The sequence below is a fragment of the Phyllostomus discolor genome, chromosome 13 (genome assembly GCF_004126475.2).
Source record: "Phyllostomus discolor isolate MPI-MPIP mPhyDis1 chromosome 13, mPhyDis1.pri.v3, whole genome shotgun sequence".
Classification (NCBI taxonomy): domain Eukaryota; kingdom Metazoa; phylum Chordata; class Mammalia; order Chiroptera; family Phyllostomidae; genus Phyllostomus; species Phyllostomus discolor.
This window is the reverse complement of record NC_040915.2, coordinates 10,140,585-10,212,673: the sequence shown is the minus strand read 5'-3', so window position 1 is coordinate 10,212,673 and position 72,089 is coordinate 10,140,585.

Here is a 72,089-nt window from a genome sequence, read left to right as displayed (position 1 = left end):
GAACACTCAACAGAGAAAGAATAATCTCTTTAATAAATGATGCTGGAAACGAGGTAAATACGTGTAGAAGAATAAAATAGGACCTCTGTATTACACAACTCATAAAAATCAACTTGAAATTGATTCAAGCCTTAAAGGTAAGACTTGAAAATTTAAAACTCCTAGAAGAAAACACAAAGGAAAAGATCCTTGACATTGGTCTTGGCAAAGATTTTTTGGATTGACACCACAAGCGCAAGTAACAAAAGCAAAAATAAATAAGTGGGACTGTAATAAACTAAAAAGAGTTTGCACGACAAGAACAACAAAAAATGGCCAACACAATGAAAAGGCAACCTACAGAATGGAAAAAAGTATTTGCAAATCATATATCTGATAAAAAGCTAATGCTCAAATTATATAATAAATCCATACAACTCAATAGCAGAACAAAAAACCCAAATAATCTAATTTTAAAAATGAGCAGAGTAATTGAAGTCACATTAAAAAAAAAGACATGAATGGCCAACAGGTACATGAAAGGTGGTCAACATCAATAATCACCAGGAAAATGCAAATGGAACCACAATGAGATATCATCTTACACCTGTTAGATTGACCACCATTAAAAAGATAAGAGATGCTTTTTATTTTGATGAGATCCCATTTGTTTATTCTTTCCTTCATGTCCCTTGCTCTGGGGGATATATCAGTAAAAATGTTGTTGCGTGAAATATCTGAGATTTTCCTGCCTATGTTTTCCTGTAGGACTTTAATGGTGACATGGTTTATATTTAAGTCTTTTATCCACCTTGAATTTATTTTTGTGTATGGTGTAAGTTGGTGCTCAAGTTTCATTCTTTTGCATGTAGCTGTCCAGTTTTCCCAACACCATTTGTTGAAGAGACTGTTTTTACTCCATTTTATGTTGCTGCCCCCTTTGTCAAATATTAATTGACCATAGAGACTTGGACTTATTTCTGGGCTCTCTGTTCTGTTCGATTGGTCCATGTGCCTGTTTTTATGCCTGTATCAGGCTGTTTTCATTACAGTGGCCTTTTAATACAGTTTGGTATCAGGTGTTGTGATCCCTCCTACTTTTCTTTTCTTTCTCAAAATTGCAGCAGCTATTCGGGGTCGTTTATGGTTCCATATAAATATTTGAAGTGTTTTTTCTATGTCTGTGAAATATGCCATTATAATGTTCATAGCAGCACAATTTACAATAGCCAAGTGTTGGAACCTAGATGCCCATCAGTAAATGAATGGATCAAAAAACTATGGTACATTTACACAATGGAATTCTATGCAGCAGAAAGAAAGAAGGCGCTCCCACCCTTTGCAATAGCATGGATGCAACTGAAAAGCATTATGCTAAGTGAAATAAGCCAGGCGGTGAAAGACAAATACCATATGATCTCACCTTTAACAGGAACCTAAACAACAAAACAAACAAACAAGCAAAATATAACCAAACACACTGAAATAGAGAACAGACTGACAGAGTTCAGAGGGGAGAGGAGAGGGAATTTCAGGGAATTTCAGGGGAAAAGGGGGGAGGGTTTACAGAACAAGTATAAAGGACACATGGATAAAAACTAGGGGCGGGTGGAAATGGGAGGGAGGGGAGGGTTGGGTGGGTGGGTTGGGATAGGAGTAAAAGATAGAAAATTGTACTGCAACAATTAAAATAAAATTTAAAAAAATTTTAAAAAGATAAGAGATGACAAGTATTGGAGAGAACGTGGAAAAAAGGGAACCCTTGGGTGCTATTGGTGACAATGAAAATTGGTACAGTCACTATGGGAAACAGTACAGTTTCCTCACAAAATTAAACAAAAGTACACAGAAGAGGGGTTACTGGTTCATATGACAGCTCTATTCTTAGTTTTTTAAGAAGCCTCCATACTGTTTTCCCTAGTGGTTGTACCAGTTTGCATTCCCACCAGCAGTAAATGAGGGCTCTTTTCCTCCACAAGTTCTCCAACACGTATTACTTATCTTGTTGATGACAGCCATTCTAACAGGTATGAGGTAGTTACCTCATTGTAGTTTTGACCTGGGTTTTCCTAGCAGCAAGTGAGGTTGAGCATCTTTCATATAACTATTGGCCATTTGCATGTTTTCTTGGGAGAAGTGTCTTTTCAGGTTCTCTGCCCATTTTTAATTAAATTTTTTGTTGTTGAATTGCATGAGTGCTCTATATACTTCGGATATTCACCCCTTGTTAGAGCTGTTGGTTGAAAATATCTTCTTTCACTCAGTTATCTTTTTGTTTTTCTGGTGGTTTCTTGCACTGTACAGAAGCTTTTTAGTTTGATATGGTCCCATTCATTTATTTTTGTTTTACTTCCCTTGTCTTCAGGGTCAAATTCATAAAATACTCTCTAAGACCAAGGTCTATTTAGTACCTATGTGTGCTTCTATGCAATTCATTGTTTCAGGTCTTATATTTAGGCCTTTGATAATTTTGAGTTAATTTTTGGATATGGGGACAAAGAGTAGTCCAGTTTCATTCTTTTGCATGTGGCTTTCCAATTTTCCCAGCACCATTTATTGAAGAGGGTTTCTTTTTTCCATTATGTTTTTGCCTCCTCTGTCAAAAATTATTTATATTTGCCCATACACATGTGGTTTATTTCTGGTCTCTCAATTTGGTTCCATTGGTCTGTGTGTGTGCACCCCCTCTTCTGGTTATCTATCCGAAATATTTGAAAACATTTATTTGCAAAGATATATGCACCCCTATGTTCACTGAAGCATTAATCATGGTGGCTGAGACATGGAAACAACCAAAATGACCTTTGATAGAGGACTGGATAAAGAATGTGGTGCATGTACACAATGGAAGGCTACTCAGCCATCAGAAAAGATGAAACAATGCCATTTATGACAACACAGATGGATCTTGGGATTTCATGCTAAGTGAAATAAGACAGACAGAAAAAGTCAAGAACCATATGGTTTCGTTCATATGTGGGATATAAAACTGAAAGCAACAAGTGAACAAGCAAGAAAAACAAACAGAAACTCAGACACAGACAACAGTGCGGTGGTTACCAGAAGGAAGGGGGTGAGGGTTAAAGAGGGTCAAATATATGGTGATAGAAAAAGATTTGACTTTTGGTGCTGGGCTCACAATACAATATATGGATGATGTATCATAGAATCGTACACTTGAAACCCATACAGTTCTTTTAACCAATGTCAGCCCAATAAATTTAATTAAAAAGGAAGAAAAGAACTACCACACGATCCTACAATCCTGCATCTGAATTACAGCCAAAGATGATGAAGTCAGGGTCTGGAAGAGGTGTCTGCACTCCCACATTCACTTCGGCATCACTGGCAATGGCTGACACATGGAAGCAACCTAAGGGTCCGTCAGTGGATAGATGGACAAAGGAGATGTGGTATGAATACATACGAGAGAATATTGTTTGACCATGAGAAAAAATAAGATCCTGCCATTTGTGACAATGTAGATGGATCTTGAGGGTATTATGCTAAGTGAAATAAGTCTGACATAGGAAGATAAATGCTACATACTCTTACTTATAGGTGGAATTTTTAAAAAGGTTAATTTATTTTTCAAGAGAGGGGACAGGAGGGAGAAAGAAGGGGAGAGAAACGTCAATGTGTGGTTGCCTCTCATGTTCCCCCACTCAGGGACCCAGCCCACAACCCAGGCATGTGCCTGACTGGGCATTGAACCGGTGACCCTTTGGTTTGTAGGACAGCACTCAATCCACTGAGCCACACCAGCCAGGGCCAGAGGTGGAATTTTTAAAAAGTCAAAATCATAGAAACAGAGTAGAATGCTGTTTGCCAAGGGTGGCATGGGGGTGGTGGTAGTGGCAGAAATGGGAAGATGTTGCTCAAAGTGTGCAGGTGCCAGGTGTAAGACACACGGTTCTGGAGATCTAATGCATGGCACAGACACCACAGTCAACTACCTGCAAGTTTCTAAGCAGTGGGTTTTAAATGTTCCTGCCACAAAAAAATAAAAAAGGTAATTATGTGGGATGATGGAGATGTTAACTCTACTATTTCACAACATATAAGTATCAAATCAACATGTTTTACACCTTGAACTTACACAATATTTTATATTATATCAATAAACCTGGTAAAATATATTGAAAGTTAATATTTTAACTTAAACAAATGAACAACCAGATAATTTCCTTATTGTGTAGAGAGACTTACACTCATCCCAAGGATGCATAATAAATACACTCAAACTCTTGCCTTTTGTTCAGCAGTGCACTTTGTATATATTAGCAAAATCACAGCTCTCTCAAACAGGAATATATTTCAATAGTACTTTCCCCAAGGAGTTAGCTGAGGTATAAAAAATATTGAATCAGCATCATAGCATTTGGTGGCTCAAAGTCAGATTTTATGCCATGCATAAAACTGAACACAGTAATAAAATAAAACCATGGTGGAATAACTGCCAGGGGAATATAGAAATTATAGGTCTCAGATATATCTGAGACCTGGAATTAGTTGCCACCTTTTTCTGTTCCAGGGTAAACCTTTCTGAAGACTGCAGAAAAGTTACTTAGGAACACCAGTGCTTGGAAAGAAGATGTCTTAGCTGTTTTAATGAGCATTCTCTCAAGATTTGCCAATGTGACCCACCCTTGACCATCTCCTTGGGAAGGCTGCTTTAGGAACAGCTGTATCGTGTCAGCTATGATTTTCTGGACATGGTCAGTGAGTGAGTGTGAGTGTGTGTGTGTGTGTGTGTGTGTGTGTAATGACATGCTCAATAGCTCAACATTTTTTTCTTTTTCGACTCTCAGCATTCATCTTAAGTTTTCCTCTTCTTCTGAGCCCACAGCCTTAGCTAACAATACTGTACTACATTGTTATACTGCATTCATTGCACTGTTATGCACTGTATCATGAACACTATGTACCATACTGTTAACTGTGTCTTCTCAGTTCTTCCTCGCTAGCCAAACCCTTCTGTTGGGTCGTTTGGTGTTATCCACCATTTCTATTTACTAGAATCTTCCACATACTTGCTTCTGCTGATGTCATATGGATAAACGTCACTTTTTTTTATGTAGCAATGATTTTGAGGACCAGAGCTGTGTCCACAATTTCCTGCTTATCCCTTTTACCTCCAGGACCAAATGGATACAACCTAAATGCTGTCCTAGACTAAGTCCACAGAAGTCCAAAACAATCAAGTTCATTCATTCAGACACATAATCAATCTCATTTGATTGCAGTCATGTATCTGAGAGTCCTAAAAAAATGCTCATTCTTGAAAGGACAGACCAAGTATTGGATTTGGCACAGCTGGTAGCAAATCCAGCATTATCCTTTGCTCTGTGCATGTGTAGGGGAGAGAAAGATTTGTCTGTTCTGTTATAAAAACAATTGAGGGGAAAATGAAGGTGACTCCTCAGGCTGCCAGGAATCTTGCTCGGTTCAGAGAAGCAGGATTAATCTTGTGCTGTTTGACAGCTTATCCATCTCTGTCTAAACTTGTTGTAGCTGAAGTTACCCATTTTTAAGTTGTCTCTCTGAGCAACTTCCAGTCATCTTTCTTTGCAGACACGGAGGCAGCTCTGAGGGTTCAAAGGAACAAATAATTTCTTGGCAAAGTCTCCGCTGTTCCTCCCTGAGCCACTGGTGCCCCCACGAGAAGCAGGGTCGCAGAGCAGGGATCTATGCCCCCTCTGCTGCTCGGGGCACCTGCAGTGTGGCCAGCACAGCCTCCTGGGGACAAGCTCCAAAGGGGCGTCATTCTGCGGCCATCCTAGGAAGGTATTCCAGAAATCAGGCTTGCAAACCAAAAGAGTCTTGGGCAAATACATGTGCAACTTCAGAAACGTCGACTGTTGCTGAAATGTGTTTCTATGCCTCGCTCAGAGAAATCGGGGGTAGAAAGTTGATTCAGTCCTCTGTGTCAATTCAGATCAATTGGTGCGCACTGGAGAGCTGTGCAGAGTCTCAGGCCATGTCTAACCTCAGGGAAAAAGGAGCTCAGTTAGAAACGTCTGTCAGGAGTAGGAGCTGGCCCCGTGGAGGCAGTGAGTGTGTGTGGGTGCCTGAGAAGTGCAGTGAGTGTGTCTGGGTGCCTGAGAGGTGCTTCCACAGAGGAGACTTCCCAGGGGCATGCGAGATTGTGGGGCATACTGGTCACAGTGCTGTCCCAAATGCACGCAGGAACTCCAATGCAGTAGAAAATGCCAGCTGTTGCTCCCAAGGAGAGTGCCTGCAGAATGCAACATGCGCTACCATAACTAGGTTTCTTTGATGGGGTTCATTACATAGATTTAATACTGGGCTGGCAAAAAAGTCCATTTGTTTTTTGGAGCTCAGTTGTCTTTAACTTCATTAGAAACAAGTGTATTAGATTGTATTGTGACAGCTGTCATATCAGCATGCATTTAAAAAACCTTATCAAAATGGTGACTTTTTTGCACAGCCATTTTAATATTGAAAATGGAAAAAAATATGCAACATTTTTGGCATATTATGCTTTATTATTTAAAGAGAGGTAAAAATGCAACTGAAATGCAAAAAAGATTTGTGCAGTGTGCGGAGAAGGTGTTGTGACTGATGGCCTGAACGTGTCAAAAGTATTTGCGGAGTTTCATGCTGGAGAATGCTCCCTGGTTGGGTGACCAGCTGAAGTTAATTGAGACCAAACTGAGACATCCAGAACAATCAACATTGTACCACTTGGGACACAGCCAACAGACTCAAAATATCCAAATTAATAAAGTTATAGGTGAACATGAGAAATGCGTCTTTTATTTTACGGAAAAAACTAAACAGATGTTTTGGCCACCCCAGTAACACAAGTGTGTGGAGTCAATGTCACACGCTGGGCAAGTCCCACGCTCCCTGAAAATGCTCTAAACTGGTGCTTTGCAAACTTTACATGCACACCAGTCCCCTGGGGAATAGATTCTGTTTCAGCAGGTGTGGGCCGGGGCTCAGTTCTGCCTTTCTAGCATGTTCTTCAGGGATGCCCAGGCTGCTGATCCAGGAACCACACTACAGAGCAAATGTCTCAGCTTGCAGGTGGCTTCAATTTCCCTTGGGACAGAAACAAGACTTGGCGTGGCTGACAAAGCCCTGCATGGGCCGGCGGCCATCTACCCCAACAGCCTCACCTTCTTCCCACGCTTTGTCTTACTCTTTGCAAGGCTCTGACATTGGCCTCCATTCGGTACTTCCTGCTAGTCAGTGGAGCCCTTCTCAGGGCCTCAGGGCCTGCTGTCCATCCCATCTGGAATGCTGCTTCCACCCCTGTTCACCTGGACAGAACTTACTCTTCCTTCAGACCTCAGCTCAGACATCTCTTCTCTAAGACAATCCCCTCACCTCCCCAACTAGGATAATTTTCTTTATGATCCACTCTCATGGTAAACAAGATTTTCACCTTCAATTTGGTGATAAACAATTGAAGTCTGTCTCTCCATCAGGGTAAACGTCTTAACCGGTTTCATCCACCAGTATATTCCCAGCACTTAGCATGTGGTTTCTTTGTCCCTAGACTTCCATTTTCTTGGAAACAGTAATCCTCAGAGCGGGTTTTTCAGGAACATGAGCCTCTTGCCCCACAAACCACCTGGTCTGGGCCCCAGGGTGATGGTGGGAGGCCAGAGGAGGTTTGGAGCAGCCCCTAGTGGAGGGAACTGTGCTCCCTGGCTGTGAGGGAAGACTCGGGTTTGTGTCGTTTCAGAACATCTATCCATCATCCTTCCAACTTCACAGGCCTGAGAACACGATTCAGGGCTGGCTTACGTCAGTTTCTTGCTGGCTTGTATGAATGCCCTCCACTCACTACCCCACTGCTGGACTCCTTTCTGGACAGAAATCGGGTCTTCCCTTACTTCTGCTACTGTGAGCGTGTACACAGTGGAAATTTAATAACATAGGCTAAATTGAATCTGGAAACACGCATAGGAAATCTTCGGGCCCATGGGAGTGGCCCACTATTATCTTGCCTAGGACTGCCAGAAGAAAATTGTAATGATTTTCCCTGTGGTTATGTGAATCACATAAAATGTCACATTTCCCTTTTTGCACTGGATGTTGAAATGCTTACTTAGCCTCCAATTCTGTGCAAGTACATCATGGTTTGTGTCAAGAATTTGTTAAGCCATCTCAGATTCTTTTCAGATCAAGGCAGGATACAGAAACAGATAACACCTTCTTGGTGAGATTCCTGCTATTGCTTAGGGTGAGTGCTCATCATAATGCTTACGGTGTGCTCATCACGTGCTCCACTCATGCTGCACACGTGTTACTGCTAATTCTCTTTACTCAGAATAACTGAGTAACAGTTATGAGTGTCAGAGAAACTGAGGCTCAGAGAGGATAAATAAGTATTTCAAGTTACTCGGCTGAGTATTAGCCGAGTAACTGTATTAATTGGCTAGGGCTGCCGCAACAGATTACCACAAACTTGGTAGCTTAAAACAACGGAAATGTATTCTCTTACATTTCTGGACACTGGAAGCCCCAAAACAAGTTGGTAGGGCTGTTTTCATCCAAAGGCTCCAGGGCAAGTCTTTCTTGCCTCTTCCAGCTCCCAGTGTCCCTGGCAATACTGAGCAGCCCCTGGTTTGAAGCTGCATCACTCAGATCCCTGCCTCTGTCCTCGCGTGGCCTCCTTCCTTCTTAGAGTCATTAAATGACCTGCCCAAATCTAGTATAACCTCATCTTAATTTAACACATTACACCTGCAAACACCTAGGTCACATTTAGAGGCTCTGGGTACATATACATTCGGGGGGCACACTGTCCAACCCAATGCGATGACTAAGCTAGTACTAACAGTTAGATCTAATTCGAGGCAATGTTCTTCACACCACACCTAACCAGCTGTCTCTGAAACCACCTCCCCACTGACTGATCCTCTCTATGGGAAAGATGACTCTGAAAGTCTCTGAGGTTAATTTGTCTCTTAAAAGTGGACTGGTGATTGATTTGTATGGAGGAACTGCTGAACAGTCAATTTGGAGAAGGTGTGGTTAGTAGTGTAGGCTTAACAGTAATTACATTTTGAGAAGCCAAATATTCAGAGAATAGGGCCGACCAGATAGGGTGGGGCTTAGTTATCACGAAGTTTTCAGGCTCATTGCAACAGCCTCTCCTTCCGTAATCATCTACCTTCCACCCAGCATTGCAACCCCACTGTCGAGAAGAGTGCTTACCTGGCAAATTACTTCCTTACTTATAGGGCCAGAGCAGTGCTGCCTTGAAATTGCTTGTTTGATGTTAACATTATTCTGAAAATTACATCTCGTCCAACATGATATTTTAATGAGCCTTTGTCTGTTCTAGTTAAGTCAGTTGGAGCCGAGCTAACAAAGCACAGTAATGGGCAGAGAGAGTCCTCAGTGACTCGGGCTACTTTTGTAATGTCACGGTTGGAACAGCAGTTCCCCAGCCTCTCTGCTCACCCCCACAGGGAGAAGTTGTCATTCTGAGATTATCTCTGGGAATGCCCTTTTCTGGGTGTGACTCCACCACACACTCTCCTGCAGTGAGGAAGGAGGTGGGCGGAAGGCGGGGTGTCCAGAGAGACTCCTGGTCCCAGGCCTGGGTGAATCAGCACTGCTCGAGGATGGGAGGAGTGGAGCAGGGCGGGACCTGCATCAGGAATCAAGGTCAGCTAAGGAAGAGAAGGCAACTGGGCCATTTCCTGGGCCGGGCTCCAGGGAGGCAGCCTTGGGAGAAGGAACAGTACTGGCAGCTGGTCGTTTAAAAGTCAGCTAAGGAGGCTCATACCCTGGATCTACTCACTGTCTCCTCTCCCCACCCTCCATCCCCCACCGAAACGCCTCCTGCCTCTTGGCCTTGGTGACACCCTTAGTTCTTCTTGGTGACTGATTCCTTTCCTTGGTGACTTAATCTCCTTTTTAATCAGATTTCTTTTGAAGCTCTTGGCTGCTGGGTGCTATTTCTTTGTGGACCAATTCTTAGTACCTCCCTTATGAGACTCAACCACTCAACTTTTTACTTTACTGCAAATGTTAGATCCTTTAAAAAGCAACAGTTCTGAAAAACAAAAAGTTGAAAATTACAAAAGGAGAAGAGAGTGGACCTTTGTCCCCAAATAGGAAACCGTATGACAAGGGAAACCAAATACCAATTTCAGCAAAATTGTTGGCAGGCAGGGAGAGGTTCTGCAGAGACAGAGAGAAAAAAAGGAGATGAAGGAAGGAAGAAACAGAGACAAGGCAGAAGGGAGAGGTGGAAGGAGGGAGCACCACACTCCAGAACGTCACAAATGCCCTTGAAGTTGACGAGAAAGCTTTCTGAGTAACTGGCAGCATCTAAACACCGGGACCAAGAGGGACCTTGGTAACTCGGCAAGTCCTTGTAAGCAAACACAATGCAAGAGATAATGAGCATAAGGATTTAGACTCTGGGTTCTAGGGTCAGAGAGACCTGGGTTTAGATCTAGGCTTTTCCCTTCATGTGTGTAAATTGGGGACATTTTTAACTTTGCAAAGCTTTGCTTCTTCATTTGGAAAATAGGGATGATGATAACCTTTCTAACAGGCTTCTGGGGAAGGTTAAATGAATGCCTCCCACACAGGAACAGTGCCGGTACAGCAGTGGGGGAAGCGCCGGGTCCACAAGGCTTTCTATTGCTCGTGCGAAGCAGAGTGCGCCAGGGCTCAGAGGTGCTGGCTGACCCTTGGAAGGATCCACACAGGCTCAAAGCACAGGCTTCAAGGCTGGTCCCGAGTTCCCTGCATGTCCGATTAGCTCCCATTTCTGAAGCCTTGCTTCCTTCATCCCACAGATTTACAAGTTCTGTTCAGTGCCTTCAGGTCCTTCCTCTTGGTCCTTTCAGCCCACACATGCCAGCGATCGCCTGCACCATGGGCGGGAACATGGCAGAGAAAGGAGATTTCCTGATGCTCTTGAACTTCTTGCCCAGCAGCTCCAGAGCTCCTGGCCACTGCAGAGTGACTGTCCCTCTTGACTTGCTGGCTTCTCCCCGGCTCGTTAGTCTAGTCTTTTGTAGTCCTGCCTTCTGCCTCCAAACAGTGCTGCTCCTCAAATGGGAAGCGCTGCAACTGGGGATTTGAGATGACAAGCCTGGTGAAGCTCAGCAGATCGTGTCTGTGTGAGCTGACACTGGGCTCGCAGGTCAGCCAGTTACTGAGAGGGTGCACAAAGTGTTGCTTTGAAAAGTGACAGCCTTTCTCTTTTGCTGAAATGACTTGCATCTCTTAAGCCAGGCCTCAGAGGGCCTGGAAACATTCTTTCCAGACTCCATCAGTGATTCATGAGAGCATTTGTCCTAGATTTACCCGGCTCCTCAGCTGAAAATGCAGTGGGCAGAAAGCTACCTTTGGAACAGTTGGGGGTTAACCCCTGACACCAACATACATTATCTCTCATAGCTGTGGACCAATTACCAGTATATAAAGGACCATATGGGGCAACTTCACTGGAAAAGAAAGAAAGGAAATTTAGGTTCAGCCAGCCAAGAGGGGCCTGTTGCAGCCGGGGAGCTGAATGAGCAGTGCAAAGGGAGGCAGATGGCCCGAGGGAGCGTCAGAGGCTTGGTGTTTCAGAGCGCCTGAGTTCCAGTCTGACTCTGTCGTGGATCACTTTGGGACCCTGGGTAAATAGGTCACACGATATCTGTGGGCTCAGTTTCTTCACCTGTAAAGGAGAGGACTGTACCCAACAGTCCAAGTCCCTTATCGTGTAAGCGTGCTACAAGGCAAAGGCAACAATGCAGCTGGCCAGAGAGAAACATGGAGTCTGGGATTTATACTCAAAGTGCCCTTGTTTTAGCTAGAACATTCCTAAAACTCTGTGTATTCATAAACCCCAGTGAACATACACTCAGGGAGCTCAGTTTGGAAAGGACTAGTCCTTCCATGCAGATTGTCACTGAGGCAGAGGTGCCTGGTGATGGGCAAGTGTCTTTTCTGGTGGAGAACACACAGGCGCCTGAGCAGAGGTGCAGCTGAACTCTCAGGGGCAGCAGATGGAGGCAGGAGGGGGCACAGGAGCAAACACCCCACACCGGTAAGCATTCACCAAAAGATACCATTGCTTTTATCAAACAAAAATGTCTTAGTCCAGGATTACTGAGAGTGAGGAATAGATGTCCACCTAAATCAGGAATCCTTCCAGGACATTCAGCACCCAGGATCCATCTCACGGTCTCCAGGTCCAGTCACTTGAATTGCTAGATTTTTCCCGCCCAGTCCCTCACCTGCCACAAACTCTCACCCAGCTCCTCTCCACGGCCTAGCTGCGCCTGCTTGCCCTTCCAACAGGGTATGCAGGGATGAAGGGAACTCCCGGGGATTCCTGGGGAATGTGGCTGTGGGTGGAACCAAAGAATTCAAGAAAACTCATTGAAAAAAATACAGTATGTACAACAGAAACACTTGGAATCACCTTTTGCTTCCTTACCTTCCTATCTCCCCACCCCTCCCGAGGGGAGACTACTGCGAGGCAGTAATCCTCAGGCCAGTCAGGTAATCTCGAGACTAACACGGTGAGCCTCCAGGTCTCCAGCCTTATCTGTCAAAGAGGGCGAAAATCACACACCAAATCCCAAAGAACAGTCTCCGAGATAAAAGAGATATTCAGACTTTTTGTCTTTTTCCATCTTCCAGAGCTACTTAGCACTTTCAAATAAGAACCACCTCCTTATTTTCATGCCAAAAAAAAAAAAAAAAAAAAAAAAAAAAGAGGCATCTAATACTGTCAATTCAATGAGCTTTTTTGGATTGCCTACTATATCCCAGCAGGGCCGGGCACTGGAGAACCAGACAATCCGCAGACCGGGAGGCAGACAGGGGCCCAGGGAACCAGCTCCAGCGGTGATTATGATATTAGCCGCTGGCACCCTGAGTGGCCTCGTTTCTCTCAAGGCCTTCTGAGAAGCCCACGGATGCACTGCCTGCGGGAAATACACTCAAACATGGCCAGCGACAGGCTTGAAGATTAAGACAAAGACAAGAGGGTTCATTTTACCCAGTTTCCCCCACAAGCCCCATCTGTCCTACCACATGGCATTCTTCCTCCCCACACCCACTGCGGCTCTGTCTGTTGGAAACTTCCCCACAGCGATAACTTATCTGGTGCAGGCGCGCGTGTTGTGACAAACAGTTTCACTGGAATGGATGACCTCTCAGCTCCATTCCGCCCGAGATACCAGGCTTCTCCGCTCACAATCCATTATCTGTGTTTACGGGGAAGCTGCGTTGCTTCCATCCTCTATCTCTTTTTCTGAAATCCAAACTCCACATTATCTTTGCTTACTAGATTTTTCTTTTCTTTTTTTTAAATACAAATCGAGGTGTCATTATTCACCTTGATAAACTGTTAAAAAAAACAAACACACACCTGCCTGTCTCTTCTCGTTAGAAATCCACATATCAGAGGCACGAAAGCAGCTCAGGCGAGAGACATGTGTGTGTGTGTGTGTGTGTGTGTGTGTGTGATAGAGAACAACAGAATTTCTTGCAAATGACCACACTCTTTGTATCAGTTAGACCTGAGTGCAAATGCATTATGGTAAAAAGAAGAAAAGGAAAACAATACCAGTAGCTTGAACGACATAGAAGTTTTCTTCTCATGTAAAAGAACACTGAAGGCGAGCAGCCCAGGGCTGGCATGGCACTTCATGGCCGCAGAGACCAAGGCCACTTCTGTCCTATCTTGTCATCCCTAATGCAGAGATTCCTGCTCGCAGCCCAGAAGGCCCGAGCTCCCGCCATCCTGACCCCACAGCAGGCATCAGGAGGGAAGGAGAAAAGGACAGGTGAAGCCCATGCCCTTAGAAACACTTGACTTTGCTCCTCCACGGTCACGTCCGCCCTGCTGGCTACGATGTGCTGCCACAGCCAGTCAGCTGCAGAGGAAGCTGAGAGATGCCATCTTTACCCTATGAGACCATGAGTTCAGTTAAAAATGTGTAGTTTCACTACTAAACAAGAAGAGGAAAACAGGAATTGGAAAATACACGGTGCTTTGGGCCATGTTCCCTACTACAGTGTCTGCAGAAGGTCACTGTGTGGAATGAATGCAGTGACTCATTACAAAGGACCTCTAGGAGATTTTGATCTCTGTGACTGCTCCTCCTCCATGAGAAACTCACCACCACCCTGACCTGGAGCAGCAGAGGCGTTGATCCTCGTAGACTTGGGACTCTTCCCTATGTAATCAACATCGGCCCACAGTGGAATATCTGGCTATTGAGCTCAGAAAAGCCTTTTCAAAATATTTCTGTTTAAAAATTACAGTGCAATCTGTATTCTTTGTAGACATTTTAGAAAATTTAGAAAAATGTGAAGAAGAAAAGAATCCAATCATAATATAACATAGGAGATAACATTTACAAACATTTGGAAGCATATTTTTTAGTCTTTTTTCATCTGTTTACTAAACATTATAAAAGTAATACATAGTATCTATCCTTTACGTAAAAGATTCAAGCGATGCATAAATACACAAAGAAAAACATGCAAGTATCCTTCACATTGATTCATTCGTGTGTCCATTCATTCATGCATTTTTTAATGCAAAAATACTGAGTCTTAAGTATGCTGCTGAGCCCAGGGTCACGGCAGTAGTTCAGACAGACAGGCACCTGTTCCCATGGAGCTCACATTCTACTGGTATGCACGGGCAGCACATGAGAAGAAACTGAAGGCAGGACAGGGGGCTACCTTAGATGTGGCTGGTGGTGATGATTTGGGAGCAACAGAAAGCCCAGGCAAGCCAACCAAACCACCCAGAGACGCAGATCCACCCAGGGTTCCGGCGACATCACCAAGCAGCCGGATTCTCTCTCCACCTCCTGGCTTCGCTGCCTCAGCACTGGTTCCATTCTTGGGTGGGTTTCATCACACAGATGCCTCTTGGAACTACAACTTTTCTTATTCCCAGCTATTACTTCAACAACACTGCAAAACGTACTCTAAGAATTAAATTTCACTGACCTGTGTGGGCCTACTTGGTCCATCCCCAAACTAATTGCTCTGGCCAGGGAGACAGAACACACTGAGTGGCCTATGCCTGTCACGACTCAACCCAGGAACTGGACATGGAGTCACTCCTACCAACCCACAGGGAGTGAAGAAGACCACGGTCGGGCCAGGAAGGGGGCAGAACATTATCGGTAGGGCGGGGTAGACAGCTGACTGATAACCACTGTGACTGCCATTTGACCCTTCACAGATGAGAGGGACACAGGCTTGTGGAGTCAGAGGAAGGGTGTTTCAGGAAAGCATGGGGTTGTGAGGAGAGAGAGGGGGGCTGGTGCGTTCAAAGAGATCAGGGGGCCAGAACTGCTGAGAGATGGACGGAGACAGAGAGAAATGAGACATTGTGGTGGCCATCTGTCTGGTCACATTTCCGTGCAAAGCAAATGTTTTTGTTTTCCCTTCATAAAAGGACAATATTGTTCTATGAATTGTTTTCTGACTGGCCTTCCTCACTGGCAAAGAAAAATGCCTTGGAGACACTTCCACGTTGGAGCCTCCCTCCATCACACTCTTTCTGATGGCCGTGGTCCATGTGCATCGACAGTTTAAGTACCCCCCTTCTGATGGGCATTTCCCCAATACTTTTCCATGAATTCCGAAGCAAAGGTGTCTCCCTTCAGAATAAATTCTAAGATGCAGAACTTCGGGATCAAGGGGTATGCACATTTAACATGCTGATGAACTGCTGAGTTGCTCTCGCAAAGGCTTTGCAGTGAGTGCTCCAAACGAGAGCACACGTGTCATCAGGAGTATCTGTTTCCTTAAGGACACAGCGTGATTGATGCATTCAATTACTCCCCACATCACGGGAAAGAGGTGCTAGATAACAGTTGATGTAATCTTCATTTCCTTGGAATGACTCTTCATATGTTTATGGCATTGCTTCTTATCCTAATTGCCTATTTCTATTCCTTGTGAATTTTTCATTTTTTGGCATTTATAGGTGTTTTATGTATTTTTAATATTAATCCTGTCTATGATTTGTGTCAAAACATTTTCTCTTAGTTTGCTTTTTCCTAATATTTTATTATGGAGATTTGCAAACATTGGGCAAGTTTGGGAATATTGCTTATTTTAATTTCCCTTTTAATGCCTTTTGCATATACAGAGTTTAAATTTGTTTCACACATCTATTAACAGTTTTTTTAAACTTCTGACACTTTTTATTCTACCTAGAAGGCCTAAGTTACTCTAAAGTTATCAAAATGTTATGCATTTCATCTGCCATTGTCTTGAATAGAGTTCTTTAGCATATCGCAGTTCTTTTTCAGTTCTGGTCTACCTTCATTAAATCGATGATGTTGGGACAATAACTCTCAATTTGAAGAAAAACAGCGCATTCCTTTTCTACCCCTGTGAAAATCCACCTTTCCCGTAAGGTAAATTCTTGCATATACATGGAACCACTTCTGTATCTTTTTTTTTATTCCAACAATCTATTCATTCATGTCTCCTGTTTTAACTATTTTACCTTTAATGTATATTTTGATGTATGTTAGCTCAACTACAGCTCTTGTTGTTCTCTTTCAATTGTTCTTCATCCTCCCCTGCCCCACTCCTTCACAGAAACTTTATAATCAGCCTGACAGCTTCTGTAAAATGCCCTGTTGGGACTCGGATTTGGGATTCACTGAACTTCTAGATGAGGTCAGGGCATTGGCATCTGAGCAACCCTGGGCCTTCCCACCCAGAACACCGTGCATTTGAGTCTTGGCTCTTTACCCCTGAGAAAGACGGGCAGCTCTGGTTCTCCGAGGGGGAAATGTGCCCAGTCTACCCCACAGGTGACTGCCTCTGCCCAGGCTTAGCACCCTGCTGTTCTCTGGAGCAGGTGGGGGAAGCATCCTCTGATCAGTTAGACATTATCCTCAGTCCCCCGGGAAAGAGACGGCAAAGATATGCCTGTTAGACTGGACCTGAGGGGCCAGGCCAGTCTCTGTGCAGGTCTCTGGAACTCAGCAATGCACCAGGGGCTGTGGGAGACATTGCACTTTACCCTCCGTGCCCAGTACCTGGTGAGGGTGACCACTGCTTCCCAGGGCCACCAAGGAGTGTGTTACCTTGTTAATGCTTAATTCACACTGCAATTCTTGCACCTCCTTCCCCATTTGCTAACTTGCTCTTGGCCTGGTTTCTTTGGTCCTTCATTGTTCACTCATTCATGAGGAAGGGGTATGCAGGCATGAGTATGAACCTGCCCCTTCCCATCTTCTGTTGTCTGGCCCCTTCTCAGGTGCTCAGACCATTTCTGTCCTACTCTCCTCTCAGGCCTCATGCACCCTTCAGCTGTGGGGTGTATCTATATCTATATCCATATCTATATCATCTCCATCTGTATCTGTATCATCTGTATCTAATCTGTCTATACATCTATATCTATGAGGTCAGTCTGGAAAAAGTCTAGTCACTGTTTATATAACAAGAATGGGTTGTGTGACATCGAAGTAACCTGGCAGCCAAGGAGAGTGGGCTGGAATGTGCATTCATGAACAATGACGACCTCACTGTACTACTCAGAGGGGGCGGTAGATACCACAGAGTGAGGATATGTACTGTGTGGCCATTGCATTCAAAACAACTGAGTGGCTCTGGCTGGTGTGGCTCAGTGGATTGAGTGCAAACCAGGCCTGCAAACCAGTCAGGGCACATGCCTGGGTTGTGGGCCAGGTCCCTGGGAGGGGACATGTGAGAAGCAACCACACATTGATGTTTCTCTTCCTCTTTCTCCTTTCCTTCCCCTCTCTCTAAAAAACTAAATAGTCTAAAAAATTTACTTAAAACGTACAGTGTTTCTTCAATAAGTGTCTCTATTTTTCATATCCCATGGTTGGATACCTTCTGGACAGATCCCGTATCCGCATCTGTGTGTCTATGTCTACGTCTGTATCTGTGTCTGTATCTGTGTCAATGTTTCTAATCCACGTCTGTCTGCACCTACGTCTGCGTCCCTGTCCGTATCTGTCTACATCCGCGTCTGCATCTCTCCTTTACTCCCACCCGTACCAACCTAATGCTGCAACAGAACTGGGGTGTGTGTGTGACATACATGTAATTTTTAAATGTTTAATTTCAGAAGAGTGTGGAAAACAATAGAACTAAGAGCTGTATGATTTTTCAACATAAAGCCATGCTGCCTAGATGAACAACTTCGCCAGCCCAAGGCCTGACTTCAGACACATGCGTGCGATAAAGGGGTGTCATCAGCACAGCCCGAGGACGAGGGCTCCTGGTCTCGGGGCAGCACTTGCACCCGGACTCCCTCGTATGGCTGGACTGACTCACACAGGAGTCGGCGCAAGGGCTCCGGAAGGAGGCCAGGTCAGTGTGACCAGTCCGACAGAGAGTCTGGGTCCTCTCCAGACGACAGGAACTCACACGCACGGGGTAAGGGGTCAGACCTCACAGACGAAGCCATGGCTTTAGGGTGAAGGCCTGGGTGGAAGGCAGGTTCTGCACACTTGGGACTAAAGCGGCCTGTGGAGCCAGACACGCCCGTCACGCCCACCAGGAGGAGGAACAAGGTGAAGTACAAGGTAGTAGCGTGGAGCAAGGACCCTGGGACAAACTGCCTGGCTCTCTGACTCCACCTTTACTCACTGCAACTTGGGGAAAGCTCCCAGGGTCTCAGTTTCCTCATCTGCAAAATGGAGTGAACAACTGTGCTTATCTTACGAGGTTTTGTGATGATTAAATAGCTTATATGTGTAGAATGCTTGGAACAGTATCTTACTCATAGCAAGAACGCGAGTTAGGCTAGTGGTTACTACTCTCTAATTAATGTTAGCTGTCCTTCTTCTGTCACTGTCACTTCTGGACAGGTCACGAGATGAGCTGGCTCCCAGAACGCAGTGGTGCTGCAGCCGACAGCCTGTCAGGGCTGCATTCAGGATCCAGGCAGCTGTTCGGGCCGTGCGAGGTTTCTGCACAGTAACTCCTGCAAACGACCCACTCACAGACTGCAAGTGGTGACTGGTTTAGGGCATGGAGAGCTGATTAAGTCAGATGCAAACAGAGATTCTCTGCGAATGCGCCCTGCGCACACCACGTCCATACTGGCCAGCTCAAAACGGCGGGGGCCCGAGATCTCGGGACAGGATGCTGCACAGTTTTCTAAGGCAGTGGGAGCCTTTAGGGCAGTTAAGTTGGGCTTATTACTGTGTTGCCAAAACCTTCTGCGGGCTAGCCACCTCGGCCAGTATATCACTGCTCTCGAAATCCCCTTGACACGGTTTCCGTTCCAACAATGAATTGCTAAGTTCCATGCCTCTCAGGCTGAAGTCCTACACAATTGTCTCATTCTCTAACTGCTCCTCCCATTCCACTCTGTGAAATAGAAGGTTGTCACTGTGCTGCCGGGACTTGAGAAGTGAGGCAGGGTCCTCCTGTGCTGCAACTCCCTCCAGGTTGTGCGGTGGCAGCCATGTACCCAGGTGAGTCAGAGCATCCCGCGGCTGGAACGTGAGGCATCCCAGAGCCCTCCAGCTCAGGGGCTGCCTTGACTTCTGCTCATGAGGAAGCACCGAGAGGCTGCCCAGTGAGCACGCAAGCCCCAACCCAGGGCTGTGTGCCCCATGGCTCCTGGGTTGCCTGTGCTGGCAGCTCCACTCGGATGCCTTCACCCTGCCTCCCTCCCATTTTTCCCATCCCTCACTCACCCATTTATCTCCTTCCCAGATGTCACTTGAGCAACAACACACCTTGCTATCTTTTTGGAGGCCTTATTCTCAACACCACATGGATGTAAACTCAGTGGTGCAGGGGAAGCGTGACTTTTGTCTGCTTTTATTCACTGGTGTGTCCTGGCACTTAGAACAGGACCTGGCACATTGCAAGTGGCCATTATACACACACTTTTGAACTATGAATAAATACATGAGTGATGCTTAGTACCGTACATGGATTATCTATCTCGCTGAACCCCAAAAGAACCCTACAAGGTACTATTACCACCCATGTTATATGAGGAAACCAAGACATGGAAAAAATAACTTGTACCCCTGATCACACAGCCAGCAAGTGGTACCAATGGCCTTCAAACTAAGCTGTCTGCTCCCAGAACCTGGGCTCTGAGCTGCCCCAACCACCCAAACGACCACCCCCTGAAACACTGGCCATGCAGTCCTTGTGTCCTCCTCACCTCTATGCCAAGTGACCTGTCACACCAGCTTTATCGGGCTGAACTTGAATCACAGTGACATGTGTGCCACTGGCTTTTCTGCTGGGACACGGCCCCTGCCACCTGCTCCCTGGCTGATGCCTGCAAGTCTCAGGGGCTCCCTCTCAGGGATTCGTGCCTCTTTCCTGCGCACCCCCAGCACTCGGTGTCAGTCTCGTCTGCTCCTCGTGAGGAGCGGCTGGCCCTGCCTTTTACCGCCTGCAGTAGGGCACAGGTCGGGCCACCAAGTGGAAACTTTACCCTTGCCTCAGGAATGATAAGAAAGAAGTTGAACACAGAGGAACAGCATTCAGCTGCTGGACAGGCAAACCCCCTCCTTGGGATTTCTCATCCCACTTCCCTATATTATAACTGAGCAGCTTCCTTTTGGTGAGGGAATCCCCCTTTCCTTCTACCTTCCATGCCTTGGAGGCGGGGTCAGTCAGACCCCAAGAGGTAAAAAGGTGTGCCTTTCCCCAACAGAGCCTGCCTTCAGAGACATTTCTGGCCTTGGACAATGGGCGGTGTGTGTTTTCGATCCCTTCCGAGGAACTCCATCACTGGTCTGACCCTAAGGGCCTGAGCTGAGACATCACATGAGAGATGAGCATCAATACATTCCAGAGACTGGATCCTTCAGTCTCGAGAAGAACCTCAGGTGAGACACAGATGGCCAGTCCAGGCAGGACCACAAACCCAGGTCAATGCCTTTCCAGGCTCCACCTGGCCCGAATCTCCTTGCCTCCCACGTGAGTTTCCCAGAGCCGCTCTCCACCCCTTGAGGACAGAGCCCCTGTCTCCCATGTACCTGGTGCAGCTCCCTCCCTGCACACAGCTCTCTGTAGACGGTGCGTGTGGAGGCTGAATGCCCAACGTCTCCCTCCTACCATGGAGGCCTGGACAGGCCCAGCTCTCTGCAGCGGATCATCTGTGGGCTCAGCAGCCTGGAGCCAGAGGAATCAATCTGACCGCTCCTAGCCCTGGAGAGAAAAAGCCATTTATTCCATGTTGCCTGGGGGTAGGTGCCCCACCTATGCCAGGACTCTGGACACGAGGCACAGGACAAGGTGTGGAGAAGACAGACTCAGTTGATAGAGCTCTGATATAATGTTCTTTCCCTGGCCTGTGTTGACAAGACAAATAATGACTCTCAGCTGGTATTACCCAAGAATGTGACAGAGACAGATTCGGGTAGGCAGCCAAGTTCAGGGGGAAACTCTAAGTTCTCTGCCAGGCAGTTCCTTTGGGGCTGCCCAGGGACCTGCCCCGGTGCGTGCAAAGGGGAGAGACCCATGTGGTCTGCATTTCTGCACAGCCTGCAAACACCTCAGTCCATGTGGCAGCTACAGGCACTCACCCCCACATTACGAGGGAGAACAGGAAAGGAGTTTGCCCTTGGCGGGAAAATGGCTTTTAGAAAATTAACTATGGAGATGCAACCAACTTGCTAATCTGGTAGATACATTTGTTTATATGAGTCTTCACTGACTCAAGAACCATTTGGGTGTGTTCCAGGTTGAAGACCTAACCCTCAGTGCCAGAGGGCGCAAACTTACTTCCAGGCAAGGTCTTTCCAGAGGAAATGGAGTTAGACGAGGTTACTAGGGTGGACTGTAGTCCAATAAGACTGGTGTCTCCTTCAGAGGGGAAATTTGGACACAAAGACACACACAGAGGAAAGGTGATATGAAGAGAGAAAGAGCCACCTACATGCCTAGGAGAGAGGCTCAGAACAGAGCCTGCGCTCATAGCCCTCCAAAGGGAGCTCACCCTGCCGACCCCTGGGTCCTGGACCTCTGGTCTGCAGCTCTGTGAGGCTAGCCTGCTCTGTGGTTTGAGGCCCAGGCCTGCGGTGCCCTGTGACGGCTGCCCTGGAGGACCAGCATAGAGGGCATCTCACACACCTGCTGCCAGCCCTGAGGGTAGCAGAGGTCTGAGAAGGGCTGTGACTCCCTTGCTGTGTGGCCAAGAAGGGACCTCTCTTGGCTCCTAGGGCCTGAGAATTGTTGCACTCAGAATACGAGCCGAAAAGGCCAGTGATCCATAAGTGCGCACACTTCACAACCAGTCACATCCGAAGAGAGGCAGTCCCTTCCAGATTTGTCTCTTCCCCTGTCTGGGGGAAACTCGACACAAGCAGACCTGGGCAGACTGGCCACTGGATCTGCTGCTGCTTTTGCTCACAAATAGCCTGCTTCGCCCAGGTTCCTGCTGTTGGAGCCAAAGGATGAGAGAGTTTGTGGATGAGGGTCCTGGGCTGACCACCAATGCAGGGCCTGCTGCGGGCCCAGGGCCCCCACTACAGTGGCCTCCTGGTCCCCCCGCAGGGCCTAGAGCTATGGAAATGCCCATTGCCGCACTTAGCTCTGGGAGCTTAAAGTTGGATTAGGAAAAGAAATGTCCAGAGATGACTGCCTACAAAAAGGAAGAATTTTGGAAAGAATAAAATTACAAACGCAAGCAATAACATTGACAAGATGAAGGGCACCCAGGAAAGTAAGGGTGTTTGCCATTTACTGAGGCCTCCTATGCGATACACCACATCCGCCGGGCTTCGCACCCATCCACAACAGCAGCCCCAGCAAGCCCTGCAGACAGACGCATTACCATTTTACAAGGTGATAACCAAGATGCATACAGATAAAAAGGTTCGCTCAAGGTCATACAGCAGGTAAGTAAGATCAAACCAAAAATGTCTGTCCACCTGACTATGCTACTTTTCCTGGCATGAGGTAGTCACTCGACTCTTATGCTCTGAGTAAGAAATGCCATAGGGTGAGACCAAGGGTGCCTTCACTCATCTGCTCTTTGCTCCTCCAGACCGACCCCATCCCCCTTCCCCACCCTGCCCCGCCCTGTGCCTGGGAGCTGGACCTCCCTGTATTGCTTCAGGGCACTCCCTTGCCTCCTGGCTCCAGCCAAGGTATGCCCACAGTGGAAGGTCAGTGTGGGAGATTGGAAGACAGGAGGAGAGCGATACTGAGTGTCTTTCCTTGCCTCTTGCTCTCTCTTGGGTGGCCCGTTAGCTGGCCTTGTGCCCGGACCACATACTGTGGTTTCTGTTGGGTGGCCCTCTCCACAGAGCTCCCTCTCCAGGTTGCAGTAACACTCACATCCCTTCCCAGGCCTGGAGGACTGCACCATCCCTTGGTCTCTCTTTGACTATGACCACATCTTTATAAAACATCCCTTTATCAAATTCTCCCTAAATGACCCAGCCTGTGTGTGCCATTGTCCCGTGGTACAGAGAACACGGCAAGCTTTCAGCAGAGGAGAAGAGAGGGTGTCGGTGAGGCGGGCACGTGTTCATCCCCGAGAGAGGGGAGGAGGGCGGCGGTGAGGTCCCTGGCAAGTAGAGAAGGTGTCGTGGGATGCTGAGGGGATGGAGGGGGTCACTTAGAGTAGAAGAGGATCATGTGGACCCCTCATGGATAACAAAGCAAGGATATGAAGTAGAACTAATCTGTCTGACTTCTGGGCATGTTAACTTGGAAACCGGAAGGAGAACAATGCATACCAAGTGCCTGATAAGGGTAAGAGGAAACAGATGAGCTTCTGGAGGCCTAGGACCCCCAGTCCAGCAGAAAAGACGTATGATAAGCATTATAACGGAGCTATGCCCACAACCTGGGAGGTGCCCTGACACGTGTGGCCTGGGTGGGCTTCAAGTCCTGGGTGCTTTCTCCCCAGACCTAGTCTCCCCAGACTGCTTGGGAAGAGACTCCGGACCCTGCCTCGGTCCCTCTGATCCTGTGGTTCTGGGATCTGGCCTGAGAAGAGGCACGTGCCTGCCTAGTTTCGATGGTGTCTCCAGTTGGCATTAACAGTGACTTTGACATACTGCCAGATACTACTTTTGCTGAGGACTTGGGAGTTCCCTAATCCTGCCCCGCCATTCAACAGTCCTCCCTCTGAAGCCCCAGAGGGAGAGATAGATAAAATATAGCAAATATAACAAAACGAAGTATTGTTAGCTGTGGTTTTTGCCTCAAACCCCAAACAGAGAGCTCTAGTAAGCTGTAAACACCTTTTTCTAAGCTGGTTAGGGCTAAGGAACTTGCAGGCCAAAGGCTGATGCAACATAAACCCATCAGCTACTGAGGAATGTAAGCAGAGAGAAGTGATAGTGGAAGGAAGGATTTGGGTCCCAGTACTTAGCACTGAGCTAGCCGGGACCTCACCTGAGGCAGGTGTCTAGGGGCCAGCTGCCTAACGGGAGAAAGAGGAGCATCCAGAGAAAGACAGAAACTGGCTGAGTCAGCAGGAGGGAGCCCACCTGTGCCAGCTGCCCCTCTGCCACATGAAGGGAAGCAGCTAAAACAGGTGGTGACAGAAACACAAATGATCCTGAAGAGCAACAGCAATCTTGAAAAAAGAACCAAGTGGGAGGCGTCACATTTCCTGATATCAAACTATCCTACAAAGCTACAGTCATCAAGACAGCCTGGCACTGGAATAAATGCACACAGAGACCAATGGAGCCGAACAGAGAGTCAAGAAGTCAACCCAGGCCTTTATAGTCAATTAATCTACAACAAAGTAAGTGAGATCATACAATGCGGTAAAGACAGTCTCTTCAATAAATGGTGTTGGGAGAACTGGACAGATACATGCAAAAAATGAAACTAGATCTCCTCCTTTCACCACAGAGGAGCATCTAAATAAATATATAAAGCAAATCCTGACCGACATAAAAGGACACAGCAACAGTAATACACTCATAGTAAAGGACTTTAATACCCCATTTACATTAAGTATATAAGAATAAATTAAAAATGAATTAAAGACTCAAATATAAGAGCTAAAACCATAACATTCCTAGAAGAAAACATAAGCAGCAAAATTTCTGACATTTCCCTTAGTAATATATTTCTGACATACCTCCTCTGGCAAGGGAATAAAAGAAAAAATAAACAACTGGGACTACATCAAACTAAAAGGTTTTTGCACAACAAGGGAAACCATCAACAAAATGAAAGACACCTACTGAATGGGAGAAGAAACTCACCAATGACACATCCAATAAGGGGTTGATACCCAGAAGTTATAAAGGACTCATACAGCTCAACACCAGAAAAACAGCCCAATTAAAAAGTGAGCAGATGACCTGGATAAACACTTGTCCAAAGAGGACATCCCGACGGCCAACAGACTCATGAAAAGATGCTCCATATGTCACTAATTATCAGAGATGCAAATTAAAACCACAATACCACCTCGCACCTGGCAGAATGGCCATCACCAATAAATTGACAAACAACAAGTGTTGGCGAGGACATGGAGAAAAGGGAACCCTTGTGCACTGTCGGTGGAAATGCAGACTGGAGCAACCGCTACAGCAAACAGTGTGGAGGTTCCTCAACAAATCAAAACTGGGATTGACTTATGACTCAATGATTCCATTTCTGGGAATAATCAAAAGAACATATGCACACCCGTGCCCACTGCAGCGCTACTTACAGTCACCAAGATATTGAAGCAGCCCAAGTGGCCACCAGGAGAGAGTGGATGAGAAAGCTGTGGTGCCTTTACACAATGGAGTACTACTATGCCATAAACAGAATGAAATCTCACCCTTTTGCAACAGCATGGATGGACCTAGAAGTTATTATGCTAAATGAAATATGTCAGAGAAAGACAAACACCCTATGATTTCACTTACATGGACTCTAAAGAATAAAATAAACAAACGAAATAAAAATAGGCACATAGATACAGAGAACAGACTGACGGTTGCCAGAAGGTAGGGGATGGGGGTCCTGGTGAGAAAGGTAAAGGGGTCAATAAGCACTAATCAGTGGTTACAGAATGGCCACGGAAATGTAAATGATGGCATAGGGAATACAGCCAATGTCCTAACAACTGTGGACAGGGTCAGGTGGGCACTGGAGACATTGGAGGGACCACTTCGTAAAGGGCATGACTGACCGCCACGCTGCACACCTGACACTAGTACAGAAATGATACTGAGTGGAAACTGTAATTGGGAAATAAAAAATTGCAGAGTGAATAATTAAAAACAAAATATATGGTGACACAAGGACACTAAAGTTTGGGTGATGAGCACAGAGTGCAACATACAAAAGATGTATTATAATATTGTATACTTGAAACTTGCAGCATCTTATTAACCAATGCCAATCTCATAAGTGCAATTAAAAATGGTTATAAAAATAAAAACACCCTGGCTGGCGTAGCTCAGTGGATTGAGCACAGGCTGCAAACCAAAGCATCGCAGGTTTGATTCCCAGTCAGGGCACATGCCTGGCAGGCCACGGCCCCCAGCAACCGCACATTGATGTTTCTCTCTCTTTCTCTTTCTCCCTCCCTTCCCTCTCTAAAAATAAATAAATTAAATCTTTTTTAAAAGTTAAAAAAACACAAACATTGAAGTGTAAACAAGAGGGAGAATTGCACCCATATACAAACAGTTGAACTCACAGCAGTTCTACTCACAGGACTCCAGGAGCTACATTAGTATTCTTCCTTTTTGGTGGGACCCTAGAAGGCAGTGAGGAGGCAGGGAGGAGGCTTGAGAATGTCCCTGCCATGGCCCCATGCCACCTCCTCTCCCCTATGACCGGGTAGGCCCTAACGACCTGACCACCTGCCAATAACAACGAGACCAGGGGTCCCCAACCTCCAGTCTGCAGACGGTACCAGTGCGGGCCTGTTAGGAACCAGGCCGCACAGCAGGAGGTGAGCTTGAATGTAATGCACTTGAATGATCCCAAACCATCCCCCCAACCCCAGTCCCTAGAAAAACTGTCTTCCATGAAACCAGTCCCTGGTGCCAAAAAGGTTGGGGACTGCTGAACTAGACCCAACAAAATGCTAAAAAACAAGGGCCCCAAAGCACTGGAGACGAGCGTGAAGACACTCAGGCAGCCTCAGGAGGGGCGGCGACACTCAGTGGAGGGACGGCAGTGCGGGAGGGAAGGGCTCCGTGGGGCTCTGCGCTGGAATCTGCACTCTGTGCAGGGGCTAAGCCTCCAACAGGAGCCTCATCATCTGAGGTCTGGAAAACCCGATGCAGCCACAGCTGCTGGAAGCTGATGGGGAAAGGAACCCAGAAAGAGAAGAGCCCCACATTCTGGTATGCTCTCCGCCCACAAATCCGGCTAAGCCCCAAAGCGCACGCCCACAGAACAGACTTCAGGGATGAGTTAACCTTCTGCCCAAGAGAGAGCTTGCAGGCGGAGCCCAACCAAGTGTATTGTCTATGAGGCAAAAAAAAAAAAGAGAGAGAGAGAGAAAGCATTGTTTTTAGAACACAACATAATCCAGAGTCTCCTCAACGTGAGATTCTCAGGGTCCAAGACACAACGAAACCACCACCCATACAAAGAAGGAGCAGTTTCTGACCTCAGGGGCCTGGACCTCCCGCTCCAGGAAAGAAGGGGGGGCTGCAGTTCTCAAAGTGAGGGGCCCAGGGCCAGGCTAGCAACCACGAGCTCAAACTATTTCATAAAGGTGCTAAGACGTTACTTGCCTTTGCCTTTCTCATTCTCTTCCAAGTGTGCAGTGGAGTTTTCTAGAAGCTACATGACAGGGGATGTCAAGGCAGACTGAATGCAAAGCTATGAGAACACAGCTGTTCTCTGTTAAGCCAGACATTAAAGAGGCTTGCAAGAATGTGAAACAATGCCACTTTTCCTAACTTTTTTCCTAATTTTGAAAATCTAGTTGTTTTGCATAAAAATGATGGGCTCGTTATTGTTGTTATTTAAAATAAACTGACATGCCATTTTTAAAATCTTGTAGTTTTAACTTCCAAAGCGGCAGAGACAGGTGGCTATCACCCACACGAGCAGAAGCTCTCTGGGGCCCGGCAGGCTTTAAGACGGTGGGGGTTTCTGAGACCGGAGCTGGAGAACTGGGGGTGCTGGCAGCGATTCTGACTCAGTCCGTTTCAGAACCGCCTGGGGAACTTGCTAGACCGGGTTGCTAGGCCCATCCCCTGAGCTTCTGACTCAGCAGGTCTATGGTGGGGCCTAAAAGTGTTTATTTCTAACAAGTTCCCAGCTGCTGGGAGGGATGCGGTGGTGTGCAGAGCAGGTGCACCTGCAGGCCCGTCTTTCCCCTCCCAGCCACCCCGAGCGCTGCCTGCTTCAGGGCTCACCACTGAGTCCCTGCTCAGCCTCTGCCTGTCTGCTGTGACACCCCCCTCCATGGACAACCCACCCCCTCCCCATCGGCGCCTGGGCCCTCTGCCACAACTTGGGACAACACAGATCAAGCGCACCCAGTGCTGATGCCCCTATGCGGTCAGCTGGGGACCTCCTGGCACCTGCGTCGCAGTTCATCTTCTCACTCTGGCCAGGCCTGCTGCCACCTTCACGCCCCACAGAAGCTGCTCTGAGAAGGCTCCCAGTGAACACAAGCCCACAGTCCAGAGCCACTCTGACCCCCAGAAACCCAAACCGAGACACAGGAAGGAAGGACGGACCTCCTGTGGCCGTGGCAGCATCCAGTCATGAGGACAGCTCTCCTGATGTCAGCTTCAGTGCTTCTCCATGTATCCGACCACGCCCGAGGCCCCGGCCTTCGCCTGAGCAGGTGGGTTCTCCTGACAAGCATCCCACTTGCACACAATCCTGGTGGGATGGCCAGGGCAACGCTCAGGGTTGCTCGACCTGATGATTGCATGGAACCAGCCCGCAGGTGCTGATTATGATGTTCTGAGGAGCTTTCTAAGCTGGCTGTGAAACACAGCCATGTTAGAAATTCAAGTATATCAAATTATAATTAAATCACATTAAAAATGAAGGTAATATATACTCAAAACATTACTTTCTATTATTTTGTTACATTTTATTATTAGCTATGCCCTTAAGGTTATTCACCTCTACTGTATCTGTATGGGGTGCCGTTATATATTTCTACTACAGACACAATAGAAGTCAGTCACCTGAAGAGCTTAGATAATAGCAACGTGCAGTAAAGTAACTGGGGAAAGTAAAGCCAGGTAGCCAGGAGATGAGAGTTGCTAAGTCCTGGGGGGAAGCATCCAATAAGGGGGTGGGTTGTTAACTTCCATCTCCTCCCACTGGCGAGGCCACCAGAGGCGCCTGCATTCCTCTGAACTCTTTGCTGAGGGCAACTCTCAGCCTTCCCCACTCGCGTGTTTGGAACCAGGGTTCTTATTTATTCACCCGGCCCTACCTGCTCCTACCTTGTGATCCCAACTCTGTGCTGAGCACTGGGACAGGAACGAAGACGTGTCCCTGCCTTTGAGTAGCTGACGTCTAACAGAGCAATGTACGAGTCCGGAAATGCAGTGACGTGCCCCTCTGCGTTAAAGGGTAAAAAGAGAATCGCGTAGACGTCTGCCAGACAGAACTAACAGCACGGAGTGACGGACGGTTTGTTAGGGACGAGTGCACAGAAGAGAGGACACACAAGCGACTGTTTTCCAGAACAGCAGGGATCCGCCAGGCAGACAGAGGGTGCTCACTGGAAAGAACTCTCTGTGCAAAAGCACTGAGGTAGGTCGGCGGCAGGCTTTGGTTTTGGCCGTGGGGACTGTGCGGAGCTGCCCGTGCTCTCCCTGGTCCCTGAAGACCACGTGCGGTCCAATAAGCATTAGGTCTGCAGGCATCCGAGAGGGGCCGGCTGGTTTACACGGGCATCCGGCGCTGACAAAAGGCGGTGCTCACGGGCTGTCGTGATCCCCCAAGCTGACCAAACGCTGCTTCAATGCCTGTGCACTCCCACCGCTTTGGACGGTGACTCGGGCATTCCATGATTAACCTCACACCGGGAGGGGCATCTGTGGAACTGAACGCCCTGAAAATCTTCCAAACGTTCCTATCTTCCTCCTCGTCTGGGATGGTTTAGGTGGACCCGGTGGGTAGATGGTGCTGAGAGGGCATCAGGTGAACCGCGACCTTTGCTCTCTGACTCTGGCATCAAGTCCAGAGTTGGTCGGCTGACCCTCAGCTAAAAATAATTGGTTTGGAAGAATTAGCACCTTGGCAAACGTCCTAGAAGCTGCAGAAGCCTGTGCTAAAAAGTTGTTCTGTTTCCCATACAGCACGAGAGGGCGTTATTGTGGCTCTGAAGTTGGGACATAGCCCTGGCCCCTCCAGACCTCTCTGCAGCCAAAGCTTCTAGCTTTTCCTCTGGGGCCAAGGGGCTTCAGTGAACAGCCAGGAGCAAGGAGGAGAGAGAATACTGCAGCCAATACTGAGAGCGCTCTGTTTAAACTGTCACATCAACGGGAAAGACTGACGGGTTCCAGGCTGGCAAGGCTTAAGCCTCTCAGACACATCACATCATAACGAACGTGTGTGCATCTCTGTCTCCCGCGTTCAACTGCCAGAGCCTCAAGGGACAGACCGGGGCTGGTTTGTCTCCGGTCCCAGGTATGGGTTAGGTGGGTGGTGATCACTCACGTCCCACAGGAACTTACAGTGAAAAAAATGTAAGTAATTTGAAAATATTTATTATGTGGAATCTAATGAACAAAATAAGTTAACAAACAAAATAGGAACAGATTTATGGATAGAGAACAGACTGACAGCTGTCAGAGGGGAGGGGGAAGGCATTAAGAGAAAATAAAACAAAAAAACTCAAAACAACTCACAAACACAGACAACAGTGTGGTGATTACCAGAGGGAAAGGGGGGAGAGGAGGTAGAAGGGGGGAAAGGGGCAACAATGGTGATGGAAGGAGACTTGACTTGGGGCGGTGAACATGTAACACAATATACAGATGATATGTTATAGAACTGTACATCTGAAACTTACATAATTTTATTAACCAATGTCACTCCAATAAATCCAATACAAAGGAAAAAATATATTTATCAGACAACTATGTATAAGGCACTTTTCTGGGTTTTTTTATGGATTGGGTTATTTAATCTTCATAGCACTCCTGCAAGACGTGCATTATTAGTGTCCCTATTTTACAAGTGAGGAGGCTGTCCTTTAGGAGCGGCCAGTCACTTCCTCAGATCGCACAGCTGGTGAGGGGGCGAGCCGAGACTCAGAGCCGCTCTGTGTGGCCGCAGCGTCTGGGTGCCCAGGTGTCGAGGGAGGTAGGGCCTGAAGGCTGGGGCAGCAGGCAAATGCTTGTTGGGGGAAGTGGGGTTGCAACACAAGTCTAAAGCACAGTTACCATCTGGAGAGACACAAAGGGGTCAAAAGAATGTTCTAGAAGCGAGTGCAGGATGGGCAGAAGACTGCTGATACCAGGATGGTCTGTGCCAGTTAGCAAGAAGATGACAGAAGAACAGGGTTGGAGGACTAGTTTGGGGCCAGCTGTGACTCCGGTCCCACCTCCCTCACTGGCTTGTCCCTGGAGCCAGTCCATTGAGTGGAACCAAGATGTCAGCTTGGCCCATTCCTTCCTCCACCAGAGAGTCAGGTTCTTGCAGGACTCAGCCCGAGGGGTGAGTACAGTCGAGCTGTGCACAGCGGTGCCAGACTGGTACGGGAGTTATTCCCAGTGAGGCAGTGGCCTGCTGACAGCTCCCCATGGGTCAGCCAGCCTGGCTCCAGGTCTCCATGGCTGCTACCATTGGCATTGAGACAGGCAAAGAAAACACGTTCAATTAGAGGCAGATTTGCAAGTAAGCAGGAAGCCACTTAGAACTCTTGCCAAGAGGAACTGAAATATGCAGTGTTCAATTAGAACGCATAGCAGAAGAGGGCACTTGGAGCAAGCTGGAAGGAAACCATTGCATTATGCTTGAGAACGGGGCGCACAGTGCTCTCCCTTGCAGGTGAGGGGGTCAGGGCATCCGCTAGGTTGTCAGTGCGGTCACAAAAGACTCTGAAGGGCTGGAGAGAATGAACAGACATAATGGGGGGTCCGCATGCCAGGCCCTGTGCCAGGCACTCCTATGTGTCATCTAATTAAATCCTTAGCACACGTCTACGAGAATACACAGCTCCAGAGGGTTAGTCAACTTACCTAAAACTGCCCAGCTCTTCAGCTGTTGAACCATACCTGACAGCCCCTCAGTCAGGCTCCAAGGACAGGGGGAAGCACAGGCAGGTTTGCAGTTGGGAATGTGCTAACACGGAGTTTATTCTTGTATTATTACTTATTATTATATCATCTTCCATATGAACAACTGTAAAGCTACTTTTGCCCTACTCTGTACTTTGCACAATGAGCCCTCTTGTGCAAAATTACTTGGTTTTCACTGGAGTAGCTCACATTCTTCACCTCTTTCCTTTGAACCAGGAAGGTCTCAGATCTCTCTCTCACTAGGGCAAATTCTAGGGAACAATAAAGAGATCTTCCGGTAGCAGCAAGAATAATCGTTTTCTCCTACATGTCTTTAATTTATAAAACATAGATATCATCAATTTCTAATGCAGTGGATAGTTACGCTTAATTATTTTTTACATCATTTCCCACTAATGTGTTTAGGGGAAGTAATTATTGGAGATGTGATTGAAGCACTGGAAATGCCATTTGGGAGACAGATGGTTCGTCTCAACCCAAGAGCTCCATTCATCAGTAGGAACACGCAGTCATCCGGGGCGGGATAGTGGATGTGTGAAGGCCACGTCCACGTGTGTGTGCCGGCACTGGAAGTGGAGGCTGTAGGTCATGACCCTCTGAGTGGTTACAGAGCCAGCAGAGAGAGTTTCAAGACTCATCAAAATGTGTATGTTGTGAAGTAATGAGCTCCACAGATCTCTGAGTGAACAGTGTTCCCTTTAGTGGCTTTCCACATTTCGGGACAGAATGATCATTCAGAACTCACTAGCAACTGAAAGAACGTGGGAAGTTGTTAGAAACCTGGCAATTGTCTTTCACCATTTTTAATTCCTACCATTGGAAGCAGAGAAGAAGCCGGAGGAGGAGTAAGTGCCCAAACCGAGGCCCCTCTCCTTCCTCACTCACTCCTGCTCCCCCTCACGTCCCCTTCCCGACAGCGAGGCACACCTGCTCTCGGGATCCTCGCTTCTCCCTCCACCAGAGCCTTTCTGCTCTTCTGTCAAATGCTCTGAGCAGGTTCCCTTCATGCCCATCACAAACCCCCTCCTTTCACTGACATTCCACCTCTTTTAGGAAACTTCTGCTGGCCTCAGTCCATGTTCTAGCTTCAGACACCCTCTTCCCAAATAAAATCATCCAGAAAAAGGGAACATAAACAAACTTCATTATCTTAAGTGTGAATTATAAAATTATGAACAATGATAGCTTAGAACATCCAAAAATCAGAATGGTATATATGGCATGTTGCCAGGTTACTGAAATTCACAGAAAGCCTCTCTATCCAAATGCAAATAATAGTTTATTGAGATCTGTTACATACTTGGCATACGCCTGCATTTAGAAATGAAATGATCAATGAGATGTACTTCCTCTCCTTTAGGGCCTCCTTGCACAGAGGGGCTGATGGGCAAAAAAAATGAAGAATAGCACTATATGGACCTAAAATCACCCATGGAGTTACCAACAGAGGAGTGACTATGTCTAGGAATCTGGAGCAGGCATCAGGAGGAAGTAACTTGCTAGCTGGGTTGGAAGAATGAGCAGGAATTCGGTGGGTTGAATAAAATGGTAAGGAACCTCCCTGGTGGGAGAAGCAATAGGTGCAAAGCTATGGAGATGCTTGAGAGGCCCAAGTTTGGTGTGGCCAGAGCACAGCAGCGGGAAGAGGTAGGAGGAGCAGCAGGAGACCAGGCTGGGGAAGTGGGTGGAGGCCGATGTGGACGGCAGCCTGAAGCACCTCACAGACGGAGGGGGACCATCTGTACACCGGGGAGTTTTCAGGAGAGGAGTGATGGGATCCCACTCTTCCTCAGACAGTTCGTCCAGGCTGTCTAAGCAGACTTGGCAGGGGTGGGACAAGGGGCATGGAGATGTGGCAGCGGAGGAAGGAAAACCAATCTGGACACTCTGGCCCTCTGGCCGCGGTGCAGGCGAGAAAGGAGCTGAGGTCGCAGCAGGGATGGATGTCTCTGCATCCTCAGAAAGCACAGACAAAGGCTCGGCTCTCAGCTAACACAACAGCATCCAAGGAACAGAACCGGGAAACAGCCAGAGACTGTTTCTGATCTTTTCTGGTGCGCTCAACTCCGCTCAACTCTGCAAGGAAATTTGCATTAGGCCCTATTTCCTCACATACATTTCATCATCATCTGCAACTGTGAGGACCATGATACACTAAGAAACATCTGAGATGGCTTTCACTAAGAACAGGTTAACACAGCTCATCATGCCTCCCCTTTCATTTGGAAACACGGTGGTTTGTTTGTGGGCTACACCCCACGGAGTCTCATTAGAAGACAGCTCTGTACACCAAACACCAGCTTCATATTCCTTCGGCAGAAAGTCTCTCTCTCCCCGCCAGGGAAACCATCTCAGGAATTGTCAGCCTCCTCCACAGGGCTTTTCTGTTTGTTTCTGAAGCAGATTATGGGCTAGCAGCACCCTCTCCTGGAAGTCTGAAGTTAGTCTGACATTCCCTTTTCAAGCCCCAAAGAGGTTTTTCCTGTAGAAAGGAGCCACTGTTAATATTATTTCTCTCTACTTGGAAATCTAAATAAATTACTTGGGGTCAAGAGCTGTGTGTGAAATAGGGATCAACGAGAAGGCATTTTTCCACGGGCAGTATTAAAGGAGACAGAGTATTAAATACAACAGATGAAAACAAAAAGCCTGCATTTTTGTCCGAAGCTGGTTTCAAAGGTCAGCATTGCCTCTTCTCTACCACATGACCCCCACAGGCCCTGTTCTCTCGCTCGCCTCACAGGGCCCCGGGGCACTGGCTGCAACACAACGCCTCTGGAAGCATCTGCCTATGGCAGATGTTCAGTATGTGGCACATAAAAATCTGTAAATTCCCCTACAGAAGTGTGACTGATAGAACGTTCCTGGGAAAAAAAGAATCTGCTAGAAAACATTAAGAACCTTAAACAGAGTTTATGGACCTTTTGACCCAATAATTACACTTCCAGAATTTATCCAAAGGAAAAGTAATGGAAATGTAGGAAAAGTTGAATGCATAAAGATGTTCACTATGGTGCTATGTATAATAAAGGTTAGACATAAACCGAAGGGCCAAAACTAAGGAAACAGATCAATGCACTACATCTATGCAATGTCTTTATGCAGCCATTTACAAATTTTAATCAGATTAAAATGCTTATGATGTTAGAAAACAGCCTATACGTTAAGTAAAGTATAATATCAACGATGTAAATACAAAAAATTAAAAGCAAACTTTGCGATGAGAAAACTGGTGATACCAGATACTGACAAGGTACAAGGGAAGCAAGTGCTTTCACACACTGCTCACGGATGTGAGCATTTGGGAAGTCAGTCTGCACAGCCTGTAGAACATGTTTGTTTAAATAAAAAGTTCCCATATGATTTTAACTTGGGCAATTGCCTCAAAGAAAAACTTGCATGTGAGCACGAGAAAAAGCACCCGAGCATGTTTATCAACACGTTTTTATGATGGTAAGAACACGGGAGGCAACTTCACGTCCATCTGCCGGGAGGTGGCAAAGCACATTAATTGTGACAGGCATGTCAGTCCGAACGGACCTGGTGGGGCCGGAGGGCCAGACAACGCCCGAGTCCCGGCATCTGAAGGAAACAAAAAGGCTTAGTTCTCACTCATACTGTCTGCCTGTCACACCTCGGCTGTGGACTCGGCTCTGTCATCCTGAGTTGCAGGCCGACTGTGCTGTCCCTCCAGTGGCCGTGGGCCACTCGTGACTGCTGAGCACCGGCCACGCGGCTGCCCCGAACTGGCACGCACTGCAACTGTAAGACACACCCTGGGCTTCAAGGGCCTAGTGCCAACAAAAGAAACACTCAGTCATGTTTAGTCTTGACTGCATATTGAAATGGTAATTTAGATACTGGGTATAGAAAAGATAGCACCAAAATTAATTTTACCTGTTATTTTTATGCATTTTTTAAAATGTGGCATCTTGAACATGTTAAACCACAGAGCCTCTTGCATTGTATTTTTACTGGTTGGTGCTGGTCTAAACATCCCTAGGTGAGGTGGTGCAGGAAAAGAGATGGTGAAGCTTTCGTTGCACTGAAAGCTTTTTCCTGGAAGTGATGCATGTGACCTCGATTTATGTCCTTGCCCCAAGAAAATTTCACAGGCACACCTGGGTTTAAAGAGTGGGAACTACAATCCTGCCACGTCCCCAGGACAGAGCAAGCACCAGGACCCGGGAAAAGCCTTCCCGTGGACCACACTGTGGACCACCTTACAAGTTTCACGTGTTGGGTCTCTGCGAGCTGACAGAGAAGGAGCCCAAGATGTAGTGTTGAGAGAAAAAGCAGGTTCTTTAACAATATATAGTGTATCGCACCATTTATAAACGTGCACTCACTCAAGGGGCAGAACAAAATGCACCTTTTATGAGGGCATGTGTTATACAGGTTACTACCTAGAAAAATGTCTGCAGGGACCTGCACCGAACAAAAGCCGGTGGTCACATCTGGAGGGGGAGGAGCTGCTTCATAATGTTTGAATGTTAGATCCCAGGAATGTGCTTCTGTTTGGCTGGATGTCTTCCATTTGCCCTCCAGACCCCTCTCCACCTATGTCCCCCTGTTCTGTGCTCGGGAGGCTGGCTGTGCCAATGGACCACTGTGTGCACTGGTTTCTAGGGGCCGGGAGGGAGGAGAGAGGACAAGGTATGTCCTCCCTTCCCACGGCATTCCATCAGCCTCTTCCTGCCAGGGGGCCTCCCCACGTGGCTCTCCAGCTCCCCCTTCCTCTGGGAGCACTGTTTCTCCCTCCCCTGGGCTGTGGGTGGTAGCAGCACTGCCCCCCCCCCCCCCCGTAAGTAGACTCCACCCCCTGCCCTGGGGGCCTCCCTCTCCTGTGCTTCCCTTCCACCTGGCTCCCTCGTAACCTCTAACTGGACTGCACTCTCTTCAAGTTACTCCGTATAAACATATCACCTGACTTTTGCTGGGACTGTGAGTAACAGTACATTATGGATAAAATTTAAAATAAATAAAAATCACAGTAGAGAAAGACCTTGACAGAATCAGGATCAAAGTGTCCCTTTGTTGGCCTCACCTTCCTTGGCAGTAGGATTTTTTGTGAGTTATTTTCTGTGGTGTCCCACTTCTTTATATATAGTTACTTTCTCTACAACAAATGTTATCTTTATAATTCATTTCAAAAGTAAAAGTGAACAGAACCAGTAAACAAAAGGTCACTCTGAAGTCGAATTCGCTCAGAAGTTGTCGACCTCTGTGAGATGAAGCTGGCTCCCAGGGAGCGGTCCTTCCTCACCTGGCGGAGAACAGCTGCCGCCTGTGTAACGACCAGAAGGACACCAGGACTAGCGCTTCCCGAACGCTTGAGATAGGCCAGGGCTCTGCCATGACTGACCTTCTTGTGACCCACGGCCAACCGCTCCACTGTGCAGTCTCCCACACAGGCGGGGCGGCTCCCCCACAGGGGAGCTGATCGTACACACCGCCCTGCAAGGACGGACCGAGCATCACCCCGCGGGATCTCCCGGGCCCACTGCCCACGGCCCGGCATCCCAGGGCGTAGCACACGGTGCCAAGATACACCTGCCAAGCCCCTCCCCTGAGTCAGTCCTCAGGGCACCACTTACACGGTCTCCGAGCACCAGGACTACGAGCACCCGCAGTGGCTGATCCGGGGCCCAGGGGCTCACCACCCACAGGAAACACGGCTTCATTTCTCCATCCGCTGCCACCAGCGAGTACACTGCGAAGGTCTCCCAGAGTCCGAGGGGGCCTTCTGCACGTGGTAGGACAAGGAGATGGGGTGAGTGTGGGGTGATAACTGCCCCCTTCTTTAAGTCAGGGCTCACATTCCTGAATTACAAGCCTGGCAGAGCGCCAGGCAGGCAGAGGCAGGAGGAGGGACCGGCACACCCGGGAAGGCTGAGTGTCTGATTTAACTACTCTCTCCCCAAAGATGTCTTCCTCGCACAGTGTTCTCAACCTGGGGCAGTTTTGCCCCCCAGGGGGCACAGTATGGTGTCCGGAGAAGCCCTGTCTCGGGGCAACAATGGACAGCCACCCTGTCCAGCGTCCTTAGAGCACCAGGCCCGGCCCGATGTGCTCACCGCTCCTCAGAGACGGGGTGGTGCAGCTCAGGGCTGGTCTCGCCTCTGTAGCCCAAGGAAACCCATTTCATGGGCACTGCTGTCTGCGTGGCGTTCTCGTCAGCAGAAGATCTGACTGGTCCAGAGTACAGATGGGTTGGATTAGACTTTCCTGTTACCTTGTGACTGCTCCAAACTAAACGCAGCCTTTGGGTCCAGGAGACCTTGGGATCTCATCAAAGCTCATCTTCAAGTAACGGCTGTTGGTCCACCCAAACCAGGGTCTGCTTTCTGGAGGAGACACGTGGCCTGCTGGGAGGGTTATGCCTGGTACCTGAGTTCAAGTCCAGGTGCACCCACTGTGGAGCTGAGAGGAAAGCCCTAAGCGCTCCTCTGTGTCCAACAGGAATAACAGCGATCCCGCTGGTAGTAACCACTCGGCCTCGTGCCTCAGTACGTGGGAAGATGTGATTACAGCAGAGAGCGATATCCATAATTCATCAGCCACAGCGTGTCATCGCGAAACGATTTTCTCATTTGTATCCCACAGCTCTATCCCTTCAGACTAGTTCTGTATGCTTGTGCAACTGCATTTCAGGATGCTTATTTTTTTAATTTAAAAATGTTATGTATTTTTATTATGGTAAATATACATAACAGAATATTTACTGTTGTAACCCATTTTTAAAGAGAATGATTCAGTGGCATTACATACATTCACGACGCTGTGCAACCGCCACCTCTGTGTATGTCCAGAGTCTTTTCATCATCCTAAACCACAGTTCCGTGTCGTCAAAGAGCAGCTCCTCATACTCCTCCCCCTGAGCCCCTGGTAATATTCTACTCTACTTTCTGTCTCTCTGTCCTTGACCATTCCGGGGACCTCATCTAACTGGAATGTGCAATATTTGTACTGTGTCTGCTTTTCTTACTTAGCACAGTGTTTCCAAGGTCTATCCACACTGTAGCATCCCAGGATGCTTTAAGCCAAGCCAGCGTCATTGAATTCCAGCACCTTCTCTGTGCCAGATGCTAAGGGCAAAGCAGAGACCCGACCTGGCCTTGCCTCACGGAGCTTGCACTTCCTCCATATGGCCTCACCCTTGATATGGCCTCGCCCCTTGACAGGGCCTCACCCCTGTGGTTCATTGTCACCGAAGGAGCAAATGCAAGACGCAAGTCCTATCCTGACTCAAATCCAGATTTGTTCCACTCAACTATGCTGCCTACTAAGTGCCAGACATTTCACCTGATCTTTTCTACACATTCTCCTTCCATCCATTTGGGCTTTAGAGTCAGACAGACAAGGGTGTGGTTTGACTCTCCAGCTCTGCCTCCTAACTGCTCACCTTCAAACAATGCACGGAATACACTCGGCATGGCATCCAGCACACAGCAAATATACATAAATGTTGCCATGCTTTTTATTCATTCATCAAATGCCGATCATCTACACATAACCCTGTAGGCTCCAGCGGGCAGGGGCCATGCTTGTCTTGTTACCATGACAGCCCCCAAGTGTGGTGCGGTGCCTGGCGGGCAGTGCTTACTGGAAGAGGGCACAGTTGCAGCCTCGGAGCTGGGCTGTGACTCCAAAGTCCGAACTGTCCCCAGAATCGCTCACTGTCTCTCCAGGAGCTTCCCGTGACTCCACAGGGAGGCAAACAGGATAACAAAGAATGGCCACAGAATGTGACACTAGCGACACTCTTTTGACCCAGGGGTGGAAGATGCTGCCTTAGCACTCTGAAGAGAGGGGAGTGCACAGTGCTCGACTTTGGTCCCTGCTCTGATGTTGATGAACCAGGCCTGACTCACCGACCCTGAGCTGATGGTGACCACTGCCAGGGTAAGATCAGGACTAAGAGTGGAAGGTGTGAACCAGTGCAAGACTCAGGAGGGGGTCCTGGCGGGGGCAGGGGAGGGCTGGGATTGGGTTACCTCTGACCAGTGTTGCCTCTGCTGTGTCTTGCCGTGTCGCTCTTGCTTCAGCGCCTGAGCTTCCTCACCTGTAAAATGGAACAATTTCTACTTTCACTGTTCCCAGTATGTTTCACTGTAATCCTGTCAAGCTGGAGGGCCGCCCCATAGATGTGAAGGCAGAGGAATCAAAAGTGCATGAAAAGAGGACAGTGAGGGCACATGATCTATTCAACAAGCACCAAACAGTCGCCTACTGTGGCCTGGCGCGCTGCCAGGCACGCAGAGGCAGTAAGATGTCACCCCTTCCCTCAAGGACTCTCTGTTAGGCTGTTTTCGTTATCAATTGAAGACAGACAGCATAGGTTGCCGTGTGACTCCAGCATCCTCCCCAGACTGCCATGCAGAAGGAGAACTGAATTCCATGGAACCAACTGCCCCAGAGAAGTTCGGGATGTTCTGTGAGGGAACTGAACTTTCCTTGCCCTTTCATGAAAAGGATTTTAATGCCGCAGAACAAGTAATGACGATACAATGGGTGGCAATTAGGAGCATTAAGACCTGTCATCTGGGGAGTGTTAATGCACAGGAAGAACTGCCAAAGAACCCTCTCTGCAAGGAGAGCACTGAGGAAGGGTGGGGAGCCAGGCAGGGAGCCGGGCAGGGCTGGGAAAACGCGCTGCAGGCCTGTCGGGTAGGGCAATCAAGCCCACCCTTTCTGACCGTAAACCCTCACTTCAGTAACGGTGGAACAGGCCACGCTGAATTCGTAAGGCTGTTGAGCAGGGGAGATGAGCCAATGGCAAGACAAGTGGGTCTGGTGGCGGAAGATGTGGGTTCCAACCTGACCCCTATAATAAGTACGAGTGTGTCCTGGGCAAATGGTGGTGTTGTGCCTATAGATGGGGTGTCAACAACTACCACCCTCACCAGGCTGTAAAAGAATATCCTGGTGCTTGATTCAGGTACCAGCCCTGTAAGCAGTTTATCTATATAATATGTAGGTAATTACATATGATTATATATGTAATAATATATAATTATATATGTAATTCTACATGGTTTCATACATATGTAGTGTAAATAGAGACAGAGAAAGAGAATGTGTGTGCACATGTGTGTGTCAGGAAATGGCTCACAGGATGGTAGAGGCTTGGCACATCTGAAACTGGCAGGGCAGGGCAGCAGGCTGCAGGGCAGGGCAGGGCAGCTGGGGTGCAGGTGCAGGGCAGGGCAGCAGGCTGCAGGTGCAGGGCAGGGCAGCTGGGGTGCAGGTGCAGGGCAGGGCAGCAGGCTGCAGGTGCAGGGCAGGGCAGCTGGGGTGCAGGGCAGGGCAGGGCAGTAGGCTGCAGGTGCAGGGCAGGGCAGCAGGCTGCAGGTGCAGGGCAGGGCAGCTGGGGTGCAGGGCAGGGCAGAAGGCAGCTGGACTACAAAAGCCACCTGGTGGCAGAATTCCCCCTCCTTCTGGGGGTCAGGGTTTTCCTGTGAAGGCTTCTTACTGATTAGATGGGGTCTACCCACATGAGTTTATTCATATTTAATGTGAATGCTGATATATTTCAGTTCAAACATATTTTTTCTATGTTTTCTCTAGCCCATCTATTCTACAACCTTTTTTTCCATCTTTTATGGTGGATTCTCTTTGGGCTAATTATTTTTTATTTATTTTTCTCCTATATTGTCTTGTTAGTTACATTCTTTTGCTATTCTTTTATTTATCACCCTAAATATTAAAATATAAAAGTATTTTCTAATATAAATTGGCATTTTTAAATAATTCTTGGACAAAGCAAAGACCTTAGAACATTAAAGTGGACCTCAATTCCATTTAACTGTCCTGCCTATTGGATGTTATTATTTTAATATACATACGTTAACATTATGTTTTTCTATATTAAAATAAAATATTATAGCTTAATACTTATAACACACCTTAATACTTAACACATACCTATGTGTCTGCATACTCACATCTATTTAAGTCCCACGAAATAGTATGATCGTTTTTAATACAGCACTTTTTTACAGCTGTCAGTCTGCTCCATGTTTTCACGTCTCTGGTTCTATTTTTCTCATTAGTCTACTTTGCTCATTAGACTCCAGTCATAGGTGAGATCATATGGTATTTGCCCCTCACCGCCTGGCTTATTTCACTTAGTATAACACTCTCCAGTTTCATCCGTGCTGTCACACAAGGTAGGACTTCTTTCTGTCTGCTGCATAGAATTCCATTGTGAAAATGTACCACAGTTTTTGATCCATTTGTTTACTGATGGGCACTTGGGCTGTTTCCAGCACTTGGCTATTGTAGATAGTACTGCTATGAACATAGGGGTGCATAAGTTCTTTTGAATTGGTGGTTTGGGATTCTTAGGTTATATTCCCAGCAGTGGAATTACTGGGTCATAAGGCAGTTCCATTTTTAAATTTCTGAGGAAATTCCATACTGCTTTCCACAGTGGCTGCGCCAACCAGCATTCCCACCAACAGTGCAGTAAGGTTCCCTTTTTTCCACATGCTCACCAGCACTTGTTCATTGATTTATTAGTGACAGCCATTCTGACAGGTGTGAGGTGACATCTCATTATGATTTTAATATCTCCGATGTGAATTTGCAGATCTCCGATGGCTAGTGATGTTAAACATTTTTTCACGTCTTAAAATCCTTAACAAAATATTGGCGGTCGAGATCCAGCAATACATTATACAGATACAGATCACACACCACAATGAAATGGGCTTCATCCCAGGGACACAAGGGTGGTATAATGCTCACAAATCAATAAATGTAATATACCACATAAATAAAATGAAAGACAAAAACCACATGAGCATATCAATAGATGCTGAAAAAGCATTTGACAAAATCCAGCACCCATTTATGATAAAAACACTCAGCAAAGTGGGAACAGAGGGAACATTCCTCAACATAATAAAGGCCGTATCTGACAACCCACTGCCGTCATCAGACTCGGCAAAAACTAAAAGCGTTCCCCTTAAGATCAGGAACAAGCAAAGGGTGTCTGCTTTCCCCGCTCTCACTCAACACAGTACGGGAAGTCCTAGCCACAGCAACCAGGCAAGAAGAAGAAATAAAAGTCACCCAAATTATGAAGGAAAAAGTAAAACTTAACTATTTGCAGATGACATGATAGTGTACATAGAAAACCCTATAGAATCCACCACAAAAACTACTCAACCTAGTAAGTGAATTCAGCAGAGTAGCAGGACACAAAGCCAACACCTGGAAATTGATAGCATTCTTGTACAGCGATAACACAGCCCTTTTTTCGATATAAGTTCATTTTACTTCCCACTCTAGGCACTATTATCTTCCCCAAGTTAACCACTGTTCTGATTTCATACACTATAATTTATGCTGGCTTTATTTCTTTTTTATTCTTTTGATTTTTTTCTTCCAATCCTCATCCGAGGATATGCTTTTTAAAAAAAAAATTGATTTCATAGAAACAGAGATCATAGAGAGGCTTATCAGTGGGGGGGGGCGGGGGGAGAAGGTACAGGGAGTAAGAAGCATAAATTGTATGTACAAAATAGACAGGGGGAGGTCAAGAATAGTATAGGAAATGGAGAAGCCAAAGAACTTATATGTACAACCTATAGACATGAACTAAGGTGGGGGAGTGGGGGTACAGGGCAGAGGAAATAAAGGGGAGAAAAAATGAGACAACTGTAATAGCATGATCACTAAAATATATTTTAACAATTTAAAAAACAGATTAAATTTAAAAAAAAAGGTTTTACGGAGGGAGGTGGGGAGGGAGGGGGCAAGAGAGAGGGGGAGACGGAAACATCAACATGATATAGTTCTATTTTTGAAACACTGATGGGTTGCCTCACATACACGCCCTGACCAGAGACCGAACCTTCAGCCCATACCTGTGCTCTGACCAGGAACCAAACCCACAACCTTTTGGTGCAGGCAATGACGCTCCAAGCAACTTGGCCACCCGGCCAGGGCTGTACTTTGGGTTTTTATGGACTCAAAATATGTATTCCTTTTGCTCAGTTTTATGCTAAGAGATTCAAAAATGTTCTTGCAAGTAATTATAAATTATTCATCCCCACAGTTTTATGCTGCTTCACAGCATTCTGTAGTGTGAATGTATCACAAATTATTTGTCCACGCTTTTTTTTTAATGCTGTTCCCAGGCCCTTTATCTTTGATTTTTTTTCAGTTACAGTTTACATTCAATATTATTTTAGATTAGTTTCAGGTATAAGCACAGTTGCCTTTGCTTTGTTGTCGTCGTTTTATTACAGTGTACTTGGCCGTGGTTTTCTTAGTAGGTATTTTGCTTCCAGTTTGTAGAGCTTCTGGGATTTGTGGATTGATTTCTTCTACCAGTTTTGGAAAATTCTTAGCCATTGACTCTTTACATACTGCTTCTGACCCATTCCCTTCCACCTACATTTTTGGGACTCAAATGTCATGTATGTCTCCTACTCTTTTCTGTATTTGGCATTATATTGTCTCTCTGTGCTTCTGTCTTTGTATGTTCTTTTGATCTATATTCTGGGTTATTAACACTTTTGAAGTATCAAATCTTTGCTTCAGTTACTGTGCTTCTCAGTTCTAGAACTTCCACACTGTTGTTTTTATACTTTATAGTTGTCCATTGGTTTTTTTAATTCTTTGAACACATGAATCACGGCCCTGTTCAAGTCCCTGCCTGATAACTCCAATATCTGGATCTCCCAAGGGTCTCCGTTTATTATCTGGTTGTTTGTGAGGTTTCTCATTTCTTTTTCATCATGTCTTTGTCTTAAAAGATTTTATTTATTTTTAGAGAGGCAGGAAGGGAGGGAGAAAGAGAAGGAGAGAAATGTCGATGTGAGAGACACTGAGCATTTGCCTCTCATACGCATCCTGTCCAGGGACTGAACCACAACCCAGGCATGTGCCCTGACTGGGAATCGAACTGGTGACCTTTCGGTTTTCAAGATGATGCCCAACCAACTGAGCCACAGCAGTCAGAGCTATTACATCTGGTTAATTCTGGTTATGATGAGGCTTGTGCAAAAGCCACTGTAGAGATCACCTGAGGCCCTGGATGATACTATCCTCCTCCAGAGGAGATTTACTATTACTTCTGGTAGGCAGCTATCCTGGGAGCAAAAAATGCTTTAATGCAGTTATGGATTGAACCTCACGCTTTGTGAAAAGTAGTCTAACCCAGCCTGAAGTCCTTGGCAGTGGTGGGGGCGGGATCAGAACAAAAACCCTGGGATATCTGCCAGGGCCTACCCCCCCCCCCACAGCTTTGTCAAGCCCTGATATCCAATTTTCCCCAATCCCATTGACAGATAAGTTTCTGCTCAGGTTCTCAGCCTCTCAGCTGTTTCTCTCTGCTCATCTCCTCAGTCACTGTCACAGCCTCCCAGTCTCCACACGCTTCGGGGAGGGCACTGCTGCAAATGTTGGGCTCACTTCTCTGGGCTTCTGTCTCTCAGAAATCTTGAATATCTCAAGTTTTAATTGTTTAACGCTCCAGATAGAGTTTTCAAGTATTTTTTTAGCTTTTCTAATTGTGGACAAAGGGCTAGTCAAAAACATGCTGATCTGATGTTTCAGAGGCTGACATTCGCATCTGTATGCTTTAGCCTTTGCTGGTTTGGTCGGCTAAGTGGCAGCTCATCCATTTCCTCTCCCACATCTAAGATTAGCACCAGAACAGTGGGGAAGTCCACCTGCAAGTGGTTGGGAGATTAAATTACTGTGTTTAAAAGTGACCAGACGTCTTTTTTACATGTAAAGTATGCATCAAAGTCACAAAACCTACCCTAGATTTAACCAGTGTGTGAGGAAGACAAACGAAAACCAGCCCACTGAGAAGGTTCGAAAGAGCATAGTTGGGAGTGTTTGATAATTGTATCCTGCTAAATCCGCTCTTTCGACAAAGTGCTGCATAGCTGTAGCACTGAGAACAGCAAAAGCACCACAATTAATATTTACCCACTTGCTAATGTCTTCAACAAACACACGTTTAACACCTGACGTCTGCCACTCTGCCCGGCGCCTGGGGCAGAGCTGTGAGTGGCAAGAGCCTGATCTGTCCTCGCCCCTCAGGGGCTCAAAGGAGCTAGAAGCCCAGTCTGAGTTAAGAACTCTGGCTCTGGAGTCAGAAAGGTGTAATGTTATGCCCTCAGGGACCTCAGAGAAGATGATCTGACTTAAGCAACAAATGTCATAATTTACTTTTTCCAACATTATACAATAAAATGAACATTTGCTATGAATGAATGAGTGAATGAATGAATGAATGAATCACTGAATCAAGGATCAACCCTTGCTGTGCTGTCTCTGATTTTGGTGACCTGAGTGAGTTCTTTCCGCCGTGGTCTTCAGGTCCCCCCTCTACAAAGGTGATGCTCGCCAGACGATCTCTAACGGTGTTTTCACTGATTTCTAGTAGCTGGTTTTCTGTGACTTTATCCCATCTACAGCCAGCAGTGAGAAGACATTTTTAGGTTTGATTTTTAGGTTCGACAGGTCCTTACCAGTGTGAGACACTAGAGGGCAGAAAACCCACACTCATTACAGAAACGCACACCCTGCTGCCCAGACTCCACACAGTGAAACACAGGCTCTGGCTGAACTGCGCATTTTCCACCCGCCAGGCTCTGGGCGCCCAGCACAGCCGGTCCTCGCTCCTTGTATCTCTGACACAGGTCGATTTCACAGCCGCTGTCTGCTCTTCATCCTTACTGAAAAGACTGTACTTTTGTAATAAAGTATGGTTGACATACAATATTATTATTAGTTTCCAGGGTACAATTAATGATTGGCTACAAAAATAATGCTGCAATGAACATAAGGGTGTATCTTTTAGAATTAGCGTTTTCATTTTCTTTGGATAATACTCAAAAGTGAAACTGCTGGGTCATATTACAGTTCTGTTTTTGTTTTTCTGAGGGATCTATACGCTTTCCCACAGCGGTCGCATCAATTTACAACCCCACCGGAAGTGCACGAGGGTTCCCTCTTCCCTCACCCTCACCGACACTTGCTGCCTGTTGTCTTTTTGATCGCGGTCCTTCTGACAGGCGTGAGGTGATACATCCCTGCAGTTCTGATTTGCGGCTCCCTCATGACTGCTGCTGTGGAGCATTTTTTCATGTGCCTGTCGGCCATCTGTGTATCCTCTTTGGAGCAATGTCTGTTCAAGTTCTATGCCCATTTATTAGTCAAATATTTCTTGATGTTGAATTGTATGAGTTCTTTATATATTTTTGATATTAACCCCTTAATGGAGATACCATCTGCAAATGTCTTCTCCCATTCAGTAGGCTGCCTTTTTGTTTTGCTGCTGGGAAATAAATGGAAAGCTATCCTGTTTGCATGGACTGGGAGAATTAGTATCATTAAAATGTCCATACTACCTAAAGCAATCCACAGATTCAATGCAATCCCTATAAAACACCAATGGCATTTTTCACCGAACTAGAACAAATCATCCTAAAATTCATATTGGGACCACAAAAGACTGGGAGTATCCAAAGCAATCTTGAGAAAGAAGAACAGAGTTGGAGGTTCCACACTCCCTGGTTTCACACTAAATCGCAAAGCTATAGTCATCCAAGCAACACGGCACTGGTGCAAAAACAGACACAGGCGAATGGAACAGAACAGGCCCCCAAATAAACCCACGTTATACGTTCAGTCCATGACCAAGAGGCAAGAGCATACAATGGGGAAAGCACAGACTCTTCAATAAGTGGTGCTCAGAAAACTGGACAGACACGTGCAAGAAAATGAAACTGGACCATTTTCTTACTCCATATAGAAAAACAGGCTCAATGTGGACAAAGACGTAAATGTAAGACCTGAGGCCACAGAACTCCCAGCAGAAACACAGGCAGTAACACCTTTCCTGACACCAGTCTCAGCAACATCTTTTCGGACATGTCTCCTGGGACAAGAGCCATAAAGGCAAACACAAATGCGTGGGGCCACCGAGAACTGAAACGCTTTGGCACAGCCTAGGAAAGGGCAGCGACTGTCTCAACAGCAATAGTCTAGAGCTCCTGGTTTGGAGGCAGAGTGAAACGTTTGGAACTGGGACTATTCTGGGATATCCCTGACACGAGGCGGTAAGAACTAACAGCCTTTTGCGTCTAGTTGTAGTCCCTTCTCGTTCAGCTCATGCACCGAGTCCGAGTGGAGATAAGTGAACCTGTACCTTGTGCACCAAATACTTGCTTGTGTAAGTGCCGGGCAGAGGGCACAGAATAAAAGCGTCTCAGGGATGATCTGACATCTGCTGCACGGACAACCAGCACCCTGGTGGCCTCAGAGCTGAGGCAGGGAACCTCGGTGTGACTGGGCAACACACTCAGAACCAGAGGAAGCTTGTGACAGTGAAGAGCTCTCCGCTGTCTGTGGGAAGAACAGGGAGTGCGGGAGCAGACTTCAACTACAGCAGGAGCGATTCTGACTTCAAATCAAGGGACAAGTCCCCGGTCCTGAGGTGTAAGCTGTCATGGACGGAGACTCATACCATTAACAGGATACCAGGGCGGACAGGGCCCTTCGGCTGCACGGGCCCGGCCTACTCAGTGTGCAGATGAGCAGATCGGGGCCCAGCAAGGGGGGGCCTTGAATGAACCCTCCCAGCAAGCCTATGACAAAGGTCATCCTTATTGCAAGTCTTGGTCCAAGATGGTAATCCCTTCAACTCAAAGTCCAGGTTTATGAAATAAGTAGTTTGGGGGTGACCAGCTGGTGTCCACGCTGCTGGCCTATTTCCCAGAATGTGGTAAAATGGCCCACTCTCTCCAGTATGGTGAAGTGCCAGCTGGCCGTGACTTGGAAACTCTGAGAATCACCACGCTCCCAGAACATGCCTTCAGACGAGGGGCTGCACCCAGCAGGTCAGTTCCTGTGCTTGCGCATTACAGCCCTGCCACCACTCGAAAGGTTCGACGGCCATCGAGAGAGGCTGGCAGGCTTTTTGTGACCAAGCCTGCCAGCCTCTGCTTCGATAAGGGACCGGCAGCTGTCGTACTCAGCCTGACATTCCCACCTTTTGTCTCATCACAGACTCTGCTTTTTGCTCTCTCCTGTAAGTAAAGATGAGCTTTTCAATTAGTTGAGGCCCCTCTTCAGAGAGAGGTGGAAGGGCACTAATGCATGCCTTATGCTCATTACGAACCAGATAGCAAGAATGCTACTTTGAGCCTGTGGCTTTATTTAATTCTCAAAAACATCCTTGTGAGAGAGAGACTATCATCCTATTTTACAGATGCAGACACTGAGGGTCAGAAATGTTAAGAAACTGGTCAAAGGTCAAGGAAATTCCAAGCTGCAAGGCCAAAATTCGAAACCTGGCAGGTTTAATTCTAAAATTCATTTTTGTCCAAAGAGAATGAGGACCTTGATTAAGGAAATTAGGTGCTGGCATATAAGACATGCAGAGCAAGCCCGAGAGAGCCAGACAGGAAGGGGTTCTCAGGTCAGAAAGAAAACGTCTCCCAGTTGGCCCAAGGCTGAACCCAGGCCCTGAGATGTGAGCTGAGGCGAACAGGGCTGTGCTCACAAAGTGGAGGCCTGCTGGTCTGATAATGCTGGATGCTAATGCTGCATGCTGCTCCGTCTTTATGAAGCACTTTTATGTGCTTTATCTCATTTGCTTCTCACTGCAGCTCTGCAAAACAGGAGGAAATGGTACTGCTAATGTGAGGCTATGTTTGAACAAAATTTTATATAATTTGATATAGTTTGATAGTTTTTCAGAAGGAAGGAAAACCAGGGCTGTGGTACAGTCTCCCCATGCTCAGGATTTTAAGAAGGAATGAATTTCTCTGCGGTGACAGGAGAAGGCAGTGCTGGTGCTCGTCAGGACCTCTGTCAGCCTCAGAGAAGAGAGACTCCTCTGGGTGATGCCCACAGGACCGTCTATTTCCCCAGTGCTTGGGGGACGTTTGCAGTGAACACAGTGCAGGGAGGCTGTGAGCGGCACACACGCCATTCCCAGTTATTTATCCACACGTTCATCCACCTTCAAAGGGACACAGAGCACCTACTAAGTGTCTGGCATTGTGCTGATCTGATAAAGAAAATGGTGGGCAAAAACAGGTTCTGTCCCTGCCTCGTGGAGCTAGGACTTCACATTTTGTGCCAATCTGACAGGTATGTTCTGATCTGTAATTGTGGTTTGAGTTGCCATTCCCAGGTTACTAATGATTGAGGTCCCTCCCCTGTGAGTGGCCACCAAAAGGGAATGCAGTGAACAGACCTGCATGTCTGCTAGGTCTCTCTGGCTCCAGGTCAGAGAATGAACTGCAGGGAACCCGTCAGGAGGCAGGGTCAGCGGCCCAGCCCACAGCAGATGGCAGCCCAAGTTCAGGGAAGCGATGAGGGCCACAGACCCTAAGAGAAATTCAGGAAATACCAGTGAATGCAGTGTTTCCAAATTCCCTGGAATTCCAGAGAATTCTCTAAAATTTCTGAAATCATAACTTCTACTTAAAATACTCCCAACATTCTTTATACCCTTTAATCATTATTAAGGTTATCTGAAAATTTGATGTGTAAGAATAAACAAAGGAAAAGAAAGGTAAGATTTAACGCCTTTACAAAGAACTGTAGCTGACAGCAACATCTGAATGCTGGGAAAACACCCGCAAACGTGCCAGGACCGTGCCCCAACACTGCAGGGTCCCACCAGGATTCACGGCATGACAGAGAATCACATGCCACAGCTGAGTTCCACTTCAGGAACTAACCTGTTTGAAGAACTTGTAATTTCTTGAAACATCACTCGCAGGACTTATGTGAAGTATGCTTGTATGTGAGTTGGAAAATAGACACTTTCATGCACATGCTGTTAGCAGCAGGCAGGGCAGTGACACCACTACAAACCTGGCTACAGCTACAAGTGGGGGGGTCAGGTCAGACTGAGACGGGCTGGGTTCCGAGAAAGGCCCTCCTTAACTTTTTACTCTGCTTTTCAGCTTCTCCTGCTCTGGCTTCAAACCCGAAGTCAGTGGATCCCTTCCCACCAGTCATGTCTCTGTATTACTTAAATTTTCATTCTCAGAAAAGATTTGTAACACTTGTTTCCCACTTTTCTAACTTCTTGATTGATTCTTCTTAGAACTGGGGATTCAGAAAACTGCAAATTCCCTAAAAAATGCCATTACGAAGCCTGGCAGGGACAGGGCTTGCAGTAGACTGGCACATTGGCACCGTCTGGTGGGGGCGTGGCTGGTTAGTGGGGGCGTGGCTGATGCATGGGGGCGTGGCTGATGAGTCCTGTGCCTGTTTCATCCACGTCCTCTCCAAACTGACCAGTGTTCGGCAGGCGGGCCATCACAGGGTGGGTCGATGACAAACACAACCAGGTAAATAACTATTGTCCAAAATGAGAAGCGAATGTTCAAGCATTGCTCTGACTCCTTTGGGAAAAGTAACACATCTTTTGAAAGAGCAGAGAACAGGCTGCAATGAAAGATTTTCTAAAACCCAGGGCTTTCTTCTCTGGGGCCACCAAACTCTGGACTTGGAATGGAGACAGGACGGGTCGGCTAGAGGTCTGACATGACTCTTGGAGGTTGAGTTTCTTTTAGATGTATTACAAAGTATTCCTTGATTTATATCCTGAAACAAAATACTTTACTCAGTCATTAGCTACCCCTCAAGCCTGGGAGGCTGGCAACTTGTACAGCATGGCGAACTGGGTGCCACTGAGGCATGTGTGACTTGAAAGACAGGATGAAGACAAAAACACGGCAGAAAGAAGACGGACTGAGATAAAAAATAAAAATGATCTGATCACCTCAAGTGCCAATAAACAAAGTCCCTAACTCACCAAGTAATCTCAATCCATTTCCTTTGGTTCCAAATCCAAAAATGTTTTCCCCAAGATGCCTTAGAGATTCAGAGCAGGGATGAAAGTGGAAATTGGATATTCTCTCTACTGGCTTATACTGGTGGCCACCAGCAAAGTCTCTAACCGCACAGATTTCTCTAGGTGTTTGTCCAGAATTGTGACATGTAGACTTTCCCAGGAATGTGTGGCAATTAGTAGTGCTGAAATCTACACCTGAGCTGGAGAGACACTTTGCTATTTTCCCATTCATTCATTAAGTAAGTATTAAGTATCCTCTGGGCACTTGGCAAGGTCCCTTTTGTTTTGGTGCATTTGTCACAGGTTTGCCCATGGAGAAGTATCATTCAGGCTGTGCAGGAACAAGAAAACGTAGAGGAAAATGAGCACTGCAGCGAGCAGAAGAATACAATGTGCTGGAAGAATCTGAAAGACCCACAGCTATTTATAGATCTTGAAATAAATGGCCTTCCTTTGATTGGAAGAGACACTTCTAAAAGAACTTTTAAAAAAATAGGACAAGAGAATGATGGTGAAGTGGGAAAATTTATCTAAGAACTGTCTGTCTGGCATAGGTTTTTCTTAGGAAAAAAATCAGAATTACCACATTATCAAATGTACCAAAAAATAGTTATTTGAAGAAGTGGCAGAGGGGAGGGGATGCTAGAGATAAAATCACAGAGCTAATTGAAATGGGAGGAGAAACCTTTGCCTTGCTGCTGTTTTTTTAGGGTTGGAGTCATTTTGCAAAGGCGCTGGTGGTGGGGACACCGGATGGCGTGCCACTGTGTGCTCAGAAGGCCCTGTCTGCTGGGAGGAACAGAAGAGAGATGCGCAGTTTTATGCATTTTAAGCATGAACTAATTATTCGACTCCAGCTCATGCCCAGCTTGAGGAAGCCAGTGCAGTTAAACGAGGATACAGAGTGTCAGAGATGGGCAGTGAGGAGGGGCTGGAGGTGGGTGCAAACCGACTGACTACGTGGATGAGGAGTATAAAGCTGATTATGGAAATCGGCCAATAATCCAGGAAAGTCAAAGTCAACAGGAGTATTTTAGAGCAGTGATTGGTTCTTAGCCTTGGCTGCCCATTAAATCACTCAACGAGGTTTTTGTTTGTTTTTTTAATCTTCGAAGTGTGATTCTCAGCAGTTCTCATTCGACTGGTCTGGGATGCAACCTGTCATTAAGATTTCAGAAGCCCCCCAGGTCATTCTGATGTCCAGCAGACTGAGAACCACTGACCTGAGAGGCTGACCAGGCAGTGAGTCGGCAGCATCTCTTCGTCCCTCCACAACCTCTTGCTAAGCCAGGAAATCGAGGCTCTACGCCTGGCCCCTGGGCCGGAGTCAAGCCAGACGGGGAAGACGTGCTGTGGCCTGTGATGCCTCCCGCTGGGCCCGACTCCTCTCCAGGTTTAAAACTGGGCCTTTGTCCTCGCTCACAGGGGTCCCCCTCATCTGGGCAGTCAGGTGCTCAGTGTGATCTGCACAGGTGGGGGCGCAGCTCCACAGCTCTGCACACAGTTTTTCTTCTTTTCCTTCTCTTTTCACTCTGTTTTATTTTGCTTTGTAGTTTACCTTGATTCAAAAATACTGTGAAACTTACACGGACATAAAACAAATGGAACTCTGACTTTTGCTTCCCAACCTACATGGCTGGTTCGGGTAAGGTCGTGTTTCAAATGCTAAAGGCTTTGTTGGAAAACCATTTGGATTGCCCTGTTGGACACAGGCCTGTGACCCACCCATGGCCCCACTGCTGTGCTCTCGCCTGGCACTCAGGCAGCCCTGGACCCGTGTGTGCCACGGGCAGCTGTGGGGCCATGAAGTTTCAACACAGGCTTTCAGGCAGCGCTCCTGGCACATCGCCTGCTTCCTTGACCTCGCCCTGCTCGGCTCGTGAAGAAGGAGCGTCTGGAGCCACCGGGAAGCGGGTCTGCCACCGGGGCCACTGCTCGTACAGTCAGCCTGTCCACACTTGGACCGTGTCCGCACGTGAGCTGAGAGTCAACCAGACCTGAGGTGGAGCACAGAGAAGCAGCCCCGAGGAAAAGGATGGCTATCGTCCTTTCACCGTAAATTTAAATCTTTTGCCACCACCTGCAACTCGAACTTGGCCAGGCCTCTGCAGAGGGGGCAGCACCCAGGACAAGAAGAGCTGGGGCTTCTGAGTTCCTACATTAGCCGCCTCTGGCACCTGCCTTTTCCTCCTCCTTTTTCCTCCCTGCCAGTTGTCATTGTCTCCTGTCGGGCTGTGCAGGGCAGGGGTGGGGAGGCTCCATGCGCTCAGAGGGCAAGCCGAGCGAGCATGTATGCTTTCTGATCCTGACACAGAGACACCCAGCCTCCAGGGCTGCACCAGTCATGCTCAAGGTTGGCAGCATCTGCTCGTCTGGGCCTGTGGCGCTCACCGGCCATTAGAGCTCTTAGTAAAGCCAGCCTCTCTGGTGTGGAGCTGGCCGGGCGGGTGAGGCCACTGGAGCTCCCTGTTTGGGGTCTTTCAAGGTTCAGGAGTGCGGAGCCCACCTCTCTGCCCTCGCCATGGGAGGGAGAGGATCAGGGTCAACGTCAGCTACTGCTACAGCTCAAGAAGCCCGAAGGCACCCCCAAATGCAAGGTGACACATACTGAGGGAAGTAAATCCCTCTGCACATGACCTCAGGTTGGTTTTGAGAAAATTATTAACTAGCCGTCTAGAGCAATGGTTCTCAGAGTTCCCAGGTCACCTGGGGACTTGTTAAAAATGCAAAGTCCCAGGTCCTACTCCAGACCTATTAAGTCAGAATTTCCGTGGATGGAGCCCTGCAGGTGGCACTGAGCACCACCACCTTTGGGTGCTGTACCAGAGTGGTTATGGACAGAGACGAGGAAATCAAACTAACGGGCTTATGAGCCCTTGAGCAAATCACCGGAGTGGACTGGGACTCCATGTGCCTGGGTCATAGGTGGCCATCTGTGATCGCCCTGGTGAGCCGCAGAGACCCAAACACGCTCTTCCACTCGGCAGTGTTCAAAACCGAAGGCACATGTTGACTATTTTCTTGAGGAACAGGGTTTTAGAGGGACTTTCTGTTGCACCTACATAATTTCCCCCTATCGAGGTGGCTTTGATAGGCCACAAGACCCAAACCTGAACTTGGATTAGCATCGAGGCCCAGCCCAGTGCTTTATTTCACTTCTACTCTAGCTATGACAGATAACGAGCACCAGAGGATGGCATTCACAATACTTATTATTCTTCCTTTCCTTAAATACTCAGGATTCAGCTCCCCAGGAGCTGGGTCCATCTTTAAAGCCCATTTGTGACTTCTGCCTTTAGTAGCTGAGTTCAGCACAGCTGCCGTCTCACACCTCGGGTGACTAGTGGCCCCCCAGGAATCGAAGGTCCTTCATCCCTCACCCTCTCACCTTCCTCCTCCCAAGCCACGTTTCTGCAAGCCACGGCTGGTCTAGCAAACCCCACCCTGACACCAACTGAAAGGGCTCTGGGACTCAGTCCCAGTGGCGGGGGCGGGGCACCCTCCACACCACAAACAATTCTGCACCGCCAGGCGGGCGTCCTAGAGGGGATCCCCTTCAGTCCGGACCCTTCTCACCTGAAGAAAGCAACGGAGCAAACGGGTTCAGGGCTCAGTCCTGCCAGACTCACCGCCCCACACCCTGCCAGCAAGACACCAGCTGCAGGCCCAGGTGGTTGTTACCTGTGCTTCTGACTGAGCAGCTACAGATGGAAGGTTCCAAGCACCCCCTCCTGGGGTTCAATTAATTTGCTAGAGTGGCTCACAGAACTCAAAGAAACATTTTGCTTACCAGACCACTGACTGTTACGAAAGGGTATGCCTCAGCCAGATGGAAGAGACGCACAGGGGAAGGTGTGGGGAAAGGACTCGAAGTTTCCAGGGTCTCTGAGCAAGACACTCTCCCTGAATCTCCGTGCCTTCACCAACCCTGGAGCCCCCTAAACTCAGCTCTTTTGGGTTTTTATGGAGGTTTCATTACGTAAGCATGGCTGATTATAAATAACTGGCCGTTGGTGGTTGATTCGACCTCCAGCTCTTCCCCTCTGCCCGGAGGTGCAGGGTGGTAGAGACAGAAAGTCCAGCCCTCTAATCGCATGTCTCTCCTGGGGACCAGTCCCTAAGCTCAGGTGCATTCCAAAAGTCACCTCATTTACCTGGCAAAGACACCTGTACTTCCCTCACTCCTGTGGAACTCCCAAGGGTTTAAGAGCTCTGGAGCGAGAATGCTGGAGGAGCACCAAACACACATTTCTTTCACAGATTACAATATCATACCTTACCTGAGAGCACAGGCTGCCTTATTGGTTTCACTGCACCTTTATGGAGATGCCTTACCTGCTGGGGAGCTCATCCTCTTTTTAGGGAGGATCCTGGATTCCTTACAGCCCTAGGGAGATGGGATAGGAATTGGGCAGGAATACAGTGTCCATAGCATTGAAGGAAAGGAAATAAAGAGCAGGCTCAGCTGTGCAGTGAGCCTACACAACCACTGGAGGGCGGTGGAGGACCAGGCTGTGAGCATGGCTGGAGCCTCTGGACAGGAACCCAGGTGGGGATTCAGGTACCAGTGGCGCCTTCAGAGTACAGCCGCGGAGGATGACCTGGGACAGACTCTCCAATACGGTGTGGAGGAGGGCTAAACACCCAGGGGAGGGCAGGACCCAGAGACAGGCCCTTCTAATCTCCTCACACTTGCAGGTAGGTCCCCTATCCCTCCTTAGGAAGCTGGGACTTCCTCAGGGGTGCCCAGAAATCTGAGGGGAGGCTCTACCAAAGGGGCATGACCCTTTGTGCCACACCCAGCACCAATGCGGTGGGGTCCTGTCCTCCAGGGCAGCCAGCTCAACCCTGGCACACACCCCAGCCAGACGCAGGGAGAGGGACCACACTAAGGCCTCAGGACGCCTGGAGAAATACCCCGGAACAGAGGACCCCGTGTCTCCACCAAGCTGTGCTCTGAAAGCTGCTGCTAGGAAAAAGCCAGCACCCACAGTTCCCAGGAAACACACTAGACTGTCCTTGTCCCTGCCGGCGTCCCCAGCATAGCCGTCCTGCCCCACAGGCGGCCCCTGCTCCCTGCATCGAGCTGACAAACTGCCTCCTCCCATTGGTGACATGGAGGACTCGCCCCATGGGCCCACCCACACACAGCCTCAGAGAACTTTCTGGGCTGGGGGAGGAGGAAAACAGGGCTTATGGGTGGGTGGAGGTTGAACCACAGAAAATGTTTCAGTGTCTTTCATAGCTATATTTCCTTTAGGCCTTGACCTTGGCAGGAGGGCTACTTTCTGAGTGTCCACGTGAGGGCTCTTAAGGTCAGGACTTGTCAAAGGAGGAACTCTGGCTGCAGCTGCAGGACCATGCAGGGGTTGCTGGGGTTGCCCCACACAATGCCCGGCCTGGGCAGCTGGACCCAGAGGGGCTTCCCTCCTCTGCTGCCCGTGAGGAGCTGAACGGCTACCCTCTGTATGACAGGGGCCGTTAACTGTGATTTACGGCTGTGCGCCCTCTGCCACCAGGAGGAGCTTTCCAAAGGGCTCCATGGCAGAAGGTGCCGGTGGTCCCATTCTGGGTGCCCCCTGTCCCAGTCCTGAGACAGCACTGCTGGCCACATGGAGGACACAAGGCCCCAGCCGAGCCTGGCCATTCCTGCCCCTGCTTCCCTCCCTGTGGGCCTGGCCATTTGCCCCTGGGTCCGGGGTCTGTCCCTCCTGCCTGCAGCACAGCCTGGAAACAGTGTCTGCACCCTGAGCCCCACCCCTCTAACCTGGCCAAGGAGGAGGCCCCTGTGCCACTGGGTGTCCCTCTGGCCCTGACTGCACTTGCTCTTTCTCACATGTGACTAAGCTTGGTGACATCTCTTCTTCTCTGGGCTCCGAGCTCCAGGAGGAAAGGGCAATAGTTCCTGTTCTTTGTCAATTAACCAATGTTTGTGGGTGACCACCATGTGCTAGGCACTGCGCTGCATGCTAGGGAACAGGGGAGCCACGGCCGGACTCTCACGGAGCCAACAGGCTGGCAGATAAACAAATGAACAAACAAGGAAAAACATATGGGTCACGATAAACACTACACACCCCCAAGAAGGCAACCAGCTTATGTGGTTGGGAGGGGGTGGGAGCTCATTTCCGCACAGGAGAGGAAGTGACGGGCCTGCAGGGCGGAGGTGCCAAGGGTCCCAGCTGCTCCCACTGCAGACACCAAGCAGAGGAGCAGCTGGCCAAGGATGCTGCCAGCACAAAGGCCCTGAGGTGCAATGAACTTGCCTTTTCTAGAAACTGATCTCTGACCAGTGTGAGGGTACAGCGAGCTTAGGGGGGCCATGGTAAGAGGTAAAATGTTGAACTTGACATGTCCCAGCAGGACCCCTGATCTCTCCAGGAAACCTGTCCCTCCCAGGGCCTTCCCCACCTCCGCAGAATGCAAAGCTCTCCTGACACCGCCTGGCTGCATACCTCCAGCAAGGCTGCCCTCCGCCCTCCCTCATGCTGCAACCCACCGCCACCAACTCCAGGCGGCTTGGTGCCCTGAGGCCCCGACACCTCTTTCCACCTCTGCTGCCCCCACCCCACCAGGAGAGTGCGGGCCGGACCCCCACTCCTCTCTATCTCCCCGCTCCCCAGCCCCAGGAGCCAGAGACCCTTTACAGTGAAGGACGGACAGGGCTTTGCTCTGTTCAAACACTCCTGCAGCTCCTGTCCCACTCAGAGCATCATTTCAAGTTTGTGTGGCGACTGATGAGGCCCAACAGGCTCCTGAACTCTTCTCCCTCCCGGAGCACTTCCTGCCCCGCCCCACAATGCCCATGGCTCCCTCCCTTACAGGCCTTTGTGTCTCTGCTGAAATGTCCATTCATTAGGGACACTGTCTCCTCCCTCTCCCCCTTTCCTGTCGCCCACCCTGGTCACTTCCTTTTCTGCTCCACGACACTTCTCACTATCCCACACACTGTCACTCATCTGCTGACTGCCCTCCGTCTCTCCCCACTATGACAGAGCCCTTCGGAGGAAGAAACTTGGTTTTGTTCACTGCTGCATTTCCAACCCCTAGCACAGTACTTGGCATGTGGCAGCACCTCCGAAAATATCCTCCTAGGTCAGAAACAGCAGGGCCAGACCTTGGAGAAATCGTAGACCACATTAGGTGGTGCGGATGTTTTTAAGGCAATAAGCCACCAGTGGAAAGCTTTTGGCCCAGGAGAAGTGATGGGCTGGTCTTTTGAGTTGACCATGGATGTGGAGAAAGGCAGGAAGCAAAGAGCCATGGACGGAGCAGGTGGGATGGGTCAGGAAAGACGCCGGTGACTGGGACCAGCCTGGTGTCCGGGGAGATGGAGGGAAGGTTGTGCGCTGGGAAGAAGCTGATGTCCCGGGCCAGACGGGTGCCCCGTGTGACCCCACTGTGTGAGGAGTACCCTCAGAGCTCCCCTGGTGCAGACAGGCATTAGAGCTCAGCCATCCATACCTCTCCGCTCCTGCCCCACAGGGGCATGTGAACAGCAAGGGCTGTGCTGCCCTCTGCATCGCTCTTCCCCCACCCCTCACGTGCATGCCCAAGCGTGCTCGACACTGGCAGGCTGGCACCTCTGGGAGCAGGGGTGGGACAGGCTGTGAGCACCAGACATTTATCAGGGGCGAGCACCCACGAAAGGAAAGGCAGAAGCAGCACTGGGTGGACGGAGAAGCTGAGTTAGGATGTAGGCCCCATAAGGCCTTGGCCAACCTGGTGGGAGGCATGGAAGCCAGCAACGCCCACCCTATGGCTGAGCTGGCATGGCCCAGGAAGGGTGGACCCAGGTGAGGTGGGCTCTGCAGGTGAGGCAGATGCTGAAGGAGCTGACAGCAGGTTGCATCTGCCAGCTGGGCACCGAGTCCATCCCTGAGGGGACCTCGGTGGCATTGCTCTGTCTGCCTTGGAGTTTTCCATTGTCATGGCCATTCAGGCCCATAGCCCCTCCCTGCACAACATGAACTGGCTCCTGGGGAGTTCCTGCACCAGGTTGGCCCTCTCTAGGCCTCTGAGCCAACCGGCTCGCTGGGACCTGTCTCAGACTCCAGGGAGGGCTCACAGACGGAGCCAGATCATCTGAAATGCACACAGAGGGCGCTTCTGGAGTCACCCCAGCATCTGGTGGGGCACAGAAAGGTACAGGCTTTGTGGTCAGAGAGCGCTCCAGTCCTGCGTCCTCCACACACCAGCTCTACGACCCCAGGTGAGCTGACACGCCTTCTGCAAGTATTTTTTCCTCTTGTGTAAAATAAGTAGAATGATATTCAAGAGACAGGCAACCAAGATGAAGGCCTGTGTCTCCCTGGCCCTGGCTCCCCGCTGGCCGGCAGGTGTTCACTGAATGAATGGGAACCACGTGCTGTGAGGTGCCCAAGGCCCATCTTACGCCACAGCCACTGAGAGCTCGGCAGGGCGGGGCTGTTACGCACACTTGCGCAGGCGTGCACAGTGGCTGTCCCAACTTCAGTACTTCTTGCACTGCATGAGGTTGACTCATCCAACTGCCACATCAGCTGCCCATGGCACTGCCGGATTATGTGGGTGTTCATGAGAGAAGCCTCTGCCTTTGCTCACTGGTTCACTGGCGTTTTGACATCAGCCCGGTGAGCATTCCTGAGCCCCTCCCGCCAGTCTCCTCTCCCTGGCGGACATCCGCTTTTTCCTTACGCCATGACAGCCAAGGCGTCAGGGCCACAGAGGAGTGAGTGCCACAGCTGTTGGCGAGACAGCAGAGAACCGAGCTCTGCTCACTGCAGCAGTCCCCACTCGTCCGTCCAAGCAGAGCCCTTCCTTTTGCTCTGTGACGTCTGCTGCGCTGGGACAAGCACCCGCTCTGGGTCCAGCAAGACCCGAGTGCAGACCCTGCGTGGGGCTAACCAAGTCTGCACGACCTCTGAGCGCTTCTGCTTCTCCTGCAGGCCGGTTGAGGGCTTAGGAAAGTTGAGGCTTGGCACCTGCTCAACAGCACGCAGTTACCATTTCCTTTTCCAAGGTGGGGGAACGAAGCATGAGCAGTTACAGAATGCAATGCGGTTTGCCCTGGATGTGGAGATGGACAGTTCTGACCTTTGCTACACTAGAGCACAACTGAGGAGGGGCGACAGACAATGGGGGCCAGGAAGGGTCCTCCCAAGGCCGGTCACAGGCAGTAGGAGCTCTGGATAGTGAAGCAAAGGACAGAAGGTTGCACTTCTCTCTCCCCGACTGCAGTTCACACTTACACTGTCCTCTCCCCGCAGGCGGGACTGGGAATATGGCCCAGACACACACTCCGTCCTCTATTTGCAGGAGAGGATGGCTGCGTGTCTCAAACACTGAGAAAGAGCCTCTCGGACTTCTCCGGCTGAGGAGGCAGCAAGGGTCAGGCCTCATAAATTTAGAAACCAGCTTGAAGCTGCTTAAATGTGGGAACCATGACTGGTGACTGCTGAGTTCTTAGCACCCAGCTCCACGGCTGGCACAGGACAGGTGTGCAGTAGCTGTTGGACCCAGACGCTGTGTACAGATTCCCATCCATCCATCCATCCATCCACCCTCCCAGCAACCACTGGCTGAGTGCATCCTCTGTCTTCAGAGACAAATAAAGCCTGTCTCTTGCAGCTCATGGCCTAATCAAGGGGACAGACACTTTAACAGACAATCCCAGTGTGTAGGTGCAGGGGGGGCAGTAGGAAGGCTAGGCCACCCCCAAAAGAAGAGTAGGCAAAGAGAAAAAGGACTTGGGGTCTGCTGACTCATCAGTCCAAGTTGTGATCCCTATCATGTCTTTATAAAGTTTCTTTGGATATTAACAACATAAAACCTGTAAATGTTTGGCACGTGGTATCTGCTCTCTGAAGCTCCGCTATCATCAGCATCACCATCACTGCTTCCTTTCGCAGGGAGGTGGAGGAGCACGCCTGCGCCTTCCTAGTCTTTGCACTCTTTGCATCGTCCTGTTTCAGCTGAGCTCAGGACCAGGCTCTTAGTCACTGCAAAAGTTGGATGGGCCAGTGGAGACGAGCATCCTGGGCAGGGTGGGATGGGGGTACTTCCAGGGCCCACCTGAGGCATCCTTGGGGTCTGGAGGAGCTGTGCTGTAATGAGGCAATGTTCTGAGGGCTCAGGACTTGATCTTGGCTCTTGACCCTCCCTCTTACCTCACCTGCTCCTCAGTGACAGCCGGGCCTTGTGCCTGTGAGTTCATAGCCAATGCAAAAAAAGTGGACAGGGAAGGGCCCCTGGTGTGAACCCATGGTTTCAGGAGGGGAGAGTGTGGGTGTCTGTAACCAGCTGTAGGCAGCATACTTCATCCAGGGTGCTGGGCACACATTTGGCAACCTAGGTGCTGGGATGCTGTCCCCAAGGAGGATGGGAGACACTGCAGGCAGTGATGTGAGGGAAGACCTGGAGGGGACCCCAAGCTTCCAGACTCCCGTCAGACCACATCCCCTCCGCCCGACAGGGTGGGCACCCCCTCACGGCCACTGTGCTGCTGCTTCATTCTTTTGTCAATGGGGCACATGGACATAGAGATTCTACCGGATCCCAATGCCAACTTAGAGCACTTGACCTCCGGCCAGTGGGCAGTTTAGCAGTGAGTGAGGTCTGCTAAGACTGGCTTGCTCTAGTCTCATGCAGAACCGAATCCAAGAGATCTAGTCAAACTATTCAAATAAACCTACTTCTGCTCGACTCAGAATGGAGGGGCTATGTCTTTCAACGCCTCTAGTCTATCAATGTTCAGCTTTCAAAATCACCGTTGTGGCTTTCGTGAATTATAAACATGAAATTAATTATTTTTACGAACTTGATCTCTGTGTGTTTTGCAAATTATTTTTGCATTTAAAACAACCTTTGATTTAAATAAATATATGCTTCTGGTCTAAAGAGAGCTTAGAAAAGATCCAGGACTCAGCTCCCCTCAGTGAATTAGTGAATTCACTAATAGGAAAGGAAACTGTCTCATGTTACTGACAAAACCTCTGCATTTCTCTCTCATGGTCACATGATCTTATGCTCTCTCTGTCTTTCGCTGTCTCTCGTGTATGTGGTAAAAGTAAGAGGAACAGGGTTTTCTGGAAGGTTGTGAAAGCTTTAGGAGCCTGTTTCACTTATTTAGTTTTCAGAGATGGAAATAAAGCAGAAGACTCCGTGTTTCTGACGTGGCTCTGACAGAAGGGCACTGACTGCATTTTTAAGGGTTCTTGCCCGGATCTATGGGCCCTCGTCCCCATTTCTCAGTAGCTGCTCCGAAAGGCCCTATACTTCTTCCTAAGATGTTCTGGTTGCTTTAAACAGGCCTTTCAGTAACCCTTCTTTGAAGATAGTCTTCAGGGCCATTTTACAAATCAAACAAGAAATTTAGCTTCATTATCTCATGATCATTTTGCAGGGGAGCAGGAGGAGTGGTGTAATTTACTTTACCCTAAGTTGTCACTCTTAATAACCTTTGCCTGTTTTCCAAAATTTAAACCCATCCTAGAAAGGCAAAGATTGGGCATCGTCAAGGAGATATCAAAAGAATGTACCACAAGGTTGGGAAGTAATTTTGAACCTGGAGTTGGCCGAACATTTTGAGCAAAGCATTTTTAGAATAAGTATCAAATCTGCCAAGGAGACCACTTCGAAGAACAACACTCACCTTGTCATTTTCAATTCTGTGTGTTAAGTTACTGGGTTCTTGGTCTACACCGGCCAGTGCTACTCTGGGGTGGCGGGCTGGGGGAAGGGTTGCTTCTAAAAGGCTCCCTGGGGTCTTCCCTACCTTCTTGGGCAAAACAGCCACTGCTGGTGAGCCGGGCTTTGACACACTGCTGTGGACACCTGTCGTCTCCTCCCAGCCCATCCAGAGGACCCAACCAAGTAAGGTAGTTGGGGGGGGGGGGCGCAGGTGATCAAACAGATGCCCGAGAAGGTTACTGTGGCAGCTGCCTCCTTGGGGCTGATTCAGGAACCTCCAGGCAACCCTCCCTTGGTTACTGGGACACTTTCAGATTGAGATGCTATCTCAATGGACAACCTAGAATGGACAAATTCCTAGGAACATACAACCTTCCTAGACTGAATCATGAAGAAATAGAAAATCCGAACAGACCAATTACCAGTAAGGAGATTAAATCAGTAACCAAAAACCTCCCTAGAAACAAAAGTCCAGCACCACACAGATTCACTGGTGATTTTTACCAAACATTAAAAAAATAATGAATACTGATCCTTCTCAAACTCTTCCAAAAAAAAAAAAAAGCAGAGGAGAAAACACCTCCAAACTCATTTTATGAGGCCAGTATTACCCTGATACCAAAACCAGACAAGGACTCCAGAAGCAAAGACAATTACAGGTCAGCATCCCCAATGAACATATATGTAAAACTCTAATACTCTAAGAAAATATTAGAGCAAACCAAATTTGATAATATATTAAAAGGATCATATACCATAGTCAAGTAGGAATTACCCCAGGGATGCAAAGATGGTCCAGCATCCATAGATCAATCAATGTGATAATACCACATCAACAAACTGAAGGATAAAAATCATCCACAAGATGAAAAGGTAACTTATTAAAGATGAGAAAATATTTGCAAGTCATATAAGTGATAAGAGGTTAATATTCAAAATACATAAAGAACTCACTATAAACCAACAGCGGAAAAACAATCTAATTAAAACTGGGCAGAGAGTGTAAACAGACATTTTTCCAAAGCAGACACAGAAATGCCTAATGAAAAGATGGTGAACATCACTAATTACCAGGGAAATGCAAATCAAAACCACAATGAGAGGTCACTTCACAAGTGTTAGAACGGCTATGATCAAAAAGGCAAAATAACAGGTGTGACTGAGGATGCGGAGAAAAGGGAGGCCCCAGGCACTGTTGGTGGGAATGAAACTTGGTACAGCCACCGTGGAAAGCAGCATGGAGGTCCCTCCAAAATTCAAAACAGAACTAACCTTATGATCCAGCAATCCCACTTCCGGGTGTCAATCCAGCGAAAACCAAAATGCTAACTCAGAACAACACACATTCCCCCGCGCCCCGTGCTCACTGCAGCGCTATTCACAACAGCCAAGACATGGAAACAACTTAAGTTTCCACTGATGGGTGATGGGTGAAGAAAATAGGGCATATGTGTGCAATGGGATATAATGCAGCTGTGAAAAGAAGGAAATCCTGCCATTTGTGACAACATGGATGGACCTTGAGGACATAATGCTAAGTGAAATTAGAAAGATAAATACTGTATGATCTCCCTAACACATACAATCTAAAAAGATTAAAAAAACAAAAACAAAGAAAATCACAAGTTCACAGATACAGAGAAAGGTAGCTGCCAGAGGTGGGGGTGGGGTGGACGAGATGAGTGGCGAGTCCGAAGGCACAGACCCCCACTACAACAGGGTAAGCCCTGGGGGTGCAGCGCACAGAACGGGAACCACGGTTAACGACGTGGTGCTGCATATCTGAAAGCTGCAAGAGAATAACTCTCAAAAGTCCTCATCACAAGAAAGACAATTCTGTGACTACACATAGTGACGGATGCTAACTAGACTGGCCGTGGTGACATTTCACAACACAGCTGACCCTTGAACAACACAGGTTTGAACTACGGGGGTGCACGTACACTCGGATTTTTTCATCTTGTAAACAGACAACGTACAATTGTGTGTTTTTCCTTCCTTGTGATTCTCTTAATATTTTCTTCTCTCTAGCTCACTTTATTGTAAGAATAATGTATTGGAACACATATAACATCCAAAATATGTGTTTACTGACTGCTTATGTCATTGGTGAGGCTGCCGGTGCAGAGGAGGCTGTTAGCAGCTGAGTTCGGAGGGAGTCAGCAGCTCTGTGAGTACCTGCAAACAGGCCCCCGGCCCTGCTCTGTTCAGGAGGCAACTGCACACACAAACATCAGTCCGCTATGTTGCACCCCTGAAAGTAATATGATGTTGTGTGTCAACAATAGCTCAGTAAGATAAAAATAAAAATAATGACTTCATGTTTTAAAAATTAATCAATTAACTAGACATTAGTGGTAAATACCAAGAAAGATGTATTAAAGATATAAAACTAAGAAAACAGAAGCATTTTAGTATTTTAAATTGAGAATTTCTTGGGGAATTCACAGGAGAATCACATCAAAGACAAAAACTGAAAAATGACTGCTTTAAAGGAATGGTTTTGAAACTGTAATCATTAGACCTACAGAGGGGAAAACTAACATATAATGTCATAAAAGCCCCAGTGATTTTCCTCTTCTATAAAATTTCTCTTAGCCAAAGTAATGCATGTACTTAGTTTCAAAGGGCAAAAAAAAAAATAATAATAATACTAGTGTCGTCTCACGAAGCCCCTGTTACAACAGGAATACATGCATTTCCTGGCACGTAGAATGGATGAACCCAACCAGCGACTGACAGTCACGCAGGAAGTGGATCACACACTCACCAGGAAGCTGCTTTAGGAAGCTGTGGCCTCAGAGGCCAGGCTGAGTCTTCCAGGAGTGAGGGTTGGGAGGGAGGCAGCAAAGGTGGCAAAGGCATTCCTGGGGGGCAGAGAGGGAACAGCAAGGTACTTGAGTGCTACAGCCCCAAGAAAGAAGGCCTCTGGCAAATTATATCCTCCCATTTATCAACTGTGTGGCCTTGTCCCATTGGCAACATCACCATTTCTCTCTGGCCCACCTACCTGGCTACGTCTGAAAAAGTTAGACTTCCTATTCTTTGCTGAGATAAACACACAGTAATGTTTCCCAAAAGGATGATGCCAGCCTATTCTTTTAAACTGCAGTGTAGTGTTGCTAGAATGCTACCTTTCATTCAAGCCAGGCGTTGCCTGGAGCCAAAGGGAAACCTTTGTGTCTTTTCAACTGTGTCTGTGATTTCTGGCAGTGCTGTGGCCCCACACAAGCCGCCTTCTGTGACAATGACCCTGCAGAGGTCAACAAGTCTCGCTCCAGGAGAGATGAGAGGAAGCAAGTCGGCCTGGGCCTGGCATTCGGGACTCCCTCTGCCAACACTGCCAAGCTTTTTGAATGCCCTTATTTTCAGAAAAAAATGTTCTCTCCTCCTGGTGTGCGAAATTCCAACTACATCTTTCATCAAATGCCTGCTTTCAGAGTCTAGTCTCATCACATGTAGGAGACCACTTCTGTGGTTGTATAGTGGTGGAACAATAGTACCCAACCCACAGATTGAAATAAAATAAGGTAATATTTCCGGAAATCTGAAACCCAGGAGTTTGGTCTCTGTGGCTACCATGGTCTATGACCTTTGACATTCTGTGTAACCATTTCTGGCTCACTTTTCTCAAAGACATAATAATAATAATAATTTGGGGGGGTGCCATTTTGTTTTCATGATTATAAAACCTCACTCAGTCACAGATGGAAACTAGGAGGGTGTCGACAACTGTTGGTGAGGCTTCCTCAGAGCCCGCACCAGGTCAGAGCGTAATAAGACCAGGCCTTTAAAAATCCATACTAAGTCTCTGTCCACGTACAAATTCCAGGCTGGTGCAGGGTAATTTCTGCAAAGTGACTGGGTCTTTTTTATCATTTATGTTCTCTTTTCACTCTGTGGGGGCGGAACGCAGAGGCCTGCAGGAGTACGAGTTTGATTGCACCACACAGATCCCGGCCTGTGTGGGCGGCTCCGTGCTGTTCCCGGCTGGGCTGGCGCTTCCAGACCGCACCGGGCAGAAGAGCTGAAGGAAGCAGTGCACAGTCTGTGCATCAGAAAGAGTGTGACAGCCCAGCTACCCACCCCAAGAACCAAACAAAGAGAAGAGTGATCCTAGAGCAAGGGACACCCTGGGCCCAGCTTGCTGGGAAAATTCAAAGGCTGATCCCCATGGTCAATGTAATGGGTCTCAGGACTGCTGGAGAGTTTCCTGGAGGGGTGTGTGTGTCCTGGGGAGGCAGGGAGAGCAGAGTCTGCCATTGCTGAGAATCCATGGCCCTTTGGGGGCAGGCTGCTTGCATCTGCGATGTGATGAGGTGTATGTCCCAGGAGAGCTGAGTCAGCGGCCCCTCCCAGGGAGCACCAGGGCTAGTACTTTGATTACCAGACATTTCAGGGGACAGGTCTCTCCCGGCTTTGAAGAGAGCCTCTCTGGGCAGTCTGTCTCCCTATCAAGACATGGTTCTTTCATCTCTAGTTCTGGTCCCACAAAAGAATGATCCTCATTGGATTACAATTCTTTCACGTCGCTAAAGAATGCTGAGCACCTGCTCGGAGTCTGTGTGAGAAACTGAAGACGGTGGTGAACATGGCAGCAGTTCTGACTGCAAGGAATATAGAAAACAGTAATAGCCCTAGAAAACAATGGCTTCACAGATGTTAGCCACATACCAATCTCTGTCCTAAGCCCTTAACATTTAATCCTCACCATGGATGTATTACTACTATGCCTATTTTAGTGAGGGAAAAACTGAGTCACAGGAAGATCAGTTCACTTACCAGTGAGTCAGTCGCAGAGCCAGGATTTGAACCCTAGCAGTCTAACTCTAGAGAATGTAGAGCTGATGCTTAAACTATTACAGTTTCCTGCATTAGGCTATTGGAGCAGGTGCTGTACAAAGCAAATATAATGTGTTAAGTGCTGTGGTGTTAAGTACAGAGGCCGAGAGAGCAGAGAAAATCATGTGTGGAAAGACAAGGCAACCAGACACTACTTCCCACAGGGGGTGGGGTCTAAGCTGAGACCTAACGTACAATTGCTTGTTACCCAAGCTGAGTGGGAGCATGGGTTCCAGGCAGAGAGAAAAGCAAAGGCAAAAGTTCCGTGGTGAGAGAGAGCATGGTGTGTTTATGTTAAAAGAATAGGAGTTGCATGTGGCCGAAGCATAGATTTCACAAGAAAGAATTTAGGTACGAGGTTGCAGAGGTTCATTCATCCATTCGACCATTTATTTGGTACCTACTGTTGTCAGGCAGGACAACATTAATTTTAATGCAAACAAGGCGATGGCTTCATGGAGCTTATTATCTATAAAATGAAGTGGTACCTCCTCATTTCACCAATTAAGAAAAACTAAACTTGGAAAGTAGGCAAAAAGGTGACTAGCATGTTTTTTCAATGTCAGGTGGGACACTGTTAACAGATTCACTCAAAGATTATTTATCTAATGTGGCCATGTTTAATTTTGCTATTTACTATTAGCTATGAAATCAGACTCTTACACCACACGTAGGTATCTATCTGGTAGAAAAGATAACATCAAAGGTTGTAGTTTTAATGGCCTATACAATGTTAACAGGTTTTACCTCTGTCCCTGTGTGTTAGCTTTCTACTGTTGCCATAACAAATTACTATAAACTTATGGCTTAAGACAATGCTAATCTACTATTTTACCATTTTGAGGGTCAGAAGTTCAGTATAGGTGTCACCAGACAAAACCAAGTTGTAGGCAGACTGTGTTCCTTTCTGCTCATTCCAGTTGTTGCAGAATTCAGTCCCTTGCTGGTGCAGGACAGGGGTCCTTGGGTTCTTCTAACTGTAAGGTGAAGACCACTCCCGGCTTATAGTAGTCGACACCAGGTTTTTCAGGTCAGAGCCCCCTTCCCCCACCTCCGAAGCCATCAACAGCATGTCCTTCTCACATGGCATCATTCTGACCTACCCTGCTGCCTGCCTCTTCCATTTTTAAAGTCCCATGTGATTAAATTCAGCCCACTCCGATAATCCCAGATCTCCCCATCTCAAGATCTTTAACCTAAATTGCATCATCACAGCACAGATGGAACTGGAGAGCATTATGCTAAGTGAAATAAGCCAGGTGGTAAAAGACAAATACCATATGATTTCAACTATAAGTAGAACGTAATCAACAAAACAAATAAGCAAGCAAAATAGAAACAGAGACACTGAAATAAAGAACAAACTGACAGTAAGCAGAGGGGAGGTGGTAGGGGAGTAATGGGGAAAAAGGGGAAGGGTCACCAAGGAACACGTATAATTCGAGGGCTAACAATCAGAGAATCGGTTTTCAGCCCACCCTATCATAATAACTGCCGTTACTTAAATACCTTTCCTGGAGGGGGTGGCGTAAACTACATAAACCCTGTTCTTCCAAATACAACTGTGTCACCTTATTGGTTCCCTTATCAATGTCAGTAAATCTTTGACACATGTTCATTTCATATTTTGTATGTTTTTAACTCCCTGAAAACTATAATCATTACAATTGTCAGTTTCAAGGGCTTCACTGAGATTGCCAAGCTGCCGGTGCCAATTCCAGGGTGCAGCACGGGACGTGCGCCTCACGGACTGTCCAGCTTAGTGAGCTGTTCTGGCTCTGGGATGGGACCTGAATGGTAATGAAACTCCCCTCCTGTCCCCTCCCCTCTCTTCTCTTCTCTCTCTCTCTGATCCATTTTTCATTTCTGATCCTTGCCTGGCATTAGTTGCGGCTCCAATTGGAGCGTGACCAGCATGCCGTTCAACACTGGTGGCTGCCATGAACAGGACTCTGATATTACGGTCTGCTCACTGGTGGCTTCTCCTGGGATGGCGAGTCTGTTTTCCACCAAGTGGGGAACACAGCAAACATGGTGTGTTCGTCTTTTCAGCCACTGGTGAGCTCACGTCAACTAAGAAAATACTTTGTGCTTCCTGGAATTAAGAACAGCTCTTTCAGCTGTTCTAAACCAGTAAATTTTTGTATTTCTGTGTCTGTTTTCGATCTGTGACGGAGTTTGTAGAACTGAAACTGCAAGTTCTGTGTATCTGTAATAACAAAAATTCTCATTATGTGAAATATTTTCCTGCTCCTGAAGGGTATTAGTAAATTAGATTACAATGTCTGTTAAATGTAATTAATTGGTTTAAAGAGATTTTAAGAACTTACATCATATTTCAAAAATCTCCCCAAAATAAAGAAACTGAACTTCTACTATTTTAAATGGGCTTCATATTGTAAATGACTCTCAAAAATCCTTTCTTATGATAAATACTAGGTAAGAGGCATTTTTATAAAGAATCAAAATTCAAGTGATCAAGTTGAATCCTTAGGCAAATCAGACTGATTTAATAAATAATTTTGGCTTAATCATAGCTATACATATATGTCCTCTGGTTTTATCAGCATGGAGTATGATGTGTGATTTTTTTTAAAGTAAGGTCTTAGTATGTTTTCCATGAATAGACCAGTTAATCTGAACTTCCAAAACTTTTTACACTGATTTATTGAGTTAATAGCTAATGTTATACTCACATAATATTTGGAATTGCTGAAAATGTAACAATTACAAACAAACTGAATTCTGTATCTGACAAACCATTTATATCACCAGCAACTATGACTGTAGTACATCAGCTCAAAGGTAATTCCCAACATCTGAACTTTAAAATCATAGACTAATATAAAAATGAGTTAATTAATAAATAACTTGGATACCTGAATAATTTCTAAGTAAACAGGAATGTATGAATCTTGGTTACAGAGTGTATTTTTCATTCTTCTTATATAAATACACGCACTTTTGCCTTTTCCTTTCCCACATGACAGGGTGACTGCCTCTTTGGGTCACATTAAAGACATGTTCCTTTTTGGTACTTTGAGAAGCTATAAAGGCATGTGGGTCATAGTATAGGTTCTTGTGAGCTTTCTGGTCTGTTTAAATGCTTGTGTATAATAGGTAAATCTCAATTATCTACCTACCTCTCGGTTATCTCTTTCAAATAGAATTTGGTTACTTTAGTTAAAGTTTTGATGGTTCCGACTGCACACTGGGCGTAACGGCAGTGAGATCCAACTGTGTGCGAGATGGTGGAATGTCTCCCTCGAGGGAGGAAGGAGGCAGTTTTGACCTCAAATGTCAGGCTATTCCTGAATATGGAAAGGAACAACGAAGGACAAAATTTGGATACAGAAGGTTTGTAGAAGGTTTGTAGAAATGAAATTTTATTTACCTTGATTTTATAGTATGTGCAAATACTGAGTCTGAAAAAAATTCAAAGGAGTGTGCTAAGATTTTGGAGAAGTTTGCTCTGTGTTGAGGGGCTTGTTCAGAAGGTATGTTTAATAAAAGCATGGGAGAGGCTGGGAAATCCTCACTGCCAAGTGCATTGCTGATGTGCACCTGGAATCAGACTTCTCTCTGTGACCTTGCAG